Here is a 72,089-nt window from a genome sequence, read left to right on the forward strand (position 1 = left end):
ACCTCCGACTGCAATATCATTGATATTAGATACTGTTATCGTCTCCCATACCTCATCACTGTTTGGGAGTTGCTCTATTTCATCCTGCCCTGCCCCTGGCCAAGCTTCCGGTACTGTGGGGCTTGGTGTCCCTCTCGAGACGCTATCGGGGTAAACGTATGGGGAGCTTGTGGAGTCCTCTTCCTCCACTGGTTTCGCACGGGCCTAAAAAAAGCCTAGATGTGCTCCCTGACGAGTCCGAGTAGGATGTCCGCGACACCCAACCAGCTTCCTTGTATCTGCGTTGAGACTCCTCACGAGCCCAAGTGCGAGCCTTAGTCTCATTAAAAAAAATGGACGGGCAAGTATATAATTTTGCCCACCCCCTCCCATGATTCCAGAGACGAGAAGATTATCTTGCTTTTTGACAGAAAAAAAAAGTTGCCCCCATAAAAACACTGGGGGGGGGGGGGTAAGCTTATTTCTTAATTTTGCCCCAACCCCATTATTAATAATTCCCAAGGTAAGAAGATTTTTCTTGCTTTTTGACAGAAAAAAAACGTTGCCCCTATAATATTGGAGGGGCAAGCGCACCATTAATTGCCCCACCCCACTTAATTATAATTCCCGAGATGAAAAGATTTTCTTGCTTTTTTGTCAGAAATCTGTCCAATTATTTCATCCAAAATGTGCACCAGGTGGCAGGTTGCTGAATTTCAATTCTAAAAATACAAAGTCCCTCTCGTGTGGGAGGGGGATACCCCTTCCCACGCCCTCCCCCGGTTCGGACTATTTTCCATGGACTTAATACACCTGTAGATTGACAAATTTACAAATGTTTCATCGAAAGTGTGCACCAGATCTGCCACTTAACTTAATAAAAATTTAAAAGTTCCGTCGAGGGGGAATGGATATTATCTCTTTTCAATTAAACCTTTCCCACTGGCATAGCAAAAGGGGGGGGCGATGGGGCAGTCGCCCCCCCCCCCCCCCATAGATTTTGTCTAGGGATTTGGAAGGCGAAAAAATTATAATAGAATATGGGAGAGGTATCTTGTCACCCTTCCATTGCCTTGTTCCTTCTCTAAACTATATATGGGGAATGACAATTTCCGGATTTTCCACTAAAGTGTGCCTCAGATCGTTTTATTTCAATTCTAAAAACTTAAAAGCTCCGTCGAACGGGGGTATCCCCCTCCCACATCCTCCCCCTAAACTCTACCCTAAACTCTACCTCACTATACTTTGTACGTACGCAGAGACGATGCACACTCGGAATAAGAGCCATTAACACCTCAATGGAAAAAAAAAGAAAAAAAACTATTTGTTTGAATTATTATTTTGGGAGGGGGCTGGAAATTCAAGTAATGCACCAAAAGTATCGCTGAATTTCAGGTCTGAAAATACAAAATCACCATCGTGTGAGAGGAGAAATGCCCCTTGTGTACACCCTCGTGTGCATGCTTTTTGTTTGTTTGATTGCTTAACAGAGAGCGTTCATAATATTCATTGTAAGAATTAATACAAGAAGTTTATTGAAATTATACCATTTTATAGGCAAATTATTCAATAATAATTTACATCAAAATGTACTGCTACCTTAAACAAGTGGGACTGTTTCAAGTCGATAAAACACACAAAAAGTGAATCAAATTGCACCATTTACAACATCAAAATGCAAAAAGTTCTCACCATGGGAGGGGGACACCCCCTCCCACACCCTCCCCCTCACTCACTCCGCTGTCTCTTGCTTGGTCGCGTTCATGATATTCAATGAAAGTATTAAAACAGGAGGTTTATTTCGATGATATTATTTTATAGACAAATTGTTCAATAATAATCTACATCAAAATATACTGCCACCTTAAACAAGTGGGACTGTTTCAAGTCGATACAACAAGCAAAAACATGCATCAAATTGCGCCATTTACAACATCAAAATGCAAAAAGTTCTCATCATGGGAGGGGGGGACAACCCCCTCCCACACCCTCCCTCCTCGCTCACTCCGCTTGCTCGGGCTCGGTTGCGTTCATGACATCAGTGTAAGAATAATACAAGAAGCTTATTTAAACGATATCGTATGGGCACATTGTTCAATTACAATTTACACGAAAATGTACTGCTACCTTAAACAAGTGGGACTGTCTCAAGTCGATAAAACACGCAAAAACATGCATCAAAATTGCATTATTACACCAGTAGACCATTGGTGTAATAATGTAGAAATAAATAGGAAGCAATTGATGGCGACGATTTCCATCGGCGTCCCTCAAAGGTCGGTATTTGGCACCATGTGTTTTAAAATCCACATGCCTTCTCTTCATGTCTCATCGGGTGTAATATGAGATCCCGCTGGTCACGTGTGTGGCATTTTTTTAAAGCTGTACGAGACTACAGGATATATTAATAGGAAGATGAAGGTGTTGAGAACTTTACCTGCATGAGGCTACGTAAGTCGGAATGGGGGGGGGGGAGGAGGAGGGATGTAGTCTCTTCTCTACGACTTACTTATAAAATCAAGATTAAATTTCAAGCAGGTAAGTTCTCATTTAATCTTCCTATTTTTTAACGTAAGTCTCAGATGGAGACTACATGTCTCATCGGGTTTAATAATCATGAGATTTCAAAGCCCTGTAGTCACGTACAGAACAATACATCTGTAAGCCATCAAACGGCATCACTACAGACAGACATACCTGCGCACTCTGTGCAGAGTGCCATTCCATACGCTGACTGAAGTTGCCAAGTCATATTTTCAGTAAAGCCTGGGCAAATTGGCCAGTATCTTGTAAGGGCTTGCAATAAACCTTTCTGAATGTCTTCTCAGCCACCCATCCAGCCCTTGAGAGGATTTCTGACACAGGCACCGCACTTCTTTGTGCTGCTGACGTAGAGGCCGTCCTTGTTGAGTGAGCACTGAAGATCTGTGTATCGATACCAGCGTCATGTCGGACAGTCTAAATCCAACGTGCAATTGTTTGCTTTGATGCACGCCGGTGGGGCTTCTTATAAGCTACAAATAAATGTCTATCCATCCCTCTTAGATTCTGCGTCCACTGCACATACTGCTTCATATAATTCACTACGCACAATCTCCTATCTGGAGGGTATACGCATTTAATGTTACACTGAATCCCGTATTTCCAGGCTCGTTTTGTTTCAGTGTATTCTCAAAAGAAATATCAACAGATGATTTTTTCCACCTCATCCTGTCCAGGTGGATAACATGGAGAGACTGCACCCTTTGTGCAGAAACAAGTCAGTCAGTCCGCAGCGCGAGCGAAAACGCACGTATTTATTCAAGTCGTATGCACGGCTGAGCGGTGCTTGCATACGTAATTAGCAGATACATGGTCATGAATAAATCCGTGTAGAACGAGTATTTCTTGTCAGTTTTCGACACTTTTAATATCGACTGAAAGAAACAACATTAGCAAATATGTTCATGATCAAAATAAAACGGAAAAGAAGAATATAGAATATCAAAATCTCTCTCGAATTCGGTATTGTATTAAAAAATATTCCTTCACGTTTGACGCCAAAAAACTAACCTGAAATCTTTCATGCCCCTCTATATGGTAAAGACTATGTCCGCTAAAGTATATAGTATCACATTAAAGGCAAGTTTTCTCATCTTCATTTCAATACGGGTCAGGAACTAGCAAAATTCAGAGACATGTCTAGCGTCGAGTTTAAAAAGATTATCCTCGCGTTCGCACCGGAATTCCGGGTCCGTGATTGGTCGAAATCTGTCGCAAGACGCGGCGTGTCGCATTGCGTAGTATCCATTGGCTGCTGACTCAATGTTGTGAGTTCAAAAACTATGTACTAGTATCAGATAAAAGTGTCATTGATATGAGTAATAGCTGAATAGTGTACAATTGAGTTGGAGGTAATTTGAAAATGAAAGCCTATATTAGTTTCATGAAATCCATGATTTTTAAATGTTAGGTTCCAGATTGTGATTGAATTTTCACTCTCTATACAAAGCTTGAACTTTACACAGAAACCAATGATGTGTATGTGAGTGTGCACTTACAATGACCCTGAACAATGGACCTGGCTACCACCTATCCCGAGCTCTGCTGCAAGGCACATGAATGCTTTATCAATTATTCATGTGGATTGCCCTGAGCATTGCTAGTCTGAATTCTTGACACAGGGTGAAATGCATGCACATGAAAGAAGTAAGCACATGTTTCCATGTGCTTGCACACACCACATTTCAGAATGAACAAACACTAGCTGCGATAGTGGAATTCCTCATGAAGCATTCCAATCCTGGTCATTGTCCACGACCATTGTCTGGGTATCAATAACACACTTACTCGTGTTCATTCACTACCCCACTTCCGGTAAGAAAACATAATTTGCCTTGTTTTCAACAGGAAAATTCACAACCTTAAAAATGGTGCCCCTCTTCGTTTTTTAATTGATCATACTCGTTCAAGTTTCACGATTGTGAAATTGAAGAAATTACGGAGATCTATTTTCAATACCAGTCAGGAACTAGCAAAACATCGAACAATGATCTAAAAGCTTCTTGAACACTGGCAAAATAATCGTTTACTTTGATGCTAAAATGAACTACTATATTGAGATCAAAAATAGGGAAATTAGGTATTAAATTAATGAGCATAATCAGCTCTATAACCTACCCAACCATCCTGGGTCAAACAATGCACTGCGAAAGCTATGAAAGCTGTTATTGCAACCTCTGCAAAAAACTCTCGCAAAGTATCGCGAAATCTCATTAGTCTCAAGGGCACTAACTGCGCAAACGTGATTCTGAATAAAATTGTCGTTCGTGCCTCATTATCGCACGCGCTGCGGACTGACTGTATCAATATGGATTGGTCAGAAGTAACGTGCTGTGAAGCAGACATTAATTTATGCCAGTGATGTCATAGGCGAGAGCCTAGCTCTGATTAGTCAAAACATAGCTTGGGCAGTAGAGGGCGCTTGCATTTCGCAGCCTCAAGACACGTGAAACGAGAGAGTTGTGTCGCCACCAAAAGTCACTGTTAATTTACTGTTTTTACGTCAGCCCAATGTTGTAAGAAGACAATTACGGTTGGATATGAAAATTTAATGTTTGATATGTTATTTAATCATATTCATGGCAAAAATGCTGTATTTTAAGTTCTAAAATATTTGGCTTAAAATTGATATACAAATTGGTTATAGAGCTAAATGTGACTGAACAATGTGCAGTGGTAAAGTACATGCAATGCACAGAAGTCAATGAGAGATGTGTATAGGTTACGGTGCAGTGCGGTTTTCGGTGTAGTTAACTTGTGGAAGTTGTTGACATGATCATGTACGAGAGTTGTAGCACTTTTGGGCTTGACTGAGAAAGAAAGAAATGCTATTCAGGTTTCCATAGCAATTAGCTAGTTATTTAATTTAGTACAATATAATTGCATTTGGGTTAATTTAGTAACAAATGAAAGATACATGAATGACAAAGGTGTGAAAGTATTAAGTAGGTCAAAGGGTCACTGAGTTAGCTGGCCTATGATATTTATAGCATGACAAAGGGTTTCATGATTAGAGTGAGCTCGGTACAGTGGAACCTCTATAGAACAAATAGGACAAAATGCCTGATATGGCAAACTATTTTCTCTGGTCACGGCCAGGTTAATTTCTATTCTTAGATATTGTTTATTTATCATTGATGCAGAAAGACATTGGAATTGACAAACAGTAATTGTGGTTCAAAGGACCTGGTTAGAAAGAGTTTCCACTGTATACAAAGATCACTTGGATTTGCAAGGATGACATTACATTGTTTTGTCTTTAGTTTATGTGCAATTCAGCCATGTGTAATTTAATTACGCATTTATTAGTTTAGTGCAATATCTTATTATTTCATGACCAAATAAGTAGAGTTAGTTGTCCTTTTGGTCAGGCTGCTAATTTATACACAAGACAAAGTAAGGATACATGTGAGTTTATTTCACACATGACACGTTATGTTGTTGTCTGTTATTGTCAAACTTATTTATTTGATGAAATGCAGATGCTTGTTATTGTTTTATTTCTGTCATTAAATCCAAGGTTGAACCTTGCTCGATTGGACATGGTAACGAAGGGTGCGAATTGCTCATGTCCACGAATTTTTTGTGCAAACTGAAAAAATAAAACAATAAAAAGCAAGAATACATGTATATAGCGTCTGGCGTTGAAGACGCTCGCAGACTGTAATGGAGATTTTGTTTTGTTTTTGTGTTTTTGGTCTGAAGGGGGTGCGTTCGCACCCAACGCACCCCCCCCCCCCCCCTCTGGTGACGCCCATGATATAAAAGATGCAAGATATTTCCATGGCGTACTTCGAAGTCCCCTTCTATTCAAAAGACTTGATATGTGAATCCTGGTCTATGGTGTCAAAGGTAGCTGACAAGTTTGATGAAAAGGTGGAACATGATTATCGTTTAACTAGAGCAACATAAAATATCCATACATCATTATATGTTGTTTAAGCATGACTTTATTTAAGTTGAAGGCAATGTGAGTAGAATTATATATAGTAATCGTGGGAGGATGGCCCCATGCCTTCCCGTGCTTTTTTTTGTGCGGCTATCTCCTCCGAAGCCGCCGGCTCCGGGCCCCCGAGACCGGTGCCGTCGGCAGCGGAAGGGTCTCTTCTATTGGGTCGGCCGGGTTTCGTTCGCGCTCCTCCTCCGTGTCGACGTCGAGAGCGGTACAAACAACAAAGACAAACAAAAGACAAACATCGACGTGCAGCGTTTGCGCGCTGGTATCCCGCGTCAGTGCGTGGCGAAAGCTCTATCATCGTTCTTGCGGACACACACACACGCACACGATGTACAGCTCGCGCCAGCTCGCAGGCTCAGGTCGCACACATAGAACTCCTCTATACAATCTGTGGTAGCACTGTGAGCATTCTCGCTCGCCCAGCTGATCGTTCGCGGAGACATGACACACACACTATGGGTACCGGGTACGGGCAATATATCGCAGAGAGATATGTGTATGCATTGAGCCTGTCGCTGTGTTGCATTGCATATCATGATGCGCTCTCGGTACACGGGAAGCTACGAATGCCGTATTTTATTTCCAAAACTGCAGGATCCTCTGCAGCTCAGCTACGTCATTCAGTTTACTCTCAAGTCGGGTATCATTGTACTCAGACCGTTTAGCAGTGATGTCGACGGCTAAATGTCCACTTAAATTTTGTTCGTGCCGATCGTGCCTTTCTATATCAGATTACAGGCCTGCATGCGCCCGTGTATGTATTGACGATGGTTACACGAAACACATTATCTGCGTGCGATATGGGCTCTCATATGGTAATACACGGCTCGGTCATACAAGGGCATTTACGTACAGTTCGCCATTGGCGTGCCCAGATGAAAACAGCGAATGCTGCTATCTTATTGTATTTTGCACAACTACAGGATACTATGCAGCTCAGGTACGTCATTTAGATTGCTCTCACGTCGGGTATCATTGTCACAGTGTTTAGGACGGCTAAATATCCACTTAAATTTTTATCCTTGCCGATCGTGCCCTTCATTTCAGATTACACGCGCCGCTGTCCATTCGTCATAGCTGCTGTAAACATGAATATTCATAAGACATGTGCGGACGTAGAGGAAAACCTCGCTTTGCCGACCGCCTATTTTTGAAATTACCGTTCAAGTGAAAATAATGGGTGGTTCTTTATGGTCCATCAAACCAAGTTTTGGTGATGAAAATAAAACAGAGGGAGCAGATGAAGACAAAAATAATTTTCTTTCCCCCCATAACGTGGGAAAAGAAATATTAAAGAAAAATACGAGGCCCTGAGACCCATGGATTCCAACGGGTGCCTACTTATTAACATAATGACTTCGGATATGTGTCATGGACGAATGAACTTTTTTTCCTTCCCTTCCCTAGAATAATTTAAAAAAGAAGACAAAGAGAAAGAGAACAGAAAATATTCTCTGGAAATTTATCGAGCTCTCTCTTCCTCTCCCTCTCTCACCCTCTCTCACACTCTTATTTATATCCTGTACGACTGAGCAGTGGATACTTAGCGTACTTCCAGTGACAATTCTATAAACACAAAACACCACAATTTTTTATGAAAACAAACAAACATGAAATATATAAAACATGAAGTAAGAAAATACCACAAAAGTCCGAGTCCATGAATGGGAGATTTAATGAAAAGTCTGATTTTGTCTATATAGACACATGTTCTCGAGAGGAAATTAAAGAACATCACAATGAGAGAGGGGAACAATGAATGATCCATCAAGTGCATTTCAGGAACAAGTCATAACCCTCAGATGAGATTGTCATCGGGTGGAAGGAGCACAGACGGGTTTTTCAAGTAAAACCGTCGGAAAGGGGATATAGATGATGATATAACCCATTTGCATCTTTTTATTGAACCGAAAAGGTGTGTGTGTGTGTGTGTGTGTTATTATGTGTGTGTAATGATCGATCAAACAGGTGTATCAACATTAGGAACGGACGACAACTTATTAGATGGGATTGCGTTGGGAGGGAAAATAATTTTTTTAATGAAAATGTGGTAAAAGAAGTATGAATCATGACATACAATGTAAGCTTCTTTCAAGCTTAAGAGGAAGAGAAAAGATGTGTGTCTGTGGGGGCCAGAGAGGACTCATGTATAAAAAAAAAATAAACAAACACGAAGTTCTTTCGCTTCAACTAATAAAACGGGGCGAAAGAATAATATATATAAATCTAAAAATATGGGGCCCTCAGACCCGTGGATTTCCACGGGTGCTGCTAGTCCTATATTATAATCGCGTAAGGATCGCCCCCATGCCTTCCCGTGCTTTATTTTGTGCGGCTATCTCCTCCGAAGCCGCCGTCTCCGGGCCCCCGAGACCGGTGCCGTCGGCAGCAGGAGGGTCTCTTCTATTTCCCGTTCGGATTTCGTCCGCGCTCCTCCTCCGTGTCGACGTCGAGAGCGGTACAAAAAACAAAGACAAACAAAAGACAAACACCGACATGCAGCGTTTGCGCGCTGGTATCCCGCGTCAGTGCGTGGCGAAGGCTCTATCATCGTTCTTGGACGCACACACAGAACTCCTTACATCTGTGAGTGGTAGCACAGTGAGCATTCTCGCTCGCCCAGCTGATCGTTCGCGGAGACATGACACACACACTATGGGTACCGGGTACGGGTACGGGCAAGGTTACACGAAACACACTATCTGCGTGCACGTACGTGATATGGGCTCTCATATGGTAATACACGGCTCGGTCATATAAGTGCATTTACGTACAGTTCGCCATTGGCGTGCCCAAATGAAAACAGCGAATGAATGCTGCTACTTTATTGTATTTTGCACAACTACAGGGAACTATGCAGCTCAGCAGGTACGTCATTTAGTTTGCTCTCACGTCGGGTATCATTGTCAGACTGTTTAGGACGGCTAAATATCCACTTAAATTTTTATCCTTGCCGATCGTGCCCTTCCATTTCAGATTACACGCGCCGCTGTCCATTCGTCATAGCTGCTGTAAACATGAATATTCATAAGACCTGTGCGGACGTAGAGGAAAACCTCGCTTTGCCGACCGCCTATTTTTGAAATTACCGTACAAGTGGAAATAAAATGGGTGGTTCTTTATGGTCCATTAAACCAAGTTTTGGTGATGAAAATAAAACAGAGGGAGCCAATGAAGACAAAAATATTTTTCTTTCCCCCCATAACGTAGGAAATAAAGATATTAAAGAAAACTACGAGGCCTGAGACCCATGGATTCCAACGGAATCCGATGCGTTATGCCCAGTATAGGGCCCTGCATCGTAAACATCCAGATCCAGATCCAGAACGGGTGCCTAGACTTCAGACATGTGTCATGGACGAATTAACTTTTTTTCCTTCCCTTCCCTAGGATAATCATTCGTCCCTATAGTATACTTTTGTTCTCTTTTTGTGTGTTTGTGTGTCGTGTGTTAATTGTTTTTTTATGCACATCCAGACCCGCTCGATCCTATTCCTCCACATAAAGGGGGTAAAACTGAAAAAAAATGACAATACAAACAAAACACGAAAATTAGTAAAATAAGGAAATAGAAAAAAAATTATTTGAAGTCAAAAACAAAAAACAGCAAAAATCCGAGTCAGATTGTCAGGTCATTTTCTGAAAGGCCTTATTTCGTTGATGCAGACACGTGTTCTCGAAAGGGGGAGAAAAAACAATGCTATCAATTAAAAAAAGAGACAAAGAGAAAGAGAACAGAAAATATTCTCTGGAAATTTATCGAGCTCTCTCTTCCTCTCCCTCTCTCACCCTCTCTCACACCCTTATATCCTGTACAACAGAGCAGTGGAATACTTAGGGTACTTCCAGTGACAATTCTATAAACACAAAACACCACAATGTTTTGATGAAAACAAACAAACATGAAATATATAAAACATGAAGTAAGAAAATACCACAAAAGTCCGAGTCACATGAATGGGTGGTTTAATGAAAAGTCTGACTTTGTCTATATAGACACATGTTCTCGAGAGGAAATTAAAGAACATCAGAATGAGAGAGAGAGAGAGAGAGAGAAGGGGGGGAACAATGAATGATCCATCAAGTGCATTTCAGGAACAAGTCATAACCCTCAGATGAGATTGTCATCGGGTGGAAAGAGCACAGACGGGTTTTTCAAATAAAAACGTCGGAAAAGGGATATAAATGATGATATAGCCCATTTGCATCATTTTTATTGAACCGAAAAGGTGTGTGTGTGTGTGTGTGTTATTATGTGTGTGTAATGATCGACCAAACTGGTGTATCAACATTAGGAACGGACGACAACTTATTAGATGGGATTGCGTTGGGAGGGAAAATAATTTTTTTAATGAAAATGTGGTAAAAGAAGTATGAATCATTCGGACATACAATGTAAGCTTCTTTCAAGCTTGCGAATGAAGAAAAAAGATGTGTCTGTGGGGGCCAGAGAGGACTCATGTATAAAAAAAAACAACATAAACAAACACGAAGTTCTTTCGCTTCAACTAATAAAACGGAAAGAAAAATACATAAATCTAAAAATATGGGGCCCTCAAACCCGTGGATTTCCACGGGTGCTGCTAGTCCTATATTATAATCGCGTAAGGATGGCCCCCATGCCTTCCCGTGGTTTATTTTGTGCGGCTATCTCCTCCGAAGCCGCCGGCTCCGGGCCCCCCAGACCGGTGCCGTCGGCAGCGGGAGGCTCTCTTCTATTTCCCGTTCGGGTCTCGTCCGCGCTCCGCCTCCGTGTCGACGTCGAGAGCGGTACAAAAAACAAAGAAAAAGAAAAGACAAACACCGACATGCAGCGTTTGCGCGCTGGTATCCCGCGTCAGTGCGTGGCGAAGGCTCTATCATCGTTCTTGGACGCACACACACGTACACGATGTATACGGGTTATTATACAGCTCGCGCCAGCTCGCAGGCTCAGGTCGCACTCACAGAACTGTATACAATCTGTGGCGGTAGCATAGTGGGCATTCTCGCTCGCCCAGCTGATCGTTCGCGGAGACACGATACACGCACTATGGGTACCGGGTACGGGCAATATATCGCAGAGAGATATGTGTGTACATGCATTGAGCCTGTCGCTGTGTTGCATTGCATATCATGGTGCGATCTCGGTACACGGGAAGCCGTATTTTATTTCCAAAACTGCAGGATCCTCTGCAGCTCAGCTACGTCATTCAATTTACTCTCAAGTCGGGTATCATTGTACTCAGACCGTTTAGCAGTGATGTCGACGGCTAAATATCCACTTAAATTTTGTCCTTGCCAATCGTGCCTTTCCATATCAGATTACAGGCCTGCGCCTGTGTATGTATTGACGATGGTTACACGAAACACACTATCTGCGTGCACGTGATATGGGCTTTCATAAGAATACGGCTCGGTCGTACAAGGGCATTTACGTACAGTTCGCCATAGACCTTATCGCAAATAGCATTTGTCGCTGGGTGGCGCTGTTCGCGCAAAGGATTGTGGGACTGAATAGGGGGCAAACGCCGATTCGATTTTCGGGATCGCGAAGCCACGCACCGCCGCCCGCACGCAACGTAGTCTCCCGTTTAGGGTTTGAAAAAGAGACTAACTGCGAGCGAACGCGCCGTGTGAGTGCGAGATTGCGTTGGGTTACCCGTAGCACTCGTACCCTCTTGAACTCGCAGTGGTCTGTGTGGTGAGTTAGTCTCAAATCTCAGCCACGTGGCCTTGCTAAAATTATACGCAAAGCCATACGATTCGCGAAGTGACAGTGTTCAGCGCGTTTTTTACAACTCTGATTCTTCAACCAAAGGCAATAAAACAATGTTTGTTTCATTACTGCACATGACAATAACGACATAGCTTCTCGTAGGTTTTTACAGCTTTTTATAACTGATTTCAAGCATTTTTTTTTAAGGATAGGCGAGTACAGTACCGTAGATAGCGAATATAAGCCCATGCGGCATGAAGCACAGCGAACACTGATACATGGTGTATGTACATTTTATCGCAAAAACTAAGTTTTTTGTAATAATTTTCATTTGTGGAACTACCAGTTTATCCCTTATTGCCAATGTTCCCCTTCCGTGTATACCATAATAGATCTGCATGAGCTATGGCCTGGTGATCTGCTTCCACGACATGCATTATTGTTCGTCGTTTTCAATAAAGTACACAACAATTATTGTATGAGGGAAAAAGATAAATCAGAGAACAAAGAATGTGTGTGTTGGTGTGTGTGTACATGTTTGTTTGTGTGGCTTGTTATTCATTAAGTTTTAAAAAGGAATAAATTATATGTAATGGTGTGATCTTAAGTACACTGTATTGGAAACCCACCGTTCAACAGTTAAAAAAAATAAAATTATGCAACCTTTTAATTCTGTTTGATTAATTTCATTTTCCCTTCACTTATATGCCTGTCCCTCAGACACCACATCTTCTTTTCTATCTTTCTTCGCTTTCTTCTTGCGACTCAACAGAAACAGACAGGGCAACACACATGTTGTTTTGATGAAAAATCTCTTGTCCAACTCTCTCCCAAATTATTTGGAATGGGCTTACATGCAAATTCATAATTGTTACATGAATATTCATACACCGATTTATCTTGACGAAAATGCAATGAGGAAACAATGACTCAAACAGAATGATATTATTCATCACATATAAATGACTGAATGCAACCTCAGATGAGTTGAGGGATAAAGGAGTGGTATAGGCCCTACATGTAATTACAGAGAGGAGATGATATACTTACAAGTGTACTGCTATAAAGGAGACTCAGTTCATTTGAATAATTGAATGGAATGGATTTCGGGTTCAAAATAAATTCATTTTTCTGCTTGTTTATCTTCCTTACATTTTTCTGAGCTCTACTGTTCAAAATTTGTGATTCCCTCGTGTTTCTCATCATTCTTTACCATTTGCAATTTGCAAGAACGACAGGCCGTATCCCGTGAGTAGCCCGTAACTAGACAGTCTATTTGCAAAATTAATTCTCAGGGTAATAATACATCTAACAAATGACCCGTATCGATTGAGAAGTCTGGGTATAGTTCTTGCTTGGGGTCGGCGCATTATATTTTTTTGATGTATCTGTACGTGGAAACAGAAAAAAAGAAATCAAGTTATTACACTTTGATACAAGCACTTTATTTTCAGGTACTAGTAATAAAAAAAATGTGTATCTTTTTAAAAACAGTTTATAAACTTCTTTCGGTTCTACTGAGCTATTTATGTCCCATTGTATTCCACATTCGTAACAAAATTGCCATTGCTCTTGATGTACAAACTCTCTGCAAAAAAAAAGAAGAAATAAAAAAAGATAATAAAGATATCCGTGTGAAGAAGAGTAATCAAATTATATTCTGATATAATATAGGGCCTAACTGCTATAGAATAGCTTCGGCGACCTCATTCACACCATGATTAGCTGTCTCTCATATCACACATGCACACATCGCTGCCGTTATCTCCATGGTCATGACCAGTACACTCAACAAGCTAATACTACGTCTCTTCGTAACAAGACTGCTTAGAAAAACAAAAATGGTTCGTACCTGCCAGGATATATTCGGTCATTATTGCAATCATATATATCAAATCTAGCCCCACTATTACATTTCAAAATCAAAGTGGTCAGCGATTTCGCAAGGCAAATGTGAGGAGATGTTTTAGTTGAAGAAAGTAGAAGGATGAATACGATCGACGCGATCGTGTGACATACAGTACTGTACACAGCACTGTACACATTACGTACAACGCGTCGGCTGCTAACATGTCGCATGGTCGCATTCAGACAATAGTTGGCGCTCTTGCTCCCTATTCCTTCCCATCGTCCCTTGCGTGAAGCTATTTGCGATAAGGTCTATTGGCGTGGCCAAATGAAAACAGCGAATGCTGTTATTGTATTGTATTTTGCACAACTACAGGATACTATGCAGCTCAGGTACGTCATTTAGTTTGCTCTCACGGGGGTATCAGTGTAGTCAGACTGTTTAGGACAGCTAAATATCCACTTAAATTTTCATCCTTGCCCTTCCAGTCGTGCCCTTCCATTTCAGAATACACGCGCCGCTGTCCATTCGTTTATTGCATAGCTGCTGTAAACATGAATATTCATAAGACATGTGCGGACGTAAGGGAAAACCGCTTTGCCGACCGCCTATTTTTGAAGTTACAAGTGGAATTAAAGGGATTGTACAGTTTTAGTTGAGACCTAATTTCGGGTTTCTAACCTTTTTGGTGAAATAATGAGAAACCTCTTATAAAATATGAAAGAGCATGTAATTCTATGAGGAACTCAACGTTTATTTGATGAAAATTGGTTTTGAAATGGCTGAGATATCCAGGAAAGAGCAATTTTAAAAAGTGTGGGACCCACACTTTATTACGATCGCTTTGTTTTACTTTGTTTTTGGATGTTTCAGTAATTCAAAACCCGATTTTTATCAAATAAACTTTGAATTCCTTTTAAAATGGTATGCTCTGTACTATATCATAAGTGTTTTCTTGGTATCTCGCAAAAAGTTAAAAGCCCAATTCTCATCTCCACCAATACTGTACCATCCCTTTAAATGGGTGGTTCTATATAGTCCGTCAAACCAAGTTTTGGTGATAAAAATAAAAAAGAGGGAGCAAATGAAGACAAAAATATTCTTCTTTTTCCCATAACGTGGGAAAAGAAATATTAAAGAAAAAATACGAGGCCCTGAGACTCATGGATACCCACGGATGCCCAATTATTAAACCTATAATGACTATCATCTCCCCTCCCAAAATAAATATTTATTAAATGATGATACAATAATAGTATTCATACAACAATGATAATAATGATAATGTACAGTCTGAAGCAGGTAAACCGGCGAGGATATGTAAACATATTATCGTTGTGTGTGTGTGTGTGTGTGTGTGTTTAAATGACGTGGTAAAATGAATATTATTCATGACATACGCCACTTTTCAGCTTTTTCATGAAGAGAAAAGATGTGTGTGCGTTCGGGCCAGATAGGGCTCATATATATATATATATATGTATATATATTTTTTTTTTTCAACGGGCGTCGAGACTGAGGGCGAATGGCATGGGGAAGGGGGAGATATGCAGGGCAAAATGTCCCCACCCCGTGCTTCGACAGGAAGAATCTTTGGGCAAAGAAGACAATCCTCGAATTTCCACGGGTGCTGCTAAGTTGATCTGTGATAACAGTAAGCGCGGCGATTTTAAAGTCCCATTCCATGGACCGGCTCCTCAGCTCAGGTGTTAGGAGGGGATGGCCATGGGTAGAAGAGGGTGCAAAAGAAGGAAAGGAGAAAATAGTAAAGTTCTTTCTTTTTGACTACTAAAAACTCGGCGAAAATAACATGAATAAATATGAGGCCCTCAGACCCGTGGATTTCCACGGGTGCTGCTAGTCTATATACAGTAATCGAGAGAGCTGTTTTTTGTAACGCTATCTCCTCCGAAGCCGTCGGCTCCGGGCAGCCCAGACCGGTGCCGTCGGCAGCGGGAGGGTCTCTTCTATTGGGTAGGCCGGGTTTCGGCCGCGCTCCTCCTCCGTGTCGACACATAAGACAAACAACAACAAGTACGGTAGCGATTGCGAAGGACTCCTGACGCACACACACGCACACGATGTATACATGTTATACACAGCTGCTCGCGCCAGCTCGCAGGCTCAGGTCGCACACACACACGATCGCCAGCTAATTGCTCACAGAGAGCGTACGCACGGTAAATACAGGTGTGGTACGTTGTATACACGGGAGCTTGTCTATTTCGTCGTGCAACGGCTGAAATGAAAGCCCCGACTGCTCTACTCAGTATTTTATCTCGTAATGTACGGTAGAGAATTCAGCCATTGGCTGCGCATTAGCCATTGGCTGAATTTGCGTAATATGAGAGGCCGTTCCGCGCGCAATCGCCATCTTCGTTCCAGCGCAATGTTCGATCGCGAAGCGATTTTTATCTGACCGAAAAATCGGAAAATATCATCGAAATCTGCGGAAATACGGAACTGAATTCGTGCTCTCTTACAAGCGTGATTATCGTTCTCAGCATGGATGAACCAGCTGACAAATCGGAGAAGGCAAAAGCCAAAAAAGATACCGAGCTGTGTGAGCCTAAGGCCAGCCCAGCTCCGGCAGCAAAGAAGAAGGCTGCAGGCAAAACTCTGTCTAGCGGCGGGAGGCCTAAGGCATCCCGCCCCGCGGCTTCGGGGAAGGCACAGCCGAACCCGCCCGCACCAGCTGCTACCGCTCCCAACCCGACTGTGACTACAGCGGAAAATAGCACGGAGGTTATGTCCCGCATTGGGAAACTCGAGTCAATGTTCGAAAAAATGATCGAGACTTTGAGCACTCCTCATCATGAAGAACAACATGCCAACACGCCGCGGGATTGTTTTAGTGAATATGGCGACTGCGACACACAAAGGGGAAGCAGCTCACCACCCGTCATAGAATTGGCGGATAATCGCAGCGTGGCTGATTTCCTATCGGCAAACCGCGATGACGCGGTCAGCTTGTTTTCGGACGTAGGCCTACAGGAGGCAGATAAAGACAAACGGCCAGAATTCAAGATACCACGAATGGCTCAGAAATTCGTGGCTCCGTCCGGGATAGGGGAACCACTAGATGAGGATGTCGCGGACACCATTGTGTATATGATGGGACAAAAACTTGACCAGAAATCTCTCGACGAAGCAGCAACTCGCTACCCCTGCCCATCTAACTGCACATGTCTAGAAACCCCTAAAGTGAACAGCACTATCTGGGAGAACATCTCGACGGGGACGAGACACAGGGATCTGAAACTACAAATGATCCAATCATCCCTCTTGAAAGGGATAAACGCGTTTGCTCGTACCCTTCCAGCAACTTTGTCTGAAGCTCAGCAGGATGCTATGGCTTTTCTCTGCGATGCAAACTTCTCCCTCAACTGCATGAGAAAGGACAGCATAAAGCCTGACATGAACTCAAATTTCCACCACCTGTGCAAGCCCTCTCACAAAGTGACAAAGTACTTGTTTGGAGATGACCTGGGGCGCCAAGTGAAAGAGATCCAAGAACAAAGGAAAACAATGTCAGGCATGATGAAATCACGCTTCACACGAGAGCAATCACGGTTCCAGCCGTACAAGAAACCGGATGTGACATCTCGCCGTCAATACACGTCGACTGGGTTCACCCGCCCGTTGGGGAGGGGTTATGACCGCCGAACATCACATTCCAACCCCATGGCCGGTTCATCTGCACAGCCTTTTTTAGGGAAGGCTTGGAGGGGGAGACCTCGAGATCCTCCTCACACTTACACACCGACAGCAGCAAGGGAGGGTGGCAACAAGCAGCCAACCTACCACAGGCAGAGCCAAAGCCAGGGGAGGAAATAGAACAGGTAGGTGACTATGAACACAACATAGACAACGATCTAGTTACAACACCAGCTGTCGTCGGAGGTCGTCTGAAGCCATTTTTCCCTGCTTGGGAAAATATCACGAGAGACTCACACATTATTCAAGCAGTTCAAGGCTATACAATAGAATTTGACCCAGAAAAATTTCCCCCTTCTCGAGAAAAACCTCTGCGTTCTTACAAGCGGAATGCTGAAGAAACAGCCAAGATTGACCATGAGATTCTTGTTCTGGAAGAAAAACAGGTCATTGAAAAATGTGCCCATGAAGAAGGGGAATTTATTTCAGAGGTTTTCACGAGACCAAAAAAGAACGGAGGAGTTCGATTAATTCTTGACCTGTCCGAACTCAACAAAAGTGTTCAGTACCAACACTTTAAAATGGATAATATTCAATCTGGTATTCTACTCCTCTCAAAAGGGTGTTATATGGCTTCAGTAGACCTCCGTGATGCATACTACACAATTCCCATTCACTTAGACTCTCGTAAATATCTCCGCTTCGTATGGAGAAACCAATTGTGGCAGTTCAAAGCTTTGCCAAATGGCTTATCTTCCGCCCCAAGACTGTTCACCAAAATACTGAAACCAGTGCTTGCCTTACTAAGACAACAGGGGCACACAGTTTTGTCGTACTTGGACGACACACTGATAATTGGGAACAATAAAGCAGACACTCGCTCAGCAGTGCAAGCCACCACTGACCTTTTGACTAGTCTAGGGTTCATTATTCACTCAGAGAAATCGGTACTTGAACCATCCCGTGAGATTGAATTTCTGGGTTTCCATTTAAATACATCTGAAATGAGAATCACCCTCCCAGCCAGTAAAAGCAATGACATTCAAGATACATGTCGATCCTTACTTGCTAATAACAAACCTAGTATCCGGGAGGTAGCTAAAGTCATTGGGAAGATTGTGGCTGCCTTACCAGCATCTCAGTACGGCCCCTTGCATTACAGGCAGCTGGAAAGGGAAAAAATCAGAGCCCTGAGAAAACAGAAAGGACATTTCGATAGACATATGAGCCTATCAAATAGAGCCAAGGCGGAACTAGTTTGGTGGTCATCCCATGCACATCTCGTGTCTAAACCCCTGTACCCAGGGAAAGTATCAAAAGAAATAAGAACAGATGCTAGTGGACAAGGTTGGGGTGCTACAGACCTGCAATCCAAGACAGGGGGTAGATGGAATGCTCAAGAATTAGCAAGAGCAGCAGGTAATGAAATAAACTATCTGGAAATGCTAGCAGCCGGTTTGGGACTCAAAAGCTTCTGTTCAAATGTCAGAGATGCACATATACTGTTGAGATTAGACAACACCACAGCGGTGACATACTTGAATAACATGGGCGGCGTCAAGTCTGAAGCATGTAACGAAATGGCGTTGCAAATTTGGGATTGGTGCAGTAGACGACAAATTTGGATAACAGCATCTCACTTAGCAGGCTCTAAGAACACAGAAGCTGATACGATGTCAAGGAAATTCAATGACAATATAGAATGGATGCTAGACAAGACAATATTCAATGAGATAGTGCAGAGGTATGGGTTACCAAATGTAGACCTTTTTGCCACCAGACTGAATGCCCAGCTCCCAACATACGTCTCCTGGAGACCAGATCCAGGGGCATGGGCAGTAGACGCATTCACTATTGACTGGGGACCCCTAGTATTTTATGCGTTTCCCCCATTTAGCTTGGTTGCAAAGTGTCTCCAAAAAATCAGACAAGATGGCGCTAGGGGAATTTTGATAGTGCCAAATTGGCCAACACAGCCCTGGTATACCGTACTACGTAACATGCTATTGGAGGAGCCCTGGGTATTGCGAAAACACCAGTTGTTAACCCAACCCATTACAGGTAGACCCCATCCACTTACACATCTCTCCCTCTTATGTTGCAGGGTTGGAGCAAACATTTCATAGCTCAAGGACTGACGGAGGAGACTGCTGATATAATGGCAGCGTCTTGGAGGAAATCCACCAAGGAGCAGTATATGGTGTATATTAGGAAGTGGCAAAGGTTTTGTCATGAGCGTCACTTATGTTGGACCCATACGAAAGTGGGAAATTTGTTTGCGTTTTTTAATTCTATGTACAAAAATGGAGCAAGCTACAGCACCTTGAATACATCAAGGAGCGCACTAGCATCAGTTGTTCTTCTACGGGACGAGAAATACACCATTTCTACACATCCTTGGATTTGCCGGTACTTCAGGGGCATTTTTAATCTCCGACCACCCACTCCGAGATACAGCTTCATATGGGATGTGGGCAAGGTGCTGAGCTACCTCAGACAAGTAACTCCAGCTCATAAGATTTCGCTGTGTCAACTGACACACAAAGTATGTTTTTTACTAGCGTTGACTTCTGCCCAAAGAGTGCAAACACTTTCATACCTAACCCTTGACAATGTGAAGGCGTCCAAAGATTGTGTGGAAATAGCAGTGGCTGATTTGATAAAGCAGAGTCAACCTGGGAATGTGGGAGTGAAAGTAACACTGAAAGCCTTTCCCGAGGATAAGAAACTCTGTGTTGTACACTATGTTAAAGAATACATTAACAGAACAAGCACATTGAGGAAGGAGGTGAATGCACTATTTGTCACCTACAAGCAACCCCATGGGAAGGCATCAAAGCAAACCATCGCTCGATGGATAAAAACTGTGTTGAGAGCATCAGGTATCGACACCGATCTCTTCAAAGCACATTCAACGAGATCGGCGGCAACCTCATCTGCCAAGAGGAATCATTTTCCAATAGCAGACATTCTCAAGCATGCTGGGTGGAAAAATGAATCCACGTTCAGGAATTTTTACCTGAAACCGGCATCCCAGGCAACATCTTTTGGACAAGCAGTTCTGGGACAACAGACCTCTAGGAAGGGACAAGATTCAGTCCTGTAAACATAGGTAAAGTTGCCCAAAAACTTTCTCTGACAATATATTCTGTGAAAAATGACTACTGTGAAAATCTTTGAAGTCTCATATTACGCAAATTCAGCCAATGGCTAATGCGCAGCCAATGGCTGAATTCTCTACCGTACATTACGAGATAAAATAGAAAATTAAATGAAAAACATTGAAATTTAATTTGTATTTTATGAGTAATGGGAGGATAGAGAATTCAGCACCCTCCGCTCCCTCCCTTACTCTGAACAGCCTTAAATGTGGCTTATACAAGATCTATTTTATCTCGAAATATTTTTTCACAGTAGTCATCAGCTTTTAAAGATGGCGATTGCGCGCGGAACGGCCTCTCATATTACGCAAATTCAGCCAATGGCTAATGCGCAGCCAATGGCTGAATTCTCTATCCTCCCATTACTCATAAAATACAAATTAAATTTCAATGTTTTTCATTTAATTTTCTATTTTATTGCATTTTTGCACAACTACAGGGTCCTGTGTAGCTCGGGTAAGTCATTGAGTTTGCTCTCAAATCGGGTGTCATTGTACTCAGACTCTAATTAGGATGGCTAAATGTCCACTTTACTTGGACGTGTTCGTCACAGTCGTTGCCCTTCTATTTTAGGGATTGCATGCGCCGCTGCTGTATCAATACATATAAGTAACACACGAGGTCATTCGAGCAACCTGGGGCATCGCAGCCGGTCAGAATGTCGCTATCCTAATCCAATTGTGGTGCATGCATTGCGGATCCAAGTGTCGGAATTACATCGAACTTCAACAGATCCACGGGCTGCCTCACAAAATTTGGGAAGTTGTAATGTTAGCTCAAGTGACGGACATGTCCTAAAATCGTTGTGTTGGCCATTAACATTTTTTGTCTGTTGTACATGTTATGACACTCGCGAGAGTTGACTCGATGACTCGCTTGCAAAGACTAGATATACACTCCTTAAACTTAAAAAAAAGGCGTTGGGGATAGAGCTGTACATGTCGGTTGTGTAAATGGAATGTGACGATGAAGGAAAGTGTCTTGAAACGTTGCAATAAATCCAAGCAAATAACGCTCTCTGGAAATTTGCCTATAGCTCTCGATCCCTTCCTCACTATCTCCCTCAATTTTTCTCTTTGTATTGGTAGAACTGAGCAGTGGAATTATAGCGAGTGTACTTTTCATGGGAAAGCACAACAACAACAACATCAATAACACTATAGAATTCTATGACTTACTCGGCACAAGATCACGTATACATTCTACGTGATTGCAGTGAATCAGGTTGGGACAGTTTACACAGGATATAGGACCTACTCTTTCGTTAAGAGTATAAAGAGCAACTTTTACCTGATGGAAAAAAGATATTCACAATCCTTATCGAATTAACTAATTCCCCCTTGATTCATCCCTAAATATACATACATATATATATTACTGTGTCCAAAACTCTAAATGGCTCTACCCCCCCCCCCCTCTGATATAAAGTCCCCTGGGCGGAAGAGGCGCTATATAACGGGTGTATTTTTTTTCAACGTTTAAAAATAAAAGTATCAAAAGCTATTTGAACCTCTCAAGTGAAGAATACCTTTTACATGAATGAAAAAAAAAGATATTCACAATCCATGACGAATCATCTTTTTTCCTTCCCCATTTTTGATAATAACAGATAACAGTAAAGGTGATTTATATTTAATGATAATAATCACAATAACAATAAGAGAGAATGATAAAGGAACAGTCTGAAGCAGATACATGGATGGTTCTATGATCCATCAAACAAAGTTGGGTGGAAAAAACAAGCAAAGAGGAGGGAGCCAAACGAAGGCGAAAATATTTGATTTTTTCTATTCTAATGCGTAGGAAAAGAAATATCAATGAAAAAAAAACAAACCCACCGTACAATTAGGCCCTGAGAGCCGTGGAATTCCACAGGTGCCTGCGATGGAGGCACGTGCGCGGGATGGGGGAGGGTAATTTCAAAGCAAAAATCTCCTCATTTCGACAGGAAGAATCTTTTGGCAGAATTTTCTGGGAATGTTATATCAAAGCTTTTTAGTAGTTTTCCCCGAATTTTGGTTTTTGGTTTTGTTTATTTATGCGGGATGGATATTTGTGTGTGTGTGTGTGTGTGTATTTGTGTGTGTATTTGGTGTGTGTGTGTGTGTGTGTGTGTGTGTTTATGTGTTTGCATGAGCGGGGAGGTGAGGAAAACAAGACAATACCGTTGGATTTCAGCGGGTGCTGCTAACCCCTCCAAACTCAAGTTCTGTGATAAAAGCAATTACGTGGCGGGTAGACGAGAGGAGCACAATTTCATGAAGGAAGCAAAAAATGTTTTGTTTTATTTCATCAATAAAAATGTGGAAAAATCAAATAAAAAAAAATAAAAGCCCGTCTGACCCGTGGATTCCACGGGTGCTGCTATCCTATACTATAATACTCGAAGTTGTTGTTGTTGTCGCGGCCTTATGAATTTCCTGTTTTTATTTCGGCGTTGCTGGTTTCTCTATCTCCTCCCGAGCCGTCGGCTCCGGGCAGTTGCGACCGGTGCCGTCGGCCGCAGGAGAGTATCCTACATCGAATGGCGCGGGTTTCGTCCCCTCTCCGCCTCCGTGTCGACGTCGAGGACGAAAAAAGGAAAATTAATTAGCTACATGCATAATGCATTTATTGTGCGTGACGAAAGAGCCGAGCGTTTCAATATTCACCGAACCTGCGCTGGCCTCCTGCTTTCTCGATCTTACATCTTTTTAGCTTACAGAGACACTGGGGGATACTAAAGATGATGGTGCAGCGAAATCTCTGACATCTTCCGGCGACGACGCACGCACACACACAATGTACCTCGCAGAACTCTATACACACTCTACACTGTGTGTATATAGTTCTGTGATGTACCTTCCCCTTACGAAAAAGTCCTGTGGTACTCCTGTGGTAATTACCACAGGACGGTATCACAGGACAGTACCACAGGAAAGTACCAACAGGACAGTACCACAAGACAGTACCACAGAATTGTCCTGTGGTATTTTGGGACAATACCACAGGACAGTACCACAGGAATTCCTGTGGTATTTTGGGACGTACCACAGGGCAGTACCACAGGAAAGTACCACAGGACCGGTACCACAGAACAGTACCACAGGACAGTACCACAGGAATTCCTGTGGTATTTTGGGACGTACCACAGGGCAGTACCACAGGAAAGTACTACAGGACCGGTACCACAGAACAGTACCACAGGACAGTACCACAGGAATTCCTGTGGTATTTTGGGACGTACCACAGGGCAGTACCACAGGAACTGTCCTGTGGTATTTTGGGACAGTACCACAGGACAGTACCACAGGTCGATCATTACCACACAGCATTACCACAGGGCAGTACCACACAGCATTTCCATGGTACCACAGGAGAGTACCACACAGGATAGATCGAAAAAAAAATCTGGGAGACTTTTAGCCACATTTCAAGGAATATTCCTGATAGGTGAGTGATGGATTTTAGGACAAACATGGCCCTACTTAATAACCTGTCTACTCCTAACATATAACCTCAAACGAGAGTCTAATGGCCAAGTGCCAATCTAGTCCTATAATAGATCTATGTAGTCATATTCTATTCCTAGGTAGCCATCGACCCTATCAGTACATATATATATGGCCCGTCTATCCGTAAAGCATTAAGGCATGGTTACTAACTCGATTATACTTTATTATCAAGACTATGAAAATTACACTTTCATAAACAATATCTATGATATTGGGAGATAACATAACATAATTAGACAATCTTTCATAAAGTTCAAAGTAAGTTCCATCATTAATACTTTGACTTTTTAAGTCATATATGTATTTTCTAAAATCTAGAGTGCTTTTTTATGAATATTCATGAGCTATGTAAAAATTGTACCACAGGAGTACCACAGGAGTACCACAGAAGTCCTTATGAAATTTCTCATGCTTTACATCAGCACTTTTCACTAAATAGGTAAATACTGTAGGAGTATAGGACAGGATAAGTAATGGCAAATCAATTGTTATAATTCACAGCATAACCCATCTATCAATTAATTGAGGAATATTAATATGTGCTTTTTTGTTTGTATTTTTTGTTATAAAATTTCAGTTGATTCTGCCTTACAATTTTCCTGTGTTGTACTCCTGTGTGGTACTGCTGTTTTGATATTTCTCCTGATGTGATAGTCCTCTGGTATAAAATGTTAAGAAAAAAAAAAGAATATCCTGTAGCATTTTTCTGTGGTACTTACGAATTCAATTTGCTGTGTGGTACTTCTGTGTGGAATAGCACCATATTATGATTTTCATGTGGGATTTTGGACAGTTCCTGTGGTAACTCTCCCTGTGGTATACATCGAAAATTACCACAGGATTTCCTGTCGTACTGTCCTGTGGTACGTCCCCAAAATTCCACAGGGACAATTCGTGTGGTACTGTCCTGTGGTACGTCCCAAAATACCACAGGACAAGTCATGTGGTTACTGTCCTGTGGTACTATCCTGTGGTACTTTCCTGTGGTATTGTCCTGTGGTACTGCCCTGTGGTACTGTCCTGTGGTACATCCCAAAATACCACAGGACAAGTCGTGTGGGTACTGTCCTGTGGTATCTATCCTGTGGTACTGTCCTGTGGTACGTCCCCAAAATACCACAGGACAAGTCGTGTGGTACTGTCCTGTGGTACTATCCTGTGGTACTGTCCTGTGGTACTGCCCTGTGGTACGTCCCAAGATACCACAGGACAAGTCGTGTGGTACTGTCCTGTGTTACTATCCTGTGGTACTGTCCTGTGGTACTGCCCTGTGGTATTGTCCTGTGGTACTGCCCTGTGGTACTGTCCTGTGTACGTCCCAAAATACCACAGGACAAGGTCGTGAGGTACTGTCCTGTGGTAATATCCTGTGGTATGTCCCAAAATACCACAGGACAAGTCGTGTGGCACTGTCCTGTGGTCTACTTTCCTGTTGGTACTGCCCTGTGGTAACTTTCCTGTGGTACTGCCCTGTGGTACTGTCCTGTGGTAACGTCCCAAAAATACCACAGGACGAGTCCGTGTGGTAACTGTCCTGTGGTACTATCCTGTGGTACTTTCCTGTGGTACTGTCCTGTGGTACTGCCCTGTGGTACATCCAAAAATACCACAGGACAAGTCGTGTGGTACTGTCCTGTGGTACTATCCTGTGGTACTTTCCTGTGGTACTGTCCTGTGGTCTGTCCTGTGGTACTGCCCTGTGGTACTGCCCTGTGGTACGTCCCAAAATACCACAGGAGAAGTCGTGAGGTACTGTCCTGTGGTACTATCCTGTGGTACTGTCCTGTGGTACGTCCCAAAAATACCACAGGACAATTCCTGTGGTTACTGTCCTGTGGTACTATCCTGTGGTACTGTCCTGTGGAACTGCGCTGTGGTTACTGTCCCTGTGGTACGTCCTAAAATACCACAGAACAAGTCGTGTGGTACTGTCCTGTGGTACTATCCTGTGGTACTTTCCTGTTGTACTCTCCTGTGGTACGTCCCAAAATACCACAGGACAATTATCATGTGGTTACTGTCCTGTGGTACTGTTGTGTGGTATACGTCCCAAAATACCACAGGACAATTTGTGTGTATACTGTCTTGTGGTACTGTCCTGTGGTACTTTCCTGTGGTAATATCCTGTGGTACTGCCCTGTGGTACATCCCAGAGTACCACACGAGCCTGTGACACAGTACCACACACTGTCCTGTGTTAACATATATTTGTGTGGTACATTGTGTGGTACCAACCAGTACCACAGGGAGTACCACATGAGCCTGTAAAACAGTACCACACAGTTCCTGTGGTAACATTTATTTATGTGGTACATTGTGTGGTACTGACAAGTACTACAGGGAGTACCCTACAAGCCTGTGGTACAGTACCACACAGATCCTGTGGTAAACATTACAAGTGTGTGGTACATTGTGTGGTACCGACAAGTACCACAGGGAGTACCACAGGACTTTTTTGTTTAATAGGGTTTGCCTCCGCCTGTTACGTGTACTGAATGTATTGACGATGGTTTACACGAATCTGTGTGTGCGTGATATGGACTACAAGGGCATTTAACGTACAGTTCGCCATTATTGGCGTCCCCAAATGAAAACAACGAACGTTGGTTATGTAATTGTATTTTGCACAACTGCAGAATACTATATGCAGCTCAGGTACGTCATTTAGTTTGCTCGCCGTTTGCTCTCAAGTCCGGTGTCATTGTACGCAGACTGTTTAGGAGGACGCGGCTAAATATATTTGCCGATCGTACCCTTACATATCAGATTACACGCGCAGCAGTGTCCATTCGTTTACTGTAGAGCTGCTGTAATCATACATATTCATAAGATGAGCGGACGTAGAGGAAAACCTCGCTTTGCCGACCGCCTATTTTTAAAATTGCAAGTGGAAATAGAATGTGTGGTTCGATGGTCTATCAAACTAAGTTTTGGTGACAAAAAAAAAGAGGGAGCAAATGAAGACGAATGCAGTGATGTATATATTCTTCTTTCTTCCATAACATGGGAAAAATATTAAAGAAAAAAATACGAGGTCGTGAGAACCTACTCCCACGGGTGCCTATTAAACCTGATGACTATGATCTCCCCCTCCCCAAATAATAACAATGATAATAATAAAAATAATAATAATAATAATAATAATAAGGATAATGATAATAATGATATAATAATTACAATAATAGGAGCAATAATTGTAGGCCTAATATTGATTATGATAATGTACAATCTGAAGCAGATGTAGTTCTATATTAATATGATATATCAAGCCAAGTTTTGGTGATTAAAAACAAAAAGGAGGGAGCAAAATTATGAAGATATATCTTATTTTTCTCTCATAACGTGGGGAAAAGAAACATGAAAAAAAAAAAACCACAAAACAAACCGAGGCCTTGAGACCAGCCGTGGATTCCCGCGGGTGCCCGCGTGGATGCAAGAGCAGGGGGTAATCGAAGTCATAGTGTTAATATCTTCCCGTTTCGACGGGAACAACCTGTGGGCAGAACTTTCCGGGAATCTCATTTGCGTTTTTGGTAATTTTTCCCTGAATGTTTTTTTTTTTTGCCCTGCGGAGGTGGAAATGTGTGTGTGCGTGAGGGGGGGGGGGGGAGGGGTGAGGGGCAACAAGACAACTGTTGGACTTCAACGGGTGCAAATAACCCCTCGAAACTCAAGTTCTATAATAAAAGCAAGTAGTGGCGGGAATGATCCCTACCAATGGACCGGATCGCCTGGCATATACTACAAAAATGTATTTCTGGGAAGGGTGGTCATTTAGAAGACAGCACAATTAACGAAAGAATGAGAAGACTTTTCTTTTTATTTCTTCAATAAAAATGTGCAAAATCGTATTATGAGAAAAAAAATTAAACCCCTCAGACCCGTGGATTTCCACGGGTGCTGCTAGTCCTATACTATAATACTCGAAGTTGTTGTTGTTGTCGCGGCCTTATGTATTTCCTGTTTTATTTCGGCGTTGCTGCTTTCTCTATCTCCTCCCGAGCCGTCGGCTCCGGGCAGTTGCGACCGGTGCCGTCGGCCGCAGGAGAGTATCCTACATCGAATGGCGTGGGTTTCGTCCCTTGTAGTTGTTATCCCCGAAGACCTCCACTAGGAAGGGTAACTCAGGGCTGACGAGAGTGGTAACACAAGTTTCTTTTGTTTTATAAAAGCTTTGACTTTTTTAGTTTGGTTTTGAAGACTTCTGTGCTCTTGGATAATATTATTTCTTTTGGGAGGTTATTCCAAAGGGAAATTACATCTGGGAAGAATGAGTGTGCTAGCTGGCTTGTAGAAATGAAGGTCGATACGGGGTCATACTGCTTGTCGTGTGTCCGCCGTAGCCTGGTTACTTTCTTTGAGGCGTATTTGTGGAGATCTAGGTCAAGTTCACCATGGATGAGCTTGTAAAAGCTGATGAGGCGTAGATGTTGTCTTCTGTCTTCCAGGGGGATCCAGCCGAGTGTGGTCATCATGTTAGTGACACTAGACTCTCTGGAGTAGGTTCCGGTTATGAAACGGGCTGCACGCCTACCATTTCAAGTGATTTGGTGTTCTTGGCGGTGCCGGGGTGCCATGCTATGGATGCGTACTCAAGATGGGGTCTTACTAAGGTGTGATATAAAGTCGTTCTTTTAACTGCTTTGGAGCAGTGATGGAAATTCCTTCTTATGAAGTTTAAAGCCCTTGTACCCTTATTGACGGAGTGTTGGGTCTGTTTATCCCATTTCAGATTATTTTCTATGTAGATCCCTAGGTACTGGTGATTGTCGACTTCTTGGAGGTGTTCGCCAAGGAGAGTATACTTGGTATGCCCTGGGTTGCGTTTTCTGGAGATTCTCATGATGGAGCATTTCGTTGCATTGAATTTCATTCCCCATGTGTTTGCCCATGTGACTAGATTGTCGAGATCTCTTGCAAGGATTTTTCGTCTGAGGGGTTAGATATTGTACGGTAGACTATGCAGTCATCTGAATATAAACTGGAGGACTGGGTCTACTTGTTCGGCTGTAAGTTTCAAAATACGATTTGGGATATATCCGGGCCTGCTGCTTTTGAAACATCCAATTTATTCATCAACTTGATAATACCACTGACGGTAATATCAACTTCAGGCATCTCTGGTACATTACTTGGTGAAAGATTGGGTACTTCTTTACTGTCCTTAGTGAAGACACTTTGGAATTGTTCGGCCAGTATGTCTGCTTTCCCTTGATCATCAGTGACAGTGCGGTTTCCAGATCTAAGACTTCGGATTCCTATGTTATCCTTCCGTCTAGTTTTAATATACTTCCAAAACTGCTTACTACCTGCCTCAGAGAGCTTGGATATGTATGCCCGTTGTGCGTTTCTGAGTTTCTTATTGACTATCCTCTTCATCTGCTTGTATTTGTCCCATCTATCTTGCCTCCAAAATTTTTTGCCTTTAAATAACATTTCTCCTTTTTACGACACAGTCTCTTAAGCTTAAATGTAAGCCAAGGAACATGTGGTTTACCGGACGTGACTTTTGAAGGTACATGCTGGTTGACTCAGGTCATGCATCTTATCTCTGAAGTTACACCAATTTTCTTCAACTGTTTTTCTGATGGGGTTTGAACTCAGAAAATTTTCACAAAATATTTGTGCATCTGCTTTAAGCTTGTCTTCATCCATCTTATTCCACTGATGAATCTGTCTTGGGGGTCTGGCGGGTAAGGGTGCTCTAGTATTGATTTCCACCATAACAATGCTGTGGTCAGAGAAACCTGGGTGGGGATGGATGCTCTTCACTAAAGATGGGTGGGTAGTGAAGAACAGATCTAGTATGTTTTCAGTTCCACTTGAGTCACGACGGGTTGGGAAATTAACGAGTTGTTGTAGGCTGTGCTCGTCAGCAATTCCTAAAATTTCCCGTTGGGTTGGAGTGGTGGTTGTAGATGAAGGCCATGACATATTTGGGATGTTGAAGTCCCCTCCCAATAAAATATAGGGCGTTTTAGTTTCCTGTTGAATTTTATTCAAACTTTCACTAAGGTTATCCAAATCTTTCCTATCAGTCGGTGGTCTGTAATAGGAGCCAATATATATAAAGCTCCCGTCATTCATGAGGAGTTGGCACCATGTTAATTCACTGTACGATCGGCAAATATATTTAGCCGCGTCCTAAACATGCTGCGTACAATGACACCGGACTTGAGAGCAAACGGCGAGCAGACTAAATGACGTACCTGAGCTGCATATAGTATTCTGCAGTTGTGCAAAATACAATTACATAACCAACGTTCGTTGTTTTCATTTGGGGACGCCAATAATGGCGAACTGTACGTAAATGCCCTTGTAGTCCATATCACGCACACACAGATTCGTGTAACCATCGTCAACACATTCAGTACACGTAACAGGCGGAGGCAAAGGTACATCACAGAACTATATACACACAGTGTAGAGTGTGTATAGAGTTCTGCGAGGTACATTGTGTGTGTGCGTGCGCGTCCGCCGGAAGATGTCAGAGATTTCGCTGCACCATCATCTTTAGTATCCCCCAGTGTCTCTGCAAGCTAAAAGATGGAAGATCGAGAAAGCAGGAGGCCAGCGCAGGTTCCGCGATCGTACCTTACATATCACACGCGCAGCTGTGTCCATTCGTTTACTGCAGAGCTGCTGTAATCATACATATTCATAAGATGAGCGGACGTAGAGGAAAACCTCGCTTTGCCGACCGCCTATTTTTAAAATTGCAAGTGGAAATAGAATGTGTGATTCTATGGTCTATCAAACCAAGTTTTGGTGACAAAAAAAAGAGGGAGCAAATGAAGACGAATGCAGTGCTGATGTATATATTCTTCTTTCTTCCATAACATGGGAACAATATTAAAGAAAAAAATACGAGGTCGTGAGAACCTACTCCACGGGTGCCTATTAAACCTGATGACTATGATCTCCCCCTCCCCAAATAATAACAATGATAATAATAATAATAATAATAATAACAATGATAAGGATAATGATAATAATGATATAATAATAACAATAATAGGAGCAATAATTGTAGGCCTAATATTAATTATGATAATGTACAATCTGATGCAGATGTAGTTCTATATTAATATGGTATATCAAGCCAAGTTTTGGTGATTAAAAACAACAAGGAGGGAGCAAAATTATGAAGACGAAAATATCTTATTTTTCTCTCATAACGTGGGGAAAAGAAACATGAAAAAAAAACACACACAAAACAAACCGAGGCCTTGAGACCAGCCGTGGGTTCCCACGGGTGCCCGCGTGGATGCAAGAGCAGGGGGTAATCAAAGTCATAGTGTTAATATCTTCCCGTTTCGACGGGAACAACCTGTGGCAGAACTTTCGGGGAATCTCATTTGCGTTTTTGGTAATTTTTCCCTGAATGTTTTTGTTTTTTGCCCTGCGGAGGTGGAAATGTGTGTGTGCGTGAGGGGGGGGGAGGGGTTAGGGGCAACAAGACAACTGTTGGACTTCAACGGGTGCAAATAACCCCTCGAAACTCAAGTTCTATAATAAAAGCAAGTAGTGGCGGGAATGATCCCTACCAATGGACCGGATCGCCTGGCATATACTACAAAAATGTATTATAAAATTTCTGGGAAGGGTGGTCATTTAGAAGACAGCACAATTAACGAAAGAATGAGACGACTTTTCTTTTTATTTCTTCAATAAAAATGTGCAAAATCGTATTATGAGAAAAAAAAAATAAAACCCCTCAGACCCGTGGATTTCCACGGGTGCTGCTAGTCCTATATTATAATCGGCTAAGGATCGGCCCCATGCCTTCCCGTGCTTTATTTTGTGCGGCTATCTCCTCCGAAGCCGCCGGCTCCGGGCCCCCGAGACCGGTGCCGTCGGCAGCGGGAGGGTCTCTTTTATTTCCCGTTCGGGTTTCGTCCGCGCTCCTCCTCCGTGTCGACGTCGAGAGCGGTACAAAAAACAAGGAAAAACAAAAGACAAACACCGACATGCAGCGTTTGCGCGCTGGTATCCCGCGTCAGTGCGTGGCGAAAGCTCTATCATCGTTCTTGGACGCACACACACGTACACGATGTATACGGTATATACAGCTCGCGCCAGCTCGCAGGCTCAGGTCGCACACACAAAACTCTGGATGTGGCGGTAGCACAGTGAGCATTCTCGCTCGCCCAGCTGATCGTTCGCGGAGACATGACACACACACTATGGGTACCGGGTACGGGCAATATATCGCAGAGATGCGTATGCATTGAGCCTGCCTGTCGCTGTGTTGCATATATCATGATGCGTTCTCGGTACACGGGAAGCTGCGAATGCCGTATTTTATTTCCACAACTGCAGGATCCTCTGCAGCTCAGCTACGTCATTCAGTTTACTCTCAAGTCGGGTATCATTGTACTCAGACCGTTTAGCAGTGATGTCGACGGCTAAATATCCACTTAAATTTTGTCCTTGCCGATCGTGCCTTTCTATATCAGATTACAGGCCTGCATGCGCCTGTGTATGTATTGACGATGGTTACACGAAACACACTATCTGCGAGCACGTACGTGATATGGGCTCTCATATGGTAATACACGGCTCGGTCATACAAGGGCATTTACGTACAGTTCGCCATTGGCGTGCCCAGATGAAAACAGCGAATGCTGCTCAGGCCCGTAGCCAGGGGGGGGGGGGGGGGGGGGGGGGGGGGGTGCGTCGGGTGCGTACGCACCCCCCCCCCCAAATTCTGAAAGGTCCACTTTTTCATAATAACGGTTTTTAGCAATTCTCAAGATAACAATCCAAATAAATATAAAGACACATTATATGCTACGTAAATGTGGAAGAGTACGTCTAACAATGTTAAAAATAATTGTACGAAACCCTTTTGTTGTATGAACCATCGGATCGTCCCCATGCACACAAACACAAATGTTATGTATCAATTTGTGCGAGCTATTATTATATTGGCACTGTATGCCATGGCCCTTGGCGCGTGTGACCGGTGTTTTTTTTTCCACTGGCCGCCCGAGTACGTGCGATTCGTGGATGACATTGAGGTTGACACTTGCATTTTTTCACAGGAACAGAGGTAAGTGGATGAAAATCTAATAGCCTCAAGTTTACATATATGATAAAAATTAAAGAAATTTCCTCGAAATTACTATAATCGAAAACCTGAGACATTTTATATCTACGTCTCACAAAGATATAGTACATATATATATAAGTACATGTTGGCATGATAATGCCTGGGGATAGATTATTATGTCAACTATTTTCCATTATGAATGCATGCTCCAATCAAATTGTGAAAAGGTGGTCATGAATTAGCATTTCTTACGAACGATCAGGAGAGACAAAACAAAATGAAAGGCCTGTCTTACTCCAGTTCTCTTGTAACGCTCATTGGGCCATTATGCATGCCTAACGAATTATAATAGCTGCTTTTTCTAGCCCTTTTGCTAGTACCAACATTCGAGAAAAGATCATCTATCAAGTAACTGTACGATCTCCGTGCATAATCTAATGCTTTTAAACACACTTGCCTACTCGCCTTCAGCTGGCATTTGCTTACGGTTCCAACAAAAGAATTCACCCGACCGTCACGCCTGTGCGAAAATGAACAAAGGCGCATTTCATGTGCGCAAAGGGAGCGATTTCTGGTGTTGCATGCTGTTGAGTGTAGTGGAAGGGCGGGTTAGTTATACCACTTTTTACTCAAGGTCACCTTGGGCCCAGAGGTTAAAACTTTGAAAAATGGTACCTAGTAAAAATTGAAGAACAACATACAGTGCGTATCAAAATAAAGGTAATCCATTTTTAGAGAGTAAGTATCCATAAGTCATAAATGATAGAGATTTATAAGTATATTAATCATAAAGAACAACTCTTTTTCCAACGATACCTCATTTGCATCACTGGTTTCATGCATTGCTAAGTACAATGCTCTTGAAGAGAACAATGTCCAATTGTATTCTTCCAAGTTTTTGCTAATGAATGAAAGACTGCATTGAAAACTCTCACTGAATACATCGTTGGCTGGGTTTATGTTCATTTATCTGCCAAAACTTGGAAAAAGTGTGACTTGACATTCTCTTCTGTATCGGAACCAACACGCGGACCACACACATTACTATATATATATATATATATAGTCACGCGAGAGGGGGGGAAGAAAGATATGAATCCTTCTGGCTGCCACTAATACAAATGTGACATGGGGAGTCGGAGACCTATAATCATACTAAATTGCTGCCACCAGACTGGTGGCAGCAATTTAGTATGATTATAGGTCTCCGACTTACAGGTAGCGGATTTCTTTGCAGGCCAAATTCGGAAATGTACTGTTGATTATTACTTATACATTTGCTCATGTTGTGACAGTTCTATTGGTTCTCATATTAAAGTGAGCCAAAACCTAAGGACATTTTCACTTATAATTTCCAAAGAGTATTATGCAGGCACGCAAACTCATTTTAGTTGTATTTCATTTAAATGTAATGGGTAAGAGGGTATGAGAGAGAATGGAAAGTGCTGAGCTATGAAGTAAAATGGTAAAGTAAAAAGTTTGTCAGATAGTATTACAAAAGAAACTCATTCTTTTTTGTTTGTTTATTTTATCATTATTTACTTATCTCTCTTCTAACTTAAAGGTAGTGGATCTCTTTGCAGCCCAAATTCGAAAATGCCTAGAGACAGCTAGTAACCAAATATGCTACTATAATTTAATAAATAAGAAATAACCATTCCAGTATGTATCTTAGTGTGCACAGTAAGACAGATCAAATCAAATAGGAAAACATCTGAGCACTAAGCCTGAGGTCTGAATTTGCACTCAACTTCTTCCAATGGCTAACGGATGTTTAATTTTTGAATTTCACTGACCTCCAAATTTCACAAAGAAAACCTTCTTAGCATGATGGTTAATATGACATTTGACTGATATTGGAGATGTTTGCGAATCGGATCTACTACCTTTAATATTATTAAATCTAAAATGATTATTTGAAAGTTCGGAAATGCTGGAAATATCCTACCACAAGGAGGCAAAATATAAATGGTTCACATTTACAATTCATTTTGTTTTAAAAATTTTCTTATTTATCTTCGTTTTTGACAAACTCGCATACCAACGGCTGATATACTGTATAGTAAAGTGAATGTTTCATCTTCCAAACAGCATCCAATGGGATGGAAAACTCCAACTGAAAGGTGGACACCGTGACCATACTCGCTAAAGAAAACGCGTAATAGGGGTCGTTTTTTCTCACGGATTAGATGGAAAGTGTGATGTACGAGCGTATATAATCAAAGGGTATCAAAAAGGCCGAAATTTGGGAAAATGGTATATTGTTCAATCATGATGAAGTACTTCTTTAGGGTGTAGGAAACATTTAAGGAATACTTGTTTTTAAGGCCCGAAAAAATCATATGATTATTACTCGTTTAGGGGCCATTTTGAAAGTCCATGTATGAGCATGGTGTCCACCTTTTAATTGTCGCTACCCCTCCCGGGGCAGTATCAAAGGACCGTTTTGTTAATTAACGCAATCCCCCCTTCCTTTAAAAATCCTGGCTTCAGGCCTGCTAACGCGGGTATACAATAGAAAAAATAAAAGTTAAAACAACACCAGGAAAATCACTACTCTCAATTTTGCGGCGCGCTACGCGCGCAGAGTCTCGAACACAATTAAACTTTGCAACTTCCTGGCAAAATGAGTTTTTACTATTTCCTAGATGAAATACCGTAACGCGATTGCATGCAACAGACAAAAACGTCATTAAAATAGTCAAAATTCACAATTTGCGGCGCTCTTCGCGCGCAAATTCTTATACAACTTTTGTAGTTCGGTCGTCCAAAGAATATATATATATATATATATATATATATATATATATAATTGTGTGTGTGTGTGTCATCATTGGTATTGGTACCGAAGGTCCGTTTTTTTAGTGACCGCACCCCCCCCCCCCTTGAAAAATCCTGGCTACGGGCCTGCTGCTATTTTATTGTATTTTGCACAACTACAGGATACTGTGCAGCTCAGGTACGTCATTTAGTTTGCTCTCACGTCGGGTATCATTGTCAGAGTGTTTAGGACGGCTAAATATCCACTTAAATTTTTATCCTTGTGCCCTTCCACTTCAGAGTACACGCGCGGCTGTCCATTCGTTTATTGCATAGCTGCTGTAAACATGAATATTCATAAGACAAGTGCGGACGTAGGGGAAAACCTCGCTTTGCCGACCGCCTATTTTTTAATTAAGTTACAAGTGGAAATTAAATGGGTGATTCTATAGTCCGTCAAACCAAGTTTTGGTGATAAAAATAAAAAAGAAGGAGCAAATGAAGAAAAAAATATTCTTCTTTTTCCCATAACGTAGGAAAAGAAATATTAAAGAAAAAAATACGAGGCCCTGAGACCCATGGATACCCACGGATGCCTACTTATTAAACCTTTAATGACCTCCCAAAATAATATTTATTAAATGATGATACAATAATAGTATTCATATAATAATGATAATAATGATAATGTACAGTCTGAAGCAGATAAACGGGCGAGGATATGCAAACATATTGTCGTTGTGTGGGGTTTTTTTTACTGACGTGGTAAAATGAATATAATTCATGACATACTCCACTTTTCAGCTTTTTCATGAAGATAAAAGATGTTGATCTGTGATAACAGCAAGCGGGGCGATTTTAAATTCCCATTCCATGGACCGGCTCCTCAGCTCAGGTGTTAGGAGGGGATGGCCATGGGTAGAAGAGGGTGCAAAAGAAGAAAGGAGAAAATAGTAAAGTTCTTTCTTTTTGACTACTAAAAACGCGGCTAAAATAATATGAATAAATTCCAAAAAAAAAAAATATGAGGCCCTCAGACCCGTGGATTTCCACGGGTGCTGCTAGTATAATTTATATATATACAAGAACCAGGTTCACCGTTTCATTCAAAACGAATGGCAGTATCAGTACAATAATTCTCTTTCAAAAAGTGATGATAAAATGATACAATATATAAACCTACTAGCATCAGCATCAGTATACGGAAGTAGTATGTAGTCCTTTCGAGACTTCCGGTTGTTCGGTCGTTTATGCTATCATCATTATCATCTCATCTCTTAACTGTCTTGAATTTTCATTTGACACTTTGCCGTATACCCACCCCCAACAACAGGCAAGTAATAATGAAGGGCCATCCTTACAACTATGTCACAAAACAGTTTCAGAATATAACATAAAGTAAAAAACACACAATTCTACATAATTCGGTTGACCCTCAACCCATGATCCACTCTTTCCCCATAAAATCACTACACAACAATACACAATACATGTATATCCAGTTCAAACAAAATGCATATATTTAAAACATTTCAAAGTACAAACAATAACCACGCGATGTCAATTCAAAACAATATAAGCTCAACTTTCCAAACATATCATTTAGACATATAATACTAAGGAAATGAAGGTTAAAAGCTGGCCTATAGTTGAAATAATTTTCTTTTCCAGTGTGAGTTTCTTTGAAGTCGAAAAAGGCCAATCTGCAGGCAATAGAATTATGGTGGAGTAAGAATGTCTGTTCATACAGGTGACATGCCACGTGGAAATCAATAAAGCCCAAATATACAAGGATACAAAAAACTTTAATAATGTATGTTAAGAATGCAGAAATTCGAATTCCACTGGCATTCCATCGGACCTGCCCAGCATCTACTGTGCCAAAGTGGCATAGCTGTCCATCCATAAATGAGATCTCTATTTTTGTAGTATCAGTAAAATATTTTGCATACCAATTTACATGGTTCATAACAAACTGCACCAAATGTGAGCGCCGTGTGGATAGAAAGATAAAGAAAATACATGTAATTACAATATAAATATTACATTCACAACCCATAAGCGGTAATGCAGCTAGACATGTATGAACAAAGGATTAAGCAGATATACATGTTTATACAATATACAGGTTGATAGTGTCTAGTGTCTTTACAAAAACATGTAAATTTGTAGTTAATTTTGTAATACGAGATCTGTGTGTGCAGATGGCCCTCGGGAACGAAGTGATGTCTTCATAAAGTCCATGAGGTTTGAATGTTATCAGTTTCTTCCTACCATATGGATGTTACCAGTTGGGAAAAGTCAAGAGGTTCCTATAGGCATTTCTTACATCAAGTCATGTATTAACTTAAACATGAGCGAGGTGATGTTTCAATGAACAAGCAAGATAGGAATACAAACAACAACGCCCTGCAATTACTGATATGAACCCAATTCATACGTCTTGTCATGGGCAATACTTCTACTTCTACTTCTACTTCTACCTCTACTTCTACGGTGCTTCTCTTCAAAGCCTGTTCTATTGTATTGTTACGTCTTTTAATGTTCCCCTTTGTTGTTTCATAGACTTCAATAAAGAGAATGTCTGTCAAATAACAAAGGGGAACATTAAAAGACGTAACAATACAATAGCAATAAAAATTGTATTGTAGTGTAATATATCAAATGTAGGAGTGTTGTTGCTACAAACCCGAGCTTCAACCACTACAGACATGAGGGAAAACTCCTTCATTGTTATTCCCAGAATTTTGTCCAACCCGACTGGTCATCACATCCTGTGGTCAGTCCACACACCCTACCTCCCTAGGAGCCTAACCTCTCCCATAAACATTTCTGGATAACTTGTCTCCCCACTGTCTACCAGTGCTAAGTTTCTCTTCCATCATCCCCATCATGTAAAATGTGAGTCACTGGTGTCAGTGACCCATGGATTGACAGTGGTCATTATTAACCTACACCTTTGTTTTATTATAATCTGAATCCCTCTGTTTTGAATATTTGAATATTATCTAGATTAAGCCCCTCCTTTGAGTATAGATGTACTATAAAGGTGACCATGTGCTTTTGGAAAGGAGTTCTCTCTTTCACCCTCTTCGGGTAGAGACACACAAAGCGTTGGTCTCCCTTGCCATCCCTCTTTAGGGGCAATATATGGCCGCTTGATGGGGAGTACCTGTTAATATATATATCTGCTAAGCGTTATATCTTACTGTGATTAAATAAAGAACCCGGATTGAAGAGGTATATAAATTGTCATCGTGGTCTCTTCTGTGTGCTGTCGTCGAGTGTCGAGAAACTTTACCAATGTAACACCGCCTATCGTACGCCATCGAAGAATAACATCAACACTACAAAACAAAGGTGTTACATTCTGGTGACAGCGGTGTGTCGATTAACGATCCCATCTTCACATCATACCGCTTTGGATTTTGCTGTTTCTGGACTGTTGTATGTTATTATTTGTGGATCATCGTGAGACAGCGACCTAACCTGCCTTCTACGGAACTGAATTTGAGCCTTTGTGCAGTATAGGGCTCCTGCTGACACAATATATTTTTGCACTGTGAGATTGCATTTTCACACGGTGAACAGACTTCTGCAGAATTACCTATTCCTCATCACTTTCCTAGATTTTGGAGCAGTGGATTGATACTTCAAGCAACGTGATATTGTGCTCCTTAGCGGATTGTATCCTGTCGTTATTGCGGCATCATCGCCTGCTGGATTGTTTCGTGTTGTGATAAAGCTGTTCACCACTGCTGGAGAACCAACCTTTGCTGTTTTACAGCGCTGAGCTGTTCTTCATTCTGAATCTATTTTCATTGCTGACTTGTGCTGTGAATGCTGTTTAATGTTACCGGGAGTCTACCTGTGCTGTACCTGGCTGTGCCTCCTGTTCAGTCGTCATCAACCAGTGACGTCATACATGGACTGTACAGAGCTACCGGTCATCTACGAGGGATCTGGATGAGTCCTTGTTATTCATATCATTTTTTCTTTCTCACTGAACATTAATTACTTAATTCAGACAGACTCTCTTGCAAATAGTTTTTTTTTTTCTTTTGTCTTAATCCTGTCTTCTTTTTATGAGATTTGTTTTTGATGTTCTGAGTGTTGGTACGTAGCTTGATTATACTCCGTTGTTTTTTTTTTTTTTTTTTTTTTTTGCTTTCATTTTATGCGCATGTTGATATACATATTTAATTGTAATTGTGTGACGTGTGTTTGTTTGTTGATGACATTACTTGTTTTTCTTACATTGAATACGGTTCATGATATATTGCTAGTTTTGTATGTCAGTTTATGCTTGATTGAGCATAAGTTTGTTTGCTGATTTTTTCCTTTTTATGTTTGCATAGGGTGATTTATTCACATCTGCATATTTTTTTCTCTTCATCTTTCTTTTTCTTCTCTCTTCTCTCCCTCTCTCTCCCTCTCTCTCTCTCTCTCTCTCTCTCCATCCTGTGTACTAGCAAGTTAGTTTTTAAGTTGGTTCTTTCTCATTCTTGACGTGGATAAACCGCTTCTCTACTAACAATGGCCACGTGTGTACACTCCTCTCCTTCTCTATCACAGTTTTCCTCCACCACCCCTTTCACCCCCGCCCCCTCTGTCGATGATTTGAGCAGAGTAGTAGAGTCGCTTGCACAACTTCAGGCTCAAGTTGGTGATTTGGCGAATACTGTCACCCGTTTTTCACACCACAACCACCATCATTATACAGCCGCTAGACATCGTTCCCCCTCCCCATATTCCCGCTCATTGGCACACTCACATCCTCACCACTCGTCTACATCTCGTCGGGAGGATACATCATATCGTTCCCCTTCCCCATACTCCCGTTCTAACTCACCAATTCGATATCTCCCTTCATCCTCCTATTGTCACCATCCACGTACTCGCTCCCCATCCCCATATCATCCTAACAATTCACGGCAGTATTCCCGTCGGGAATATCGTTCTCCTGATCGGTCTTCCAGTTATGGTGGACCTGACGTGCGATTTTCACGCCGAGATTACATGCGATACAGGACTGATAGTCCCGCTCGCCCCCCTCCATCTCACTCCCCGTATCGTTCCCATGACTACCGCACCCCCACTTCCTCTCGCCATGTTTCATTTGCAGACAATCAAAATGGCGGCCCCCATGGATCTCAACATGCCTTTTCTCAGCCGGGAAACAGGTATTAGCTGGTACTGCGGGTCGACTACCAGCATCCATCTCTCCTGATAGACCCACTGATTCCCTTCGCTCCGATTGCCTTCCTCGTATCTTGGTCAGAATTGACAACATGCAAATTCCTGCTCTTATAGATACTGGTACATCTGTCTCTCTTGTTAGTGATCAACTGTGCTCAGCCATTCCTAGCTTGCGTACACGTCCTGTCCATTCATTACCTGTAAAGGTAAATTCTGTATCTGGTGACCCCCTTGACACATTAGGTACAATTAATGTGAATTTTTCTGTGACCTCTCATTGCTTCACATTTCCATTTCAGGTGGCCCGTGACATTGATCCCCCCTTAATCATTGGCTGGGATTTCTTGCTTCACTATCAGACACAGCTTGACTTCACTTCAGGTGTCCTCATTATTGACAATGCCACTATCCCTCTCATGCACCCATATGAGTTCACACCACTGGTGTGTAATGCTGTTGTTGAAGAACAGATTGTGCCTGCATGGAGTGAAATGACAATACCACTGTCTCTCACTGATGCACCACTCTCTATCCTCCCTGGCGGCTACGATGGTGTTCTTGAACCATCTACAGATGCCCCCATTCCTCATCCTCCACCTCCCCAACCTCATCCTCCACCCCCTCCTACTTCTCCCCTCACTTCATCAGTATCTGACAGTGATAGTATCCCTCCTTTTTCACCTGTGTCTACCTGTGATACTCATGACTCAGATTTCCATACCCCGGAAGATAGTAATGACCTCTGTTTCTTGTTAGTTAATGAAGGCTTCAGATTACATCAAGCACAACACCAGGACCCCATCATTCGTGAAGTTCGGTCCTGGGTGAGATCTGGAAAATTTCCCCACAAATCATCTATCCCTCGTTATGAGACTGCTCTTCGCAAATTTCACTCAGAACGTGATCGCCTAGTGCTCCATGATGGCTTACTTTGTAGATTAAGACGTGCTTCAAATGGTTCCCTCGATCGTCAGGTTGTCATACCGCATTCCCTCATTTCTAATGTGTTGGCTATTTTGCATGGTTCCCCATTTTCTGGACATTTTGGTGCTGCTAAAATTATCCAGCAAGCTGACAAGGTTTGCTATTGGCGGTCTATGCGCCGAGACATTACAGATTTCTGTCTCCGCTGTGCGCCGTGCCAAGCACGTCGCAATCCCGTTCCCGCACTCCGTGCCCCCCTTCAACCCATTACCTCTTCTCGTCCCTCTGAACACATTGCCGCTGACCTGACTGAACTACCCCTCATCTCACTAGATGACAAAGGCATTCAATGCCATCTCATTGACCCATCCTCCCCTTCTTCACAGCCGAAAGTAATACACTATAATCGGCTCAAGCCCTATCTCGACACTTCCCTGCCTCTGTCATCCCCGACAACTCCACCACCTTCCCCCGATGCCCTCCCCCCACCAGTACCCCCACCATCACTCTCTACTAATATATGGCTTGTCCCACCTCCCTCCCCACCTGTCCCACCTGTTGCATCCCCTCCCAGTCACCCCAACTTGCCTCCCCCTCCTCCCTCACCATCCCATGATGCCCATGCACGTAACCATGATCCTCCGAACCGCACTCGAAGCGGCCGGATTGTACACCCTCCCGATTACTATGGTAACCCCATCTCCGCCGATTTCGCCCCTTTTTCTCGTTAGGCCTTGGTTAACTTGACTTTCAGACAACCTTAATTAAGGATTGTTGCCATTTTGAAGTTTATCGCGTCATTTGGCTAATGTTCACTTATGTTTCTGATGTCTGATTTCTGAATGCAAAGTAAGAAGGTATTGCCTCCTAATGCCATTCCTTTGTATATAATTTTTTTTCATGACCATCAACAGTTAAAGCAGGTCATGATTTATTTTTATAGACAAGTGTAGTTCCTACCGATTAATGCCTTAACATTCGTATTTGCTATAATTTCATGTGTGATTATCTTTTAAACCATCGATGTCTTGCTCATGTCCCACACGAGTGTTATGTAGTTTAAGTTTTAATAATTGACTTTCTATTGCTTTGATTTTTCTTATGTTCTGCCTGTTCTCTGACTCCTCAGCTTTTGAATCTTCTCCTTTTATTTCATTTCACATGATGCTTCCGAGATATTTCTGCCTGTCCACAGCCTCCAGTGGACCAATTACTAAACTTTCTTTGCACATTTCTGTGAGATCTCTATTTTTCACACACGTATTCATATGACCTTATCGCCATACCTAGATTGGCCTATTTCTAATTTTGGATGTGTTTTTCTTTAAATTATGTTACGCTAACAATACCCTGATTTCAGGTTTTTCATTCCATAATTTTAGAAATGCAAGACTATTGCATCTTCATTCCATTTTTAAAGTTGGCTTTATTTTTCCTGCTTATTCGGGACATGGACCTAATTATATTTTTGCCCAGATGTGCTTATTTTATTGACCAGTTATTTGCTCAATTTTGGTGATCAATGCCATCACTTTCTCTTTGGTTATTATTTCATTTTGTTGGAATTTTTAATCCCTTTTTGTATGTTATACCCTATTACACATGGAGTTAATTGTTTTGGAGTAACGTGATCAATACTGTAGTTTTGTGTATTGTTCAGATGAAGCTGATTTTTGTTTAGTTGTTTAAATTCGCTGTGCACACATTTTTTTCTTCATAGCTTTATGTGATTCTTTAATTTTGCCTCAGTTTTACAAATTTCAGTATTCCAACACAGAACCAGGAACATGCTTCATGGTTTTTTAACCATATGCTCGTTGCCTTTTAATTATGATTTCACTTGATATTTTAGTAGTAACGTTAACACCATGTTGAATTTGATATTTCTATGTTCCTTTATTTCCTTCTACAACTGTAGCTCTTTCCACTTTCCTCAATATTCCTTTACTGATGCCTTATCATTCTGTATGTTTCATTATTTGTACACATAAGTTGCATTTTGTATCCAGTCCCCTCTCTCATTTTCTCACTGGAGAATACTCTCAATTGTTTTTTTTTTTTAGGTCACCTGTCCCACTGTAATAAACCTCCTTGAAACGAGGACGTTTCATTTTGAAAGATGGAAGTAATGTAATATATCAAATGTAGGAGTGTTGTTGCTACAAACCCGAGCTTCAACCACTACAGACATGAGGGAAAACTCCTTCATTGTTATTCCCAGAATTTTGTCCAACCCGACTGGTCATCACATCCTGTGGTCAGTCCACACACCCTACCTCCCTAGGAGCCTAACCTCTCCCATAAACATTTCTGGATAACTTGTCTCCCCACTGTCTACCAGTGCTAAGTTTCTCTTCCATCATCCCCATCATGTAAAATGTGAGTCACTGGTGTCAGTGACCCATGGATTGACAGTGGTCATTATTAACCTACACCTTTGTTTTATTATAATCTGAATCCCTCTGTTTTGAATATTTGAATATTATCTAGATTAAGCCCCTCCTTTGAGTATAGATGTACTATAAAGGTGACCATGTGCTTTTGGAAAGGAGTTCTCTCTTTCACCCTCTTCGGGTAGAGACACACAAAGCGTTGGTCTCCCTTGCCATCCCTCTTTAGGGGCAATATATGGCCGCTTGATGGGGAGTACCTGTTAATATATATCTCTGCTAAGCGTTATATCCTACTGTGATTAAATAAAGAACCCGGATTGTAGAGGTATATAAATTGTCATCGTGGTCTCTTCTGTGTGCTGTCGTCGAGTGTCGAGAAACTTTACCAATGTAACACCGACATTTAATACGCCATCGAAGAATAACATCAAAACTACAAAACAAAGGTGTTACAGTAGCAAAGTTGCTGAGCAGGCTTTGATGAGAAGCACCGTAGAAGTAGAAGTAGAAGTATACTATTATTCAGGGTATAAGATGAGGATATGAACACCTCAATCACGGCATCTGACACCTTGAGCGTATATGGAAAGAGGGTGTGGAAGGGGTAAGAGCATCAACGGATTTAAGTACACAGAGATCATATCAGTGGAAGAAAAATCGAGGACAGCAGCTGCTGCTATGATGTGGGTCGAATGATCATTTTTCTGCCCCAGTTCGAAGTCCAAACTACATTGTATCATCTGTTTCTGATCTGCCAAACCTTCTTATCAATCTTGTTCTGTGTAAAGTCGGAGCGTGTATTTGGTTTATTGTCTTGTAACATTTAAAGAGAGAGAGAGAGCTATACGGTTAATTTCAAACATCGGTATAAGGGTTTGAAAAAAGAGGTTTTACAAAGTGAATAAGAAGTAAATGATTATGTACACTGAGAGTCCCTCTGAAATCTTTGTGGAAGAAGACATTATTATGTGGCTAGACATTGAGGAACTCAATGTGGACCTTTTGTGTAAGAGAGTTATTCTATGTAGCGTTATCTCGCACTCAAGCGAGCCTTCTACACAGAAGTGGTTAAGATTCAGTCCAAACGCACGCGGGCACCAATCAGACTCTGCACTCGACGAGCCCAATGATCACAGGCACCAATTTCTTTACTATTCAAACACTAATAGCATCTTTATTGGCGTTCTTCTTTAGCAGCGTCGAGCTGGCATGTGTAAGCATCGGCTGCACATAAGCGTGGTTCACTGCAAGTGAACAGAAAAAATACAATACAAATACATAATAACGTTTGCATTTTTGTACTTTGTTGCAATTCTTTGTTTCTTCTTCAATTCAACTAATTCTGTTACCTTATTCAACAGTGCACATACAATTTGTACAGTATATACATAGCCTATTAAAATACTCCTGGCTCAACTGAGTTTCTTCCAGCATTGCATAAATTAGATAACAACCTCCACAGTACACTACATTTAGTGCAATAAAGAAGGAAATGGAGGATTAATTGGAAGGGAGAGAGAGAGAAGGCTGAAGCAAGGTACAGAACATAGGAGGAGAGGTAAATCTGTGATAAAACAAAGAGCCTGTTCATTCAGACCTCTTTTCGTAGTGAGCCAATCCCTTCCTGCTCTGCTACAAACCCAAACATTGGAAGAGGCACATACAATTAAGATGCTCCTACACAACTTCTGTAGGAGGTGAACTATTCTACACCACAGACCCATAACATGATAGAAAGGTAAAATTCCCCTTTTTCTTCACTACGTCTGAGCTTATATGCTCGTAGAAAATATACAGTTCATAATGAAGAATCTTTTCATTATACCACAACTACGTCGTAAGTTAAATTGTAAGATATATGCCATCTATACAACTCCACAAGCAAAGTATGCTGCAACTGGGTCTGAAAAGCTAGATTAATCTCGATTTATGTACAGAGGGCTTTACTGCCTCTTGGCTGGACAATGACATTGTCCACCTACACTGCCCCATACACCTGAACTTGTATCAAACTTTGGGCATCGTATTCTCTTTGTTCATACATGCTATGCACAATACACTGTGACTCATACTGTCATGCTCACACACAAGGTTAAAGCTGAGATTACAGCTAGGAGCTGTTCACACAGCACTTGTTATATACTACACTCTGCTCCTGCAAGCCAATTCACATTTCATATAGTATCCGGAGCAAACTTATATCTACAGTAGGACACTTTATTGCAACAATATAAGACATAACATAGCTTTTGATTCTGCCTATATATCTGCAAACAGATATAGCAGCTAAATCATTCATATATTCAACCAATGTTCACCAGAGAAAGGCTGAAAGAATCGTATCAATCTGCGAGATGTCTTTCTTCCTATTCTCTCCCCTGCTATGTAACCTTCTTTCCCAAACTATAAAGTATATCATGCTAACAGTATTGACACTTACTACACGCATGACATGACTGCATACCTGGAGAAAAAGACGTACAGGAAAAAATAACATAATAAACCAAACAATCTTCTAGCGATGGCAAAATTTAGTCTTGGGTATAGTCTATATTTCAATTGATGAAAAGTAGCTAAATCCATTTACATTACATTACAAGGTACCTGCCCTCCCAGACAGACTCGAACAAAGAGGGATTCGTTACATTACCAAGTCTTAAACCCATGTTAAATTTGATATCCATTTAACAAATGGACAATTTAAATGCATATACATTTTCTCCAACAGGTTCATGAAAACAATCTTACTGATGTGAGGTGAATAATTATACTGTGGTGACACGAAGTCACCATGTGTTTAGTTTAGCATTTTGTCAGATAATCAACATTCGTTCATACGCGATGATGTGGTGATCTCTCCCTCTTCTTTTCCTACACTTTTTTCTCTCGTTCAGAGATAACCGAAGACATGTAGAAATAACATAATAAGTCAGTGTGAGAGGGTGTCTTATCTTACTCTTTGGATGAATCGCATTTCTTTTTTTGACTTGTCTATCAATCCGCCACAACTGGCCTCTGTTAAGGCCTTATCGAGCTCGTCAATGAAGCCACCCGTTTGAATTTCCCTCTTACAGTATGTAAGATTTGTATGAACGCGTCGTCATAGTTCCTCTGATGTTCTCTCAGGGTGCTGTCGTACACCGCATATTCCAAGCCGAGGGCTACAGAAAGATTGTTGTGGGCTTCTAGTGGAAGGATGGTCGACAGGTCGATGATCTGCTTTTCTGTAACTTGCAGTCCTGCTGTGTGTAATATATTAAGAATCAAGATGTTAATGGTGTTTATGACAACGGAAAGTTATTACCGATAAATGTAACGGACTGTGAAATTGATAATCGTACCGATATTAGCTGTATCAACTATACGGCACACCACAGTCATTGTTCATTGACAAACATACGTCATTCAATGAAACTCATTTCTTCTTTTGCAAAGTAATCATAATTATAAAGTACCTGACAGGTTGGTATTACCTTAGTATATATTTGATTCAATCCGACAATAATGTGATAATCATACGCATTCATCAGTCATGTCCTCTACACCTCAGACAGTTCTAGAAATAATTATAACAACTTGACAATTATGACTTTAAAAGTGTAATGGTTATAACTGCCTAGGTATACACCTCCCCCCCCCCAAAAAAAAAAAAAAAAAATCTTCACTGTATACAATATTTTCATGTCGAAAGAAATGGGAGTTTGCATGGGGGTCTTATGACTGAATCACCTGATGAAAACTGTGACCGATTTCGTTGGTGTGATAAATCCTGTTAAACTTAAAGACTTTATATCTCCAAAACAACAGATATTATGTTATTTTAAAAAAAAAAATGTTTTTGCTGTTCATTCAGCGTTTGGATATGTCAGAGTCAACATAATTTGGAATTGATTTTCACTGGAATATCACGTTCACTGTGTACTAACATGTCAACATGTTTCCGGCCGTGAAATTTCAATAATATACAGGTGGCCTTCATTAAACTTGCCTTTCGAGTAATCCCTACTCATAGAATATGAGATTTGATTTTGAAATGAGATTTGAAATGAGATTTATTTACCAAACAAACAAACAAACATCGTCAACGAAGTCACAACAATGAATAGTTAAGATATAGTTTGGCAAAAAAGAACTGACAATAGCGTGCAGGCTAGTCGAGGCCAGTCCTTTCAATGATATAGATTATAATATAACGTATTTACAATATTTACAGAAGAATTGTTATATGTACATAAGTATTTACATGTTTTCATAAGGGATCATTATCATATTGATAACAGATACTTTCGCAATGATATCCGAAAAGCATTACGGGTGTTTATCTTTTTGACATAATGAGGAAATCCTCTCCAAATTATACTGCCTGCATATGACAAGGCGCGTTTACCTGTTTCAGATCTGATTCTTATTATAATTCATATTATTTTTAAACCTTGTATCATGATTATGGTCAATTTCAAAACAATAATCAGAGATATCGTGTGGTAAAATATGATGGATTAGGTCAAACATTACAGTTCCAATTACAAATTGGTATAGTCTGTAAACATCTAGCATTTGTAAACAATGAAATAAAGGGCCAGTATGCTCCCTAGGTCCTTTGAAACAGATTGCACGCACTAATTTCTTTTGTAACAAAAATATAGATTGTAGATACGAGTGGTATGTACATCCCCAAACTTCTAATCCATAAGACATACGCGGAAGGATAAGGGTGTTATATAATAATTGTAAGATTTGTCTAGGCACAAGTTGTCTAATTCTAAAAATGATTCCAATTGTTTTCCTCATAGGAAGAGACACACTCAATATGTTTTCGCCATGATAAGTTTTCGTCTATATTAACTCCTAGAAACAAAATCGAATGTACCTGCTCTATAATGTCTGTGCGTACCATAATATTTCCATTTATCTCCACATGTCTACGTTTACTTTTTAGAAACTATATACTTTGTTTTGGACGTGTTGATTGTTAGTTTGTTAGCATTACACCATTTAATAACGTCTAAGAAATTATGTTCAACTTCCTTTAAGTCAGCGTTCTTAGTTCCAGATGGAAAAGAATGAAATAAACTCGAATCATCCGCAAATAATTGAAAATTGAAGTAATCTGTAGATTGTGGCAAATCGTTGATATATATTAAGAACAGAGTGGGTCCCAACACAGATCCTTGTGGTACACCACATGTAATCGGTAGTTGTGCAGACTTTTCATTTCAATAACATACAAACTGAAATCGATTTGATAAATAGCTGCGCATCCACTCTAACGGTAACCCACGTATACCATAGTGTTGTAATTTATATAGCAAAATGTCATGATTTATCGTATCGAAAGCTTTTGCAAAGTCTAGAAATAATCCAACAGTAACCTTGCCCTCGTCCATTTGTTTGGTTAATTCATCATTTAGATTGATCAGCGATAGTTTTGTACTGTGCCCATGTCTAAAACCATACTGGTGTTTGAATAATATTTTATTTTCCTCAAAAAATTTCATCCGACGACTGTTTACCAGTTTTTCGATTATCTTACTAATTATCGGAAGGACCGAGATAGGCCGATAGTTTGAAGGCGCATCTTTAGCTCCCTTTTTATAAACAGGTAATACCTTGGCAATCTTAAGCGCATCAGGAAATACGCCAGATGATATTGATAAATTTATGATATATGCTGAAGGATGAGCTATGTACCGAGCAGCATCAAGTATAACTCTTACTGGGATGTCATCATAACCACATCCCTTATTTGCGTTTAAAGAGAGAATAATACGATGTACTTCAATCACCGTCGCAGGTAACATAAAAAATGATTTATCAACTTCTCCTTTCATGAAAGTGTAAGCATCGTTTTCACCAATTTCTATTTTCTTAGCTAAATTTTCCCCGATTTCAGCAAAAAAATGATTGAACCCTTCACTTATTTCTCGAGGTGTTTTGCATTCCTTTCTAACACCATTCTCAAAAGCCTGAAGTTTCTCTACAATCAATGTATCTGTTTTATCTTTCTTTTTGTTTAATATTTCATTAATATGGTTCCACGTTTTCTGTATATCCTTCTTATCTGTATCAAAAAGTTCATAATAACGCATCGACTTTGCTTTCCGGAAAACCTTTGTTAAGGTATTTCTATAGCGTTTGTATTTCACGATCAAATCGATATCGTGTTTAGACGCAAGTACCTGTTTATACAATTTATACTTTTTTTAAATTGATTTTGCTGTCGCAGGTGTAATCCATGGCTTCTGCACACGATGTTTTCTTATTTTTGGTGTTTTAAAGGGAATGTGTTTGTCACAAAGACTCGATAAGATCAAAAGAAAAGAATCGTACGCATCATTTACATCGGTACAGTCATAGACATTTCCCCATGAAATACAATCTAAGTCATTCCCTAATGCTACTGGAGACTAGGTTGCATAGTTGCGGAACCTTTTGTCGGAGGCATGAGGTTTCAATCTTGTTTTTTGGAAATAACACTCAAACAAAGCAAAAACAGGTAAGTGATCTGACATATCAGCTAATATGGTTCCAGCTGAAATTTGACACGAACTGATATTTGAATAAATATGGTCAATCACAGAGCTACTATGTCTAGCTATTCGTGTAGGTGTTTTAACAAGTTGCTGCATACCATAGCATTCCATCATTGATATATACTCACTAGTTTTGTCATCTTCCGAAAGTAAATTGATGTTGAAATCACCAAGAATGATGCACTCGTTTCTATCTAAACTCATTTGATGCAATACATCGTTTAAACTGTTACAGAAATCATCAATTTTTCCACCTGATTTTCTGTACACAGTACCAACAATAATATGCGTGTTTCCATGTTCTACTTTCATCCAGAGCGATTCCGTATTCGGTATAGCGATATCACGCATGCGCGTGTAACGCAACTCGGAGTGTAAGTACATTGCTACACCACCTCCTCTACCATCATTTCGACTTTGGTATTCAAAGTTATAATCGGACAATTTATACAGATTCGGGTTATCGACATGCCATATTTCTGAAATTCCAATGATCTTGAATTTAGATTGTAGCGCTGTTTCAAACAACAATTGTAATTCGTCGAAGTTTGCATTAATGGATCGAATATTAATATGTGATACGCTGAGTGTGGAATTCATTTCACATGGAAATGTAAGTAGATCATTCGGGCTTAGACTGAAATGATTTACCGACAATAAATTATCAACTAAATCGTTCTGAAAGCGTCGAGTATTCATCTTTGAATATTTACACTATATACATAACATAATATCATCATGATATTATTCAATGTAAAGCCACAAGTAGACTATATAATCTACTTAATCTTCCGAAGATCCTCCTCACAGCAAATGACAGTCGCCGGAGAGTCAGAGTTTTTCCTTACAAGGATTCTGGCGTTCGATGTCCAAAGGTACCTGTAATTGGCCTTCCTTCTCTCCACGTTGGCCTTCGCAAGTAGCTGCCTGGTGGCTGGCAGGAGATTCTCGTTTATGAAGACGCTCTGATTCTTGGTTTTGCCCCGCAGGTTCTTTCTTCCGTTATACACAGCATCCCGGGCACGTCGTGTCGTGAATCGTACTATTATGGGCCTTGGAGGTCCGCCTTTTTCTTTTTTCGGCCCGAGACGGTGTGTCATGTCCACGTCCTGCTCGACCAAGTTGGGATCAGCATGCTTCGCAACTTCTACAACGATCTGTTTAACGCTTTCTCCCTCTGTCTCGGGAATGCCGACAGATTCTAAGTTGACCCGTCTGTGGTATTGATCTAGGTCGGTCACTCGGTTCTCCAGGTGAGTCACGCTCTCCTTCAGCAAACTGTTCAGGGCCTGAAGCTCCTTGTTCTGCTCCAGCTTTTCCGTCTTCACTTTCATCTCTTCGAACTTTTCACTGAGAAAGGACAAGGACCGTACGATGGTTTCTTGTCCGTCGCTCATTTCACGAACAGTCGCTTGAAGAACAGAGAGTTTGGTTCCAATATCTGATTGAAGGTTTGACATCTGCTCTCGGAGCTGAATGAAGGCTTCCACTGGGCTTCCATCTACCCCGTCATGTCTGTTGATATTGGAAGTTGGTGCTGTAGATAAACTCCTATCCCCGTCACTCTCTGCTTCTGCAACTACGGTTGTATCTGCCCCCTTCTCACCTCCCTCCACTGTTGATTTTCTCTTCTTCCTTGGCATTGTGACGTCACAGAGCAATGTAACTGCATCGCTCCGCGTAGATGGCGTAAGTGCGTCGTTTGCACAGGTTCGATTTCAGAAAAGTTTGCATTTATGAACGATAATATGAAAACATTGTAGAAACGTTGACAAAATATCAGTCTGGCCCCCGAAAAAAAAAGAATTTGTGACATTTACTCCATCAACTTTAAGTAAACGTATTTGCATGTCTTACCTGGACTTTTCTGGGCTCCCCCATCCCCCCCCCCCCCCCCCCCCAAGGAGAAGCATGATGTCAAGAAAAATCCAAAATAAAAGATCATCCATTCGATGTAAAGACTAATTATACCTTTTTCCCGCTGCCACTCTCGGTGAAACGCCATTGGATTCCTCGGTGAATTCACCGCGGAACCTCGAGTGAAATTTTCAGTGCCGTCTTTTCACACCTACGACAATGCTTTCGGTGAAATTTGTTATGCAACTTTCCCCTAGAGGTGTTTTCTGCTCGCACCGCGGCCGATCCCAGCGGAAGTGTGTAATAATGGCGCGATATTTCGCGCGCTAATTTGAACGTACTGTATAGAGTGCGGAGTGGTTGGTTCGTACTCGTAATTTTTTTTTTCCATAATCTTTTATTGATTCCATATTCAATACAATTTCATGATAAATCGAATCATATGTATTACAGAATCCACGATTTAACAAAACACAATTATAATGAAATCAAACCAAGCTGTACTTTCAGCAGGAACAGTGCATTAGTAAAGAAAATACAATTCACCGAGAAAAAAAAAACAAAACATACACTACTTACTTGCTTTCATTAAAATCAAATGGAGCTGTCCTTTTAACATGACAGCGTATTCATTAAAAAAAAAGAATATTTATATTAAATGGAGCTGTACTTTCAGCGTTACGGTGCTTCATACAATTCTCTACCTCTATCGATCGTAATTCGCATATTTGAATATCTCAAGTATGACATTTTGTAATGCATGCAAACTCCACACGTGCAGATAAGTTTGTGTTCTGTTTGTTTAAAGTAGTGAACAGATGCAAGATATATAAACAGGGAAGGTTTCATTTCTTTTATGTTTTAATCACAGATTTTCCATGTTACTGCCTAAGGTCTTGAAATGTGTGTTTCGGGAAATGTGTGTATCAAGGTATATAAACGGGGTACTTTTCATTGCTTTTGTGTTTTGATTACCGATTACTGTGTAAGTGTAAATTGAGCCACAACGCATATGCAGTATGAAGGAAATGGTTCTTGGTATTTTGGTTGCAATAGTGCACATCAACGTATAAAAATGAACAGGTGATGGGGCTTGTTTTTTTTTTTCTATGATTGGGCACATCTATTGATACTTCAAGTCAGTGCCCCCGGGTTGGAATCTGTTTGTGCCGCACAAGACTTACACTGTGTCACGACATGGTAGGTTACATTGTCCATGTGAAAGTCTCATGGATAATCTCATCAGCCCTTTTACATCAAATTTATGTTTATGTGCAAGGCATTCACTAAAAATGAGTTTACACTGCACAGGAAGCAAGAGGGTAGTAACCCCTCAGCCCGTCATTACGTCAGGGGCACGAGTGTAATAAAGCATAACATAGAGGGAGAGGGTGACTCACACCAAGTGGAGACCGCTACCAGGAGCGAGGGTCATAAACCTGCCAAATGTCCACCAGTGGGAGGACAGTCCAGAAGAGGCATAGGTTAAGAAATTGATAGTCACACCCAGCTGCAGTGGTCAGCTAACGTCAGAGAAATATCCTCCTTCTTTGGAAATCATGTTCAAAAACAATTCTTTGAAATTAAGGAAAAGTCACTCATAGGGGTGTGTCCAGTCTGACCAATTGGTAGAAAGTTTTCTGAACCATCTAACCCCCTCCTTCAATAAGATAACTTGTTTAATAAATTAATATACAGTGATTGGTCCTACATAGACAAGTGTAGTTAAGAAGGAAATTTTGGAGAACAAAACCGGGATGCAAAAGCCAAATTTCTTCAGACCAGAGCACAAAATTGTTTGTGAAATCACTACGCTTGTATCCAGTTCGTTGGGAGGGTTCGGTGTACATCAGTGTCGCCGACATACTGGTCTACCCTTTGGTAGATGGATTTGGAACAAGGAGGAAGAGGTTGTGGTGGCAAAAGGCCACATTCAGTGTACGTTTGACAGTCTGAGCACTAGAGAAATCTCTCATAACCCGAAGGAGGTTGCGGCAGGGGACAGGGAGAAAGTAACTTGCACAGAAAGGGGAGAAACGCCAACGAAAGTTGTAAGTTGACCAATCTTTCTCATTGTAATTTTCATGTAATTATGTAATGCTTTATAAGATGAAGAGTCAAGATATAATATTTTTATGTCATTATTGCCTCACAGTATTTTGTTACATGCAGTAGTGTGAGAATGAGGGAATGTTTAATAGTTTAGCCAGTACTACTACAAGCCATTTCAGAACACTGAGCTAAAAGACCATAAAGATTTATTGCACCAGTGGCCTAGGGCCATAACTGGGAACACAGTTTCCATGACAGTTAATCCTCGCTGGCTGACCCAGCGTTGACAGATTTGTTCATGTAAACATACAAGCCGATAACCTGTCTTAAATTCATGAAATGTAGGTGCTTCATTCATGAAGGAACAATTTCATTGAGCAATTGTATAATAGGGTTTCGTTAAGATTATTGAACTTATGGGTGTATGTCACTCATTGTAATTGACAGGGCGGTTAATGTCGGAGCAAGGATCCGAGTTTAAGGTGGGAGCAAGGAGTCTTAGGCTGGAGTAAGCTCCAACTGTATTGGACTGCAGAGTCTACTAGAGAGGGATCGAGGGGACTCCGTCTAGAGGGGAATCAAGTTTGATGAAAGTTAGACCCATGGGCGAGGACAGATGATCTCATCCCGAGAACAAGAACCAACTGGCTTTAGCAATGATGTTAACTAAATGTATCTCTTAAATGGCCAATGATTTTGTCAGTGTTATGATTGTTGATCACCATTTTTATTTCTATGCTGTAAATACGTTTCAAAATTCAGTACAATAAACCACGCAATTATTGAACTGAAGAAGCATTTGTTTCGCCTACTTTGTAGACTCTCAGAAGAGAAAGCCTTTGATCCAGTTACGGGGTGGTGCGGCGGCAGCGCCCTGTGACACACTGCATGAGTTACTGACCTGTGTGTTTAACTACGTCTCTTATTTTCTGGTCGAGAAAGTATGCAAGAATGAAGAGCACTTTGCTAAGAGTGTATTGTTCCTTAGAGAGAGTAAAATCAACGACAACCAGTGCACACAGAACGGGTTTATTTGATGGGATTAATTGTTATGTTAATTAGAAATGCTCGACGCCGGTGTTTTGACTTGGGGTGTCACAGAGCTTTAGAAGAGGAAATGTTCTGGAAGGAGCCAGAGGTTTGGGGGCGAGAGCTCTATTTCATGTTCGGGTCGGAGTAGTATTGAATATCTCAAGTGTTATACCAGAGGAAATGAAGTTTGGGTTATGTAGGCACAAGGGTTCACGGGTATGAGCACTCGATAAGCCAAGGGCTATCAGTATGACATTTTGTAATGCATGCATACTCCACATGTGCAGATAAGTTTGGGTTCTGTTTGGTTCAGGTTGTGAACAGACAGGGAAGGTTTCATTTCTTTTATGTTTTAATCACCGATTTTTCATGTTACTGCCTAAGGTTTTGAAATGTGTGTTTCGGGAAATGTGTGTATTAAGGTATACAAACAGGGTACTTTTCATTTCTTTTGTGTTTTAATTACCGATTTTTTATGTTACTGTCTACGGTCTTGAATCAAATGTGTGTATCGGGAAATAACTCAGGTACAATGTGTCTAGGGAGGAAAGCTGGTTAAATACACTCGAACACGGATTAATGGTTTGGATGGAGGTCATTGGTCAATGTTGAGGTAAAAAGTGCTGGGTTATATTTTGCAGAGATGCCAAGTTCAAAAAACTTTTATGAGTGAGATTTTCATGACTCGGCGTTTCGGCGCTCGCGCGCATGCGCACGCGAACGAGGAGGGTGTCACCCCTCCCACGGTAGGGAGCTTTTTTGAATTATTAGCTCTTAATGATGCGATCTGATGCATACTTAAGTGACTATTTTTTACTAATTTTGAAAGACAAAAGGGAAATATACCTTCAATTGCATCTATCACTTGAATCCTTTGAGCTATGCTCCTTATTTTTGGCACAAATTGCAGACTTCACCCGATGCGTGAGAAAAATGGGTGCCCTGCGTGAGATCGTGAGACAGGCCCTAAATGCTTGAGTCTCACGCAGAATGCGTGAGACTTGGTAGCTCTGTATTTTGGCGGGCAAGGAAGACTTATGTTTGGGGAGCCCGGCTTGCGTAGGGGTCAGGTTGTATTGAACAACCCATGTACTCCTATGAAGTTTGATATGTACGCATATACATGTATGATGTGTATCGGTATGAAATTTGTAATGAACGCATGTTTCTTATCTGTTTTATGCAGTGACAATAGGCACGGTATACAAATAGATGGAAGATAAATTCGGTCTGTGATTAATTATTGATTTTCTATGCTAATGCCCCCAGTTGTGGAATGTACTTTCATGTATTTCGAGTTTCATCATGTCCGGGCGTGTCTTTCTATGTGTGAGTCCGGTTATTATAGTTTGTGTGTTTATGCTATTACGTTAATTAGTTACGTTTTGTGCTGGATTTAGGGGCGTAGGGAGATAGCATGGAGGAAAATGTATGTGGTAATAATAAGCACACCTTTGTGCAAGGGAGGCGTGGTTTTATGGACTTGGAAAAAAAAATTGGTGCGTGTGTATAAGGTTTAGGTTTAGTGTATACGACACACGGGTAGTGGGGACAATAATTATGCACATCGGTGAGTAGGGTGATGATTAGTTTTGGGTTGCGGTTATTGTTTTTAAGCTGTAGGGATAATGCTGGCATGTGATGAAGGGCATTATAAATAAGTTTTGAGAGGAAATTTTATTTTTTTTCCTCTCCTTTTTTTTTTCTTGTTGGTAAGAATTTAAAATATGAATGGAGGGTTTTTTTAACGCAATGTATAGTGCGGGGAAGGGGGAGAGGCTGCTGGAGGGTACTGAGCTTCATTGGTGTCAGTAAGTGGATTGTAGGGTTATATTTCTTTTTATTGGGGATCCAGGTGGGGAATTGGTTAGATAGGGTAGGTTTTGCTGGGTAGGTATAAGGGTTAGGGACGAGTGCGGTTTTTTTTTTTCTTCGTTTGTGGGGTTTTTATCACTCTTTGGTTACCAGGGGGCATTTCGTGGTGGATGGTGAAATGCACATCAAATTTTTGTTACGGATTGCTGTCGTGGTCACTCCCGTCAGTAATCTGAGATTCACTTTTTTGTGTGTATATGGCGCATAATAGAGAGGGGAAAAGTAGTTATGTTTCTTTAAATGTAAAGGGATTAAGAGAAAAGGGTAAAAGGCAGAGAATTTTTGCTTGGTGTAAGGAGAAAGGGGCAGATTTTATATTTTTACAAGAAACATATAGTACAAGAAATGTAGAAGATAAATGGACATCGGAATGGAATGTGTTAATAGTCATGGAACCTCCCATAGTAAAGGAGTTTTGATTTTGGTTAATTCGTTAGTAAAATTGGAAATGAAAAAGGTGGTAAGTGATGTAGAAGGTAGATATATATTGATGTATTGTAATTTGAAAGGGTTAAGATTGATTTTATGTAATGTGTATTTTCCTGTTAGAGGAAAAGAAAAAGAGCAAATACAAATGATAAAGAAGTTAGAGGGACAATTGAGGGAAATGAATAGAGAGGGTGTATCTGTTATAATGGGAGGGGATTTTAATATGATCCGTAATGAAGAGTGTGATTATGTTGGTAGAAATAAGTCAATTTGTCAGAGTAGGTTTAATTTGGAAATGGATAATTTTATGGAAGTATGGAATTTAGTAGATATTTAATAGGAAGAGAAATCCAACAAAAAAGCAATGTACATATAGACAGAAAGTACCATTTATGCAAAGTCGATTGGATTATTGGTTAATTTCAGAAGATTTAGTAGACTTTGTGGTTAAATGTGAAATTATGTCTTCAATTGCTCCGGACCATTCCGCAATAGGGTTAGGGTTTTTGGATATCCGGGAAAATCAAATAAGAAATAGAAGTTCTTATTGGAAATTTAATAACAGTTTATGTAACGATATGGTTTATGTTCAGCAAATGAAGGAAGAAATTTTGAAATTAAAGAGAGATTTACAGGAAGAGATTCAGGATAAAAGAGTACTTTGGGATTTTTTGAAATGGAAAATTCGTCAGTTTACACAAACGTACTCTAAGAAAATGTCTAAAAATAGAAAGGAAAGTAGAGAAAAATTGGAAAGAGAGGTAGCAGAGTTGGAGGATAGTTTGATATCTCAGCCAAATCAAGAAGTATGTAAGAGACTCGAAGAAAAAAAAAGGGAATTACAGGTTAGTTATGATTATGATAAGGAAGGAGTTAAGATTCGCTCCCGCGCCTCTTGGTATGAAGGAGGAGAAAGAGATGTGAGATATTTTACGCAATTAATGGAGTCAAATAGAAGAAAAACTAATATACAAAAATTGATTAATGAAAAGGGTGATATTATTTATGATGAAACTGCTATAATTAATGAAATTAAGGATTTTTATAGTAGATTGTATGCTAAATCAGATGTAGTTTTGAATTTAGATAATGTGTTTTTTCTGAGGACTTGCCCAGGTTATCTGAGGAGTCCAAAGATTATTGTGAAGGGTTAATAGTAGAAAGGGAGTGTATACAGGTGTTGGAAAAAATGAAACTGAATAAATCACCAGGGAATGATGGGTTAACGGTTGAATTTTATAGAATATTTTGGCCGGTTATCGGACAATTAGTAGTAGAAGCTTTAAATGAAGCGTATTATAATGGGGAACTATCGGCTTCCCAAAGACAAGCAATGATTATTTTAATTGCAAAAGAAGGTAAAGATGTTTTGCAGATTAAGAATTATAGACCTATTTCTTTATTAAATGTGGATTATAAAATTCTTTCTAAAGTTTTAACAATGAGAATTACAGAGGTTTTAGAGGAAATTATAATGGAAGATCAATTGGGGTTTTTGAAAGGTAGATATATAGGTGAAGCAATACGTATTATTGATGACATGATTTTCCATACTTCCCACTTTAAGTTACCAGGTTATTTGGTTACAATTGATTTCGAAAAAGCCTTTGATTCCGTTGCTCACAGTTTTTTACAACAGGCCCTGTTACATTTTGGTTTTGGACCTGTATTCCGAAAATGGATTTCTACTCTTTATAATAATGCTCTTAGCTGTGTTTTTAACGTGGGTTAATCGACAGGGTATTTTAAGATAGAAAAGGGAGTTCGACAAGGGGATCCACTGTCACCCTATCTGTTTATTTTATGTATAGAAGTGTTAGCGCATTCGATAAGAAAAGACAAGGAGATTTCAGGGTTATGTTTTGGAGGGAATGAAGTTAGACAAGTGCTTTATGCGGATGATATTACACTTTTGGTACAAGATTTTGAGTCAATCAAGAAGATTGAATTTATTTTTGATTGTTTTCAACAGGTCTCTGGACTTAAACCTAATAGAGATAAGATAAAAGTGTTAGAATTGGGAAGTAGTAAAGATAGTGCTTATGATTTTTCTTTTGGACAAAAAGTGACGGAGTTAAAGATTTTAGGGGTATATTTTACTTCGGATCCAGAGGTGAAAGAAAAATTGAATTATAAAGAAATACTTAGTAAAATAAAGAAATTATCAATATGGTGGAAGCAACAAGATTTGACATTAGTTGGTAAAATTCAGTTATTGAAGACTTTTATTTATTCTAAATTGATATATGTGGGGTCTCTAACCCCTTTGCCAGAATGGGTATATAAAGAATTGGATTTGGATGTTTGGGAATTTATTTGGCAAGGGAAACCAAAAATTAAAAAAACTGTGTTGTTATTAGATTATGAACACGGGGGAGTAAAATTTATGCATTTTCCATCATTGATAGACGCTCAAAGAGTAATGTGGGTTAAAAGGTTATTTTATGGTAAACAAGAAATGAAACGGAAAAAATATTTACAGTTTGTTACTAAACATATTGGAGGTAAATTTATATTTTGTTGTAACTATTTTATTCATCTTTTGAATTTGTCTATACCGGAATTTTACAGGGATCTGTTGAAAACATGGGTGAAAACAAGGGATTTCAGGGGTAATTATAATCAAATAAGGAAGGAAGTTTTGTTTAATAATAAAATGATTCGCATTGAGGGAAAATACAGTTTTGATGAAAAATTGTTTTTGAAAAAATGCTTTAGATTGGAACATATAATGGATAGGAATGGTAAATTATTTTCGGTTGAATATTTTTATAATAAAGGATTTAATTATTTTAATATTTTGAGTATTCAAAAGATATATGAAACGCTTCCAGTTGGTTGGAAAAGGAATAAAGAGAACACAGAGGTAGAGAAGAATACAAATGTAGATGAAATGATTTTTATAAGAAATGGGAAGGAAATTCCTCTGGAAAAGATTACCTCTAAAGTCTTTTATGTTGAATTAGTGAAGAAAGTAAGTGATGATTCTTCGGTGATAGAAGAAATGAGAAATTTATATTTTTGTGATTTTTCTAATAGAGATATAAAGTGTATTTTTAGTAGGATAAGAAGTAGCACTTTGAGTTCTGCTTTGAGGGATTTTCAATATAGATTATTGCATGGAATAGTGTACACAAATCATCAGTTATTTCAGTTTAAGTTCGTAAATGATAATTTATGTTCTTTTTGTCATAAAGAGGAAGAGACGTATAAACATATATTTTATACATGTGATTTTGCTAGGAAAGTTTGGGGAAAATGTAGTACTTTTTTTGAATATGTTGATTTGCAACAGTTGAGTTGGGAAGAGATTTTTTTTGGTGTAGAGCTACCAGATAAAGGAAAAGCTCAGGTAGTTAACCATGTTATAATTTTGGTGAAGAAATTGCTTTTTGTAGGAAGGAAAAATAAGACACCCCCAAAGGAAAATTTCATTGAAAGGTCTATAGAGCAGGATAGGTTAGAAGAAGAAAAATTAGCAGTTATACGTAATACGTTGTCAATACATTTACAAAAGTGGGAAAACTGGAAAAAGAATTGAGAATTTGTTTTGCGTTTATTTAATAGAGTATGGTCTGCTGCACATCCACCAGGAAATGCCTTTTCCACGCACTCGTATTAAGTGTTATAATGTAAGTCAGGACACACAGGTTTCAGTTGCTTTTGAGGTTTTGTTGTGATGGGGGTTTTGGAAGGGGGAGGGGGGATGGGGTGGGGTAGTAAGAGGGAGAATGGACGGGGGTATTGAGTGGTGGAGGGGTTGCGAGGGGGGTTGTATTGTTTTGTTTTGTTTTTTTTAACAAAAAACTTCAATAAATGGATATTGATATTTTAGGTTGGATTGAATGAAAACTGAAAAGAAATTATTTTTTGGGTAAGTGATTCAGTTAATAGAATTTATTATGTAATGAAAGAATAAAATTGTTAAGAGATTGAGGAATTAGTAATGTAAAACTAGAAAAGAAGAGATGTTTATATATGGATTGTGTATATGGATTGTGAAAAAAATGTACCAGAGTGTATCAAAACATGTTAAACCGATGTAAAGTTTTGGTATCAGTTTTGCATTCATTGATGTAAAGGACTATAATATTGGTCCGGAGATTTTTGTATCAATTTATTTGTATATTATGTTTCCATTGATGAAGAATAAAATATTCTTTAAAACAAAAACAAAAAATATTCGTAATTCGTAATTCGTAATTCGTAATCGATCGTAATTCGCATATCGATCATATATTCGCGGTTTAATATATACAAAAGCTAAGTTATTTTCTTTTGGTTTTGTAGGAGATAACCAATGTACATTTTGTTATTCTGAGGTTGAGACTTATGAACATTTGGTGTTTTTTTTTTTTATTGTAGGAAAGTTAATCAGATTTGGAAATTGTGTAGTGAAGTTTTTGTTTTACCCCAGATGCAAAAGTTAGATTGGCAATCTGTTCATGTTCGTATTAAATCTCAGGATATTGGAAAAGGACAACTTATAAACCATTTGATATTATTGATAAAATGGATGATATTTGTATTTTCGAAGGAAAAGAGCAGGCCCCCTTTGATAAGAGAAATTAGAGAAAGAATGTTAGAAAGTCGAGAAGAAGAAAGGAAATTGGCAATGAAACGAGGTACGGTGGCCTTGCACAGCAGGAAATGGAATCAATTAATGACACGGTGATACTTACTCCACATCTTTTGCTACCTTTTTGTGCTTTTTGTTGTTGAGTGTTTGGTGAACAGTTTCGGTGTTTGTGGGCGTGTGTGTGTGTGTGTGTGTGTGCGCGCAAATATGTGTGTATATCTGTGCTGGAGTGAGGTATACCTGGAGTATGCCTATAATTTAGAGGGGGAAGTGTTGATGAGGTATACGGGTGAGCGATGAAGGGGTAAATTAATGTTTATAGGGTTGAATATGTACAGACATTGATCATGATTTGTAAAGTTTTTGTATATGTATGTGTGTACATAGGTAATGACTATGTAGGCTTTTTGTTGACCCCTGATACATAGGTATGCAGACTTTTTGTTTGACCCCTTAACAATATTGATTTCATTATCTCATAATCACTGCTGTGACGAGTATACGGACGAAGTCAATGGGTATATTTTGTAATGTGTACTGTACATACATTCCCACAGACGTTGAAGCTCAGCGGTAACAGCGCTCACGTATGCACGGTACGTGCGTGCACTGTGTTAACGCGATTCATGCATAGCGCATTGCAGACACACACACAGTCCGTCCCTGTGTTTCGTTGAATAAGAACGCCTTGAAAGAAACTATGACACGGAGATTCAAAAAATACACTCTGGATTCGCGTTTTCATCCTTCAATTACATATTTTCCTCACTATATGTGAATATTGATTTTTGGAGGAGATAAACTTTATTTATTCATCTTTCATTGGGTGAAATTTCAATATCAACATTAAATGAGGATTTTTTAAGGTGAATTTTTAAAGACATGCATGTCAAAACGATGCAGTGATAGCCATTGACTTTGTACGCGTCGAGCTTCGGCCAGAGACTGCGGAAAGGTCATGAATAATTCATTAAGTCCAACTTTCCCGATTTTTCGCGAATATCTCCATTCCCTAAAAATCGGCTGTCTCCCTGACTGGTTACTAGTGTTGCCCCTGGCAACCTTGTTCTTATCCTAAATCATGTAAAGAGTTCCTCAGTGTTAGTCTTGTTGGCGCATAGGGAGTGGGTGATGTTTTGCTCTCCAACTGTGGGAGAGGAGAAATCCGTATTGAATGAATGATAAAAAAACCCGGTTGACTTATATATGTTCCTGGTAAACAAATCCATTACTGGTTTCCTCCAAATGGATTCCTCAAGTATAGGTTTCCTTTTAGGCTGTAGGAGTTTTACCTGGCCGACATGACGGTTGTCAAGTCACTTCATTGTGATTAGAGTCTGCACGATGTCATGATCCATCCCAACCAAATCTAAATGTATGAAGTGATAAATATATTCAATTCAGAACCTTAACAGCCGATGTTTTGAAAATAGAGCTACATGTATTAGTATGCTCCCAAATTACCCAATCTTTTAGCAGTCAACGTACGCAAGCTATACACACTTCATTATCATTAATGCAAAACGCTTAAGCATTTTATGCAGATTGTTTAGTCAACTAGGGTGATTTGTCCAGTCTGGTTTTTTTTTTCTATTCAGAATGGCATCTACAAAGGGTGCTATCTGAACTGAATACAGTATCAGCCGAGTGTTATATTCTTCTCCACTCATGCAGTGGACCGGCTGTCTGTACAATGTATTTATAATATGTTAACCTGTATTTTGTTGGAATTTGGTGTGTGCTTTGTTCGCTATAGAGTTTTACTTGGCAACCGTGTACTTGCACCATATAGTGATGGTTGGCGGTACCAGGGTGTTGGTCTTCTTGGGGCATAGGGATGGGGTGATCTTTTGCTCCGTAGTTATGGAACAGGAGAAATCCGTATAAATGATAAAAACGGTTTATTCATAGATGTTCCTTGTGAACAAGCCCGTTGCTGGTTCTTTCCAAATTGATTCCTCGGGCAAGGATTCCCTTACGCTGTAGCTGCCTGAGATCTGTACCCTGCAGGCATGATGGTTGTCAGATCAATTTATTGTAATCTAGAGCCTGCACGGGATTAGGATTCATTGTAGTTGAATTTATGGTTATATCATAGTGTATGTGATAAATATATTGATATGATTGCCGGAATTTTATTGCGATTAGATCCAGCACGGGATATGGTCCGTGACAACCAAATCCACGCCTACCGCATTATCCATGTGAGAGATATTTGTTATGATTCTCAATATTCATCAAACCCACCTGCAATTAAAGTTTTTTTTTGTTGTTGTTGTTGATAAATACCCTTATGATATAATGATAGTAAGTTATATCCTTTTGTTGAGATATAGTTTTTTTTTTTTCTGATTAATTGACATCAGCCGAATGCTATATTTTTCTCCACTCACGCAGTGGACAGGCTGCACAGTGTATTATAATACAATTGGCGTGACAATAGGCCCTACATAATTCTGTTAACCTGCATTTCGTTCGAATTTGGCGTGTGCCTTGCGCTTTAGAGTTGCCCTTGGCAACCGTGTACCTGCCCTATGTAGTAACTGTTGGCGGTCCCAGCGTGTGGATCTTGTTGTTGTTGTTGATATATACCCTTTACGATAACGACAATAAGTTAATAAAATGTGTTTGGGTGTTTTTCTTTTTCTCTCTCACTCTCTCTTGGTCGAAATATTTTTCTGATTAATTGGCATACCAATTCAGAACTCAATCAGCTGATGTTTTAAATATCTAGGTATGCTCCCAAATTACTCAACCTTTTAGCAGTCAACGTACACAAGCTAAATTTCATTATCATTATTGAAACACGCTTAAGCATCTTATACAGGTTGTATAGTTATCCAGGGTGAATTGTTCAGTTTGTTCTTCTTGTTCAGGGTGGCATCTGCCAACGGGTGCCGACAGTATCAGCCGAGTATTGTATTCTTCTCCACTCACGCAGTGGACCGGCTGCACAGTTTGATACAATTTATTACAACATACTATGTCAATTTGTAACTTGTTCGAATTTGGTGTGTGCTTTGTTCGCTATAGAGTTGCTCTTGGCAACCGTGTATTTGCCCTACATGTTCTTTTTGTCCAGGATGGCATCTGCCAACGGGTGCCATCAGAACTGACAGTATCAGCCGAGTATTGTATTCTTCTCCACTCACGCAGTGGACCGGCTGCACAGTTTAATACAGTTTATTACAATATATTATGTCAACTTGTAACTTGCTCGAATTTGGTGTGTGCCTTGTTCGCTACAGAGTTGCCCTTGGCAACCATGTATTTGCCCTATATAATATACTGGCCGTCGGCGGTCCCAGCGTGTTTGTCTTTTTGGGGCATAGGGACGGGTGATCTTTTGCGCTGCAGTTATGGGAGAGGAGGAATCCGTATAGAATTAATGATAAAAACGGTTATTTTTTTTTTTCATTTCTTGTAAAATTGATTCTTCGGGTAAGGATTTCCTTCCTAGAGTTGCCCTTGGGAACCTAGTATTTGCTCGATATACTGGCGGTTGGCGGTCCCTATAAGACTTGAGATGTCTTCTCTTCTGTCATAACACAATACGTATTACATACATGTGTTCCCTCTATTGATCGGATATAGAACAATTACCGGAGTTTTATTATAACTTATTTTGAATATTAGTATTCATGCTTATGACAAACTGTTCTCTTTATGTTTGTGCCTACTTAGATCGTATTAATGTTATGTATAGGACGATCCTATTTTCCTTTGTAGACAACGTTATATTAAGAGACAACGATAAAATGTGTAACTGCAATATTGCAACAATCTCCACAGTCAAATTGTTCTATACTGCCCTCTACAGGTGCCCTCGTGGACTCAAGCAACGGACAACACGCTCACCCTTTAATACGCAATTCTATAGACACAGCATTCAATTCAATTAATGATGATGACTTTTTTGATTTGGCAGGACCTTCTTTTGAACAAAACGAATCAAATATCAATCAAAATGACAATTTTTTTGATAATTATGTTTCTGACAGTTTTAATTCATCGCCGCAAGAATTAGACTATGATTTTGACACAGAGAACCAATTGCAAAGTCCGTCTTCTGAATATCTTACTCAATCCCAATTTACCAATGTTGTCAAGGAATATGATAGTACTACTTTTTCTCTTTTACATTTTAATATTAGAAGTATTAATAAGCATTTTGAAGAATTGAGGTTATTTTTAAATAGTCCCATCATGCATAATATCTCGGCGGTAGGTTTAACCGAAACCTGGCTCTCTCATGACTCCAGTCTTCCCTTCGCTCTCGACGGGTACGATTTAGTGGTTAATAACAGACAAAATAGGGTAGGTGGAGGCGTTGCCATATATGTTAAACAAAATTATGATTATGTAGTCCGCGATGAGTTCACCAGTATGACTGATTTTTTTGAGTCTTTATTTATTGAAATCACAGTTCCAGGCAGCAAAAATATAATCATAGGTGTAGTATATAGACCACCAAATGCGAATACTAAATCATTTTTAGATTATTTTTCGGATCTGGTTAAAAACCCACTTTTTATCAACAAAAATTGTTTTATAATGGGTGATTTTAATATAGATTTGCTAAAACAGAATAATATGTCGCAAGATTTTTTGGAAATATTTTTGTCTGCCTCTTTTTTACCCTTAATATCTAAACCCACACGTATAGTTAATGAATCTGTTTCTTTAATTGATAACATTTTTTGTAACATTCTTCCTCCTCCTGATTCTTTTGTAGTACTCTCAGATATCACCGATCATTTCCCCATCTCGACTGGTTTTTCTTTAAATGGAGCAGTTAATAATAAAAACAACAATATATTTAAACGAAGAATTACTCATGAAAGTATAGCCAGGCTAGGTGCTAGCTTAGACACCGCAGACTGGTCCTGTATCTTTGATACAGATGATGTTAATTTGTCTTATGAATATTTTATGAAGATTTTTATCCAACATTTGGACATTTGTATTCCAAAACGTAGAGAAAAATCAGCTAATTACAAAAAAATACCCAGGCTCCCATGGATTTCAAAATCGCTCCTGCGTTCAATAAATAGAAAGAATAATTTATATTACAGATTTAAAATGAAACGTTCTGAGCAATCAAAGTTGAAATACACTAGTTACAAAAATACTTTGACGAAAATTATACGAATAGAAAAGAAAAAATATTATACTAATCAGTTACAATTTTACAGGCATGATATGCAAAATACATGGAAAGTTTTAAAGCAAGCCATGAATATATCAAATGTTAAGTCAAATATTACAAAAATTAGATTTGATGGTGAAATTCTTGAAGATTCTCAACAAATTTGTGATGTTTTGAATAACCATTTTTCTTCAATTGGGGAAAGCCTGGCAAGTAATATTCCTCCCTCCACAAAACATTTTTCCGAATTTTTGGGTCCCCCAAATTCTAGTTCAATATTTTTTAATCCAACATACACTCAGGAGATAATTAATATTGTCTCTGATTTCAGTTCCAAAAAAAGTGCTGGACACGATGACATCAGCAATTTTCTTTTAAAGGGGGTAATATCGTCAATTGCGGATCCCTTAGCTCATATATTTAATCTATCCCTTTTTAATGGCACCTTCCCCGAAAGTATGAAAATAGCAAAAGTCATCCCCTTGTTTAAAAAAGGTGACAAATTAGATGTAAATAATTACCGACCAATTTCTTTGTTAAGTGCATTGTCAAAAATTCTTGAAAAAATTATTTATAAAAGAACTATTAATTTCTTTAAATTTAATCATATATTTACGAATTCTCAATTTGGATTTAGGGAGAAACATAGCACCACACATGCATTATTGAGTTTTATAGAAAAAGTGGCACATGCTATCGATAAATCTTCTCATTTGATAGGTTTGTTCCTGGACTTCTCCAAGGCCTTCGACACCATCAATCATGATATTTTACTTAACAAATTACACCATTATGGAGTGCGTGGGAAGGCCTTGGAGTGGTTCAGGAGCTACCTCATGAACAGGAAACAATATGTTTCTTTAAATGGTTGTAACTCACAAATATTAAATATCAAATGTGGGGTGCCACAGGGAAGTTTATTAGGTCCACTGTTGTTTACTGTTTACATAAATGATTTTTGTAGATCATCAGATGTTCTTTCTTTTATTCTTTTTGCAGACGACTCAAATCTATTTTTTTCACACAATAATCTTTTTACCCTTGTTAATACAATAAATTTAGAATTAGAAAATGCTGCCCAGTGGATAAAAGCAAATAAGCTATCTCTTAACCTTCAAAAAACAAAATATATGCTCTTTAGTAATTCTACTGAGGCATTACCTGTTGATATTGTTTTAGATGGTACTCCACTCGAAAATGTCTCCCATATAAAATTTCTTGGAGTAACAGTTGACAATAAGCTGTCCTGGAAATTTCATATTGACAGTATATGTAAAATTATTTCACGTAATATTGGTATAATTAATAAGCTTAAGTTTTGTTTTCCTTTGTCGTCCCTGCTCGTATTATATTCATCCTTAATATTGCCACATTTAAGTTACGGTATTCTCGCGTGGGGAAATACATATAAAACATTCTTAGATAAATTACTTTTATTGCAAAAGAAATCACTCCGTGTTATATGTCATACTGCATTTTTGTCCCATACTGACCCACTATTTTATGAGCATAAAATATTGAAAATTAATGATTTGTATTTGTTTAATCTAGGACAATTTATGTATAATTATAATAAAAATAATCTCCCAAATATATTTGAAAAAATGTTTCAAAGAAATCAATCCATTCATAATTATCCAACACGGCGATCAAATGATTTCCATTTGCCATTTCTGAGAACTTTGTTGGCTCAAAACACATTTATTTACGACGGGCCAAAGTACTGGAATTCACTTCCCAGTAACATTACTACTGCTCAATCTCTGAATTCCTTTAAGAATAAATTAAAACCATTTTTATTGAAACTTTACAACATCCAACAGAGTTAGTTTCCCTTTATCATCTCAGTCAAGTCATCATTTTTTTTTTACATAAGTCCTCCTATTAAACTATGTCCCTCTCTGTGTTCTAAATATAACGATGTGTTTTTTTTTTTCTCCTGCATTCTTACCAACATAACTACGTATAAAAAATGTTTTGCATTACATTCAATCCAGCTTGTATTTTATCACTTATTTTACATTATGAAATCCAGATTGCTTGCGTCCACGATGGCACATGCTGTAGTTCCCTCTTTTTTCTCCCTTTTTTCCTCTCTTTTTTTTCCTCTTCTTTTTCCTTTCCTTTTCTCTCTTTTTCCTCTTCCCAATCATTTTGATGTCAGTTGACATCGGTTCGTTTATTGTGTTTTATATTGATGTTTTGTGTATTTTTCTGAGGGTCCCATATCGTACAAGCTTTGCTTCTTAGTGGGACCCTCCACTTCCATCCTCATCCTTAGTTGACTTGTATTATACGCTTTATGTATTTAACAAAGATGTAATCACATCTACTTTTCACTTTCATAATTTTCTTATGTACCTTTTCAAGTTTTGTTCTGTATCACAAATATCCCGTGTATACGCAATGTACATAAAGTTCTTTGTTCATTTTGATGGAGGTGAAAATAAAGTTGAAAGTTGAAGTTGAAAGTTACATTTTGGTTGTGCTGACCCATTCGGCAATATAAAAAATTGATCTCATAATTATTGCGGGGATGATTATATTTGTGAAGTAGTTACTGTGTATTGTATAGTAGAACAATCAGAAATTGACACAATGACAGTTCTAAAAATCATTTTGTAATATTTTGATATATGTTTGAAGTGTCACGCAGCAAGCAACACAACTAAATATTGAATTGTAATCAATGATGGATGATGAAATCGAAATAAAATATTGTTTGAAACAAAAAAATATTCGGAGGGCCTTCTTTTTATTGCTCAAAGTGTTGAAATTCGCGACATTAGCCGTTCATTACTGTGTACAAAAAAAAAAGAAAGAAAGAATGGAATTTGCTATCACTGTACACCCAGCACTTGACAAGCACAAGGTACAGTACGATAATACGCCAGAGGCGGACCGTACCAGACTGGAAGAGGAAGAAGAAGATGAAGACACGGCAACTCGGGTACACTCTCATCAGCTCAGTTTATTTGTACAATTAAACAATACAACACGATGCAATACCACAAATGCAGTCGCGGCTGTGAACGTCACACGAACGACATACTACTGTAAGTCGTGTTTATGTTTACATGGGTATACACCAACTACGCGTGGATTAATTTGGGTGCTAGCTAGCGAAAAACATAATTTGCATATTTCGCCCGGTGTTTCACCGAGACGACCTTTCACGCTGGGCGTTCCTCGGTGGACAACCGGTGGACTCCCGTTGAACTATCGGTGTTTACCCAGGAATTGCCCAAAATTTAATCGGTGTTTCACCTAGGCTTCCCCTATGAAGGTTTCAACCGAGTTTCCTTTCACACTGCGGGGTTCCCCGGATGCCCCCGGGGAAGATTTCCTTCAGCGGGAAAGGGGTATAAATACACACATTGATTAGTCACCTCCTCTTCCTCATACTGTTTCAGAATCGTTTAAACTTGGCAGTTATGACTTTTTATAAAGGAAAGGTTAATTGCAGAAGTATAGAACAATTGATACACTGCACTCAATATTTCTAAGTCTGAAGCAATGGGAGAGCGATATGGGTTTAATGACAGCATCACCTGTTGAAAACTGCCTATCCAATAAACGTGACTGATATCGCTAATGTGATAAATCATGTTAAACTTCCGGACTTTATAACTATATTACGACGATGTTAACAACAGGGGAATCGGGGGTCTGACCAGAATATTGCAAGTTTATCTTCCATATATTCTTGTAAACTATTACCTACAAAGAAAAGACAAGCAAACATTCGGGGGGGAGCTTTGAAAGCTTCCATTGATATTGATACTGCCCGCCAAGTTTGGAGACACATTTGACCATGCGTTTTCGACGAGAAGATGAAAAATATGTTGAGGGAGAAAGATTTGCGGTGACACCATGCGTCTGTAGTCCTTAACCAGATCGTTGTTTGGCAGAAGA

The 72,089-nt window shown here is 40.0% G+C and overlaps 2 protein-coding genes across 2 annotated transcripts; both read left to right on the plus strand.

Annotated features, from left to right (window-relative positions):
- The first annotated feature begins 16,332 nt into the window (after positions 1 to 16,332).
- LOC139730477 (uncharacterized) lies at positions 16,333 to 19,922 on the plus strand. The gene is made up of 2 exons (XM_071641319.1): positions 16,333 to 17,867; positions 19,787 to 19,922. Exon 1 carries the CDS (start codon positions 16,531 to 16,533, stop codon positions 17,860 to 17,862), a length of 1,332 nt encoding a protein of 443 aa, XP_071497420.1. The 5' UTR covers positions 16,333 to 16,530; the 3' UTR covers positions 17,863 to 17,867; positions 19,787 to 19,922.
- LOC139730478 (uncharacterized) lies at positions 17,858 to 21,197 on the plus strand. Its single transcript, XM_071641320.1, has one exon. It carries the CDS (start codon positions 19,778 to 19,780, stop codon positions 20,786 to 20,788), a length of 1,011 nt encoding a protein of 336 aa, XP_071497421.1. The 5' UTR covers positions 17,858 to 19,777; the 3' UTR covers positions 20,789 to 21,197.
- Positions 21,198 to 72,089: the final 50,892 nt, after the last annotated feature.

The sequence above is a fragment of the Diadema antillarum genome, unplaced genomic scaffold (genome assembly GCF_040938485.1).
Source record: "Diadema antillarum isolate AM-2024a unplaced genomic scaffold, OU_Dant_1.0 seq00000315_RagTag, whole genome shotgun sequence".
NCBI classification, from domain to species: domain Eukaryota; kingdom Metazoa; phylum Echinodermata; class Echinoidea; order Diadematoida; family Diadematidae; genus Diadema; species Diadema antillarum.

Excerpts from the sequence above, each read along its gene's own strand:
- LOC139730477 (XM_071641319.1), top strand. The coding sequence starts at position 16,531 with ATGGATGAACCAGCTGACAAATCGGAGAAGGCAAAAGCCAAAAAAGAT.
- LOC139730478 (XM_071641320.1), top strand. The coding sequence starts at position 19,778 with ATGTTGCAGGGTTGGAGCAAACATTTCATAGCTCAAGGACTGACGGAG.